Source organism: Chiloscyllium plagiosum, unplaced genomic scaffold, assembly GCF_037043375.1.
Source record: "Chiloscyllium plagiosum isolate Xiang-an unplaced genomic scaffold, Cpla_swu_hap1 HiC_scaffold_18, whole genome shotgun sequence".
NCBI lineage: Eukaryota > Metazoa > Chordata > Chondrichthyes > Orectolobiformes > Hemiscylliidae > Chiloscyllium > Chiloscyllium plagiosum.
In genome coordinates this window covers 121,111,747-121,183,835 of record NW_028270156.1, presented here as the reverse complement: position 1 = coordinate 121,183,835, position 72,089 = coordinate 121,111,747, and the positions used below count along the sequence as shown (strand labels likewise).

General features: G+C 41.3%; 1 protein-coding gene across 1 annotated transcript; it reads left to right on the top strand.

Annotated features, from left to right (window-relative positions):
• The first annotated feature begins 16,733 nt into the window (after positions 1 to 16,733).
• Positions 16,734 to 26,015, top strand: LOC148147266 (putative G protein-coupled receptor 139). The gene is made up of 2 exons (XM_087996225.1): positions 16,734 to 16,809; positions 25,105 to 26,015. Exons 1-2 carry the CDS (start codon positions 16,734 to 16,736, stop codon positions 26,013 to 26,015), a joined length of 987 nt encoding a protein of 328 aa, XP_087852351.1.
• Positions 26,016 to 72,089: the final 46,074 nt, after the last annotated feature.

The window sequence follows — 72,089 nt, the reverse complement described above, 5'->3', positions numbered from 1 at the left end:
AACATTCAAAGATTAAATAGGTGAAAAACAAAACTGATATTTTCCTATGTGGAACACGAGTGCAAGGAAAATAGGGACGAAACCCTATCATAGAAGGGAGTTTCAAGACAGCATTCTGTGCAAAAAGGAGGTTTCCATATTGTTAGGACACGCTGAAGCCCTGAGTCTTAGGAACTGTTGAGAAATCAGCAAAGGTGGAGCAAGGGAATAACATAACAAGAGATTAAGATCGCAGGAAATCTAATATCAGTTTGTAGAAGTGTGCATCAGCATGTTAAGAGAAAATGCTTTGGAAAAAAAACTAATGTACATTGTTTATGACTACAGTGTTTCTAATTGAAGGATAACAGGTAAATATGTTAAAGATGAGACAAGGTGACATTATTGGTTAATAGAGCATAGCACATAGCACAGCCCTTAGTCCCACGATGCTGTGCCAAGATTTATTCTTAATGTAAAATATAATAACTTAACCTACACACCCTTCAACTCACTGCTATACATGTGCATGTCCAGCAATCACTTAAATGTTAATTCAATTCACAAATCATCATAGTTTTCCTTCTTTAGATTCAGGATCCTCGTCTCAGAATCAACTACTCACTTTCAGGCTCAACGATTTTTTTTCTGATGAGAACTCATCCCTCAGCGTTCTCTCAGAATTATTCCTTTTTCGTTGAATGATGTGCAGGTTAACGTGGATTGTCCTCCAGTTGCTTCATCAATATATTGTTCCAGTGAACCAGACAATATACTCAAATGTGACAAATTTTATTTGAGCAAAGTATATGCAGATTAATGTCACCCATCCAAATAGGCAAGAAATTCCTAATTTCCGATTCAATTACATTACCAAATAACACTACTACACTTCGGTGGTCTATACTCCAACCCATAAACCTTTTAAGCTCTTAGTGTTCCTCAATTTTCACACATAGTTTCTTCATTGTCCGAGCTAATGTCTTTCTTCAATATTATGTTTAACTCCGCCTTAAACAATAACTCAACTGCAACACCTTTGCCTTCTTGGGTGTCCTTCCCAAATACTTAATAGGCTTGGATACTCATTTCTCATCCCTGGTCCCCAGCAGCCATGTCTCTGATCCCAATATTATCAACTGCATTTGCATGTATTTGCGTGATTATCACAGTCTTTTTTATATTGAATGCACCCTGTCTTCAGATGCAGAGTCATCAGGCTTGCCTTTCACGTGTCCTCTTCGCATCATTTTTGACATTGTCCGTGTTACATTATGAGCCATCAGTGCTCTGCCGATTGCTCCACTATTACCCCCTTTCTGTCTTTTGCTTGCTTCCATAGTTCCCACCTATCTGCCAAATTATTTATACCCTCCCTAGTCCCTCGAACTCATCGTCCCCCATGGTCATCAGTCTTGGTTCCTATCAAGTGGAACCAATCCAGTTTCTGCTGGTCCCACCGCCACCTGAACTCCAAAAACTGGTCAATTCTGCAAACCACCGCCTCACACCATCTCTTTTTCTCACGTGTTATTTCCTCTCTGACTAGAACGTTGCAATTCTGTCAATACTGTAATCACCAATTCTAAAGTCGACGTTTGAACTTGTTTCCTAACAACAAATTGTTTTCATTTAGTACTTGCCACATTTGCTTTGCATGGAAGTCATTGATATAAATGTATACCATGACCACGGCCGATGCATCCCCCCTGTCCAGAAGGTCCTTTAGGTGTTGATCCTTACACCTCAGTCATAATACAATCCTGGAGTCTTGATTGTTGTCACAGAAATGCCTATATGTTCTTCTTATAAATGAATTATGACTATATTTCCACAAGTTCGGCTCTCCCCTGTTTAGCAGAGCAATGAACATGTCTCACACATGTTTATTGATGCTTTCTCCTCAGAGGCCATTGCCATAAGTAGTATCCAAATGCTAAGACTGGTTCTGAAGGGAATGGAGACAAGGGATTCCTGCATTGTCTTTTGAGTCCCCGTAATCTGAGTGGGTACCAAGCGTACTCTTGCTGCCTGTGGTATTTTGTCCTGCAGTGTGCCCACATTCCTGTATGTACTATCAACGATTCCTTCAGCCTCATGATAAATCAGTCGTGTGCCTCTCCTCCAGTCCAGGTACAAAATCTAGGCTTCCAGAAATTGGAACTTGAGACAATTCCTGCTCACATCCAGAACCCGGTCCTGGATGCTTGCCCAGCTTCCCAATCTAATCTGCCCTAAATTATCCCTTTGGAAGATGAATGCCATTCGATCCTCCAGTTTTCTGATTCACTGGGACTTCCCTGCAACAAACGAATTTAGCAAAATCACAGACAATATTTCACGACTTTAGCTATCCAATCTTTAACTATTCTGCAGTGCAAAGTTTCATGTGTCGGTAACTAATACACTTTAGACCGCTTTGTTTTCCTGATAGAATCACAGAATTGCTATAGAACAGATGGAAGGCAATCAGACCATTGTGACATAACTGATTGTTCAAGGGTATCTTTGCCCTCCTGCTTTCCCCAATATTCTTGCATTACATTTCCTCATTACAATGCAGTACAATACATGCAATTCACAAATGGTGCGCAGATAGTTCTTAATCTTTTCTACCTCCTCCTGATTTTTGTGCCACATTTTCTACTATTTTGAACATTTTGAATGCCTGCATGGAGAAAAAGATATGCAAACTGTTTGTTCAATATCCATATCATTTGATACTTTGTCATTGCTCATTTGCGAGTTCCATTCCCACAGGGATGAATATTTCCTTTCATTGCTGCCATCACCTTATATCTCTTTTAGCTGTTCTTACTATCGTCTGTCCGAAACACTTCTTGGTAATGCAAAGTTTCCTTCTTCTTGCTTCCTTTTCTGAAAAATCATCTGATGCTGATTTTAAAAGAAGTCCCGATCATTGCAAGTCAGCTTCACAGGATGAATCAATTGCATGCACTTTAACGAATGGAACACCGTTCTCACTCAAGTGTGTTTGACTGAAATCTATCCTTTTTGAGAATTACTAAATGAGTCCTTAAAAGTCTCGTACTGCTTACTTCCCATGCTTGCATTTCAAACGTTGATTTTTCTTTGCAATCTACCATCACCAACTGTGATTTCACCTGTTTAGATTTATTGTATCTAGGTATAAGGGTCAGGTTGATTTCCATGTTTATCATCCTCAACCTTGACGGCATTTCATAATGTTCTCATGACTCTTGAGTAGCACATCTGTGACTGCACATCCCCTCTATCTATCTATGTTGTGCTGAAAAGGCATGTAAAACACACACATACATACATACACACACACACAAAATAGTGCACCTGTACAGACTATCAGATTAGAGGAAAACTAACTCATTAAAAGCGCTGGATACACAAGTTGCTTCAAATGTGTCCAGGACTGGACACCGCAAGTGTGGACCACACGGAACCGATGCAGCTTTGACTGCTGATGGCGTTGCTCCTCAGTCAGTCTAAATGTCTAAAATATTTAATAATCTGAGTAAATGAAGATTTCACTATATTCTGGTGCTCCGGTTTCCTCCCACAGTCCAAAGATGTGTAGGCTGGGTGACGTGGCCATGCTAAATTGCCCGTAGTGTTAGGTGAAGAGAGGAATGCGTCGGGCTGGGCTTGTTGGGCCGATGGGCCTGTTTCCACACTGTAAGTAATCTAATCTAATCTAGTCTAATCGAATCGAATCGAATCTTCAACTAGTCTCTGAATTTAGGATGCCGCGCAACACAAATCGCAGTGTGTGTGAAGCAACTGAGCTTTTGGAGCATCTAACTCATTTCCATTACATAAATAGTTAGATTTTGAGAGTGATATCCAAAAGGCTTTATTCTAAAATTTACGGAATGCAGTGCTGATGCAGACCATAGAAGTAAATAACTCCCTGTGACAAGAAACTACAAAATAACGGAATTCCTTTGATTCATCATCAATGGTTCACCGGTGCTCTTCTTATTGCTCTGCAAGTGGTTTGCTTTCGGACTTTGTTTTCACTATTATGTGTCAGACCGTTAACATAACGAGAAGCAGAACGAGAATATAGGCAAGTCCCGGGTCTAATATATCGGGATAAAGATAAATAAATTGCTCACCAAACTGGAGATAAACTGACGCATCGTTTCCGCCAATAAAATCAGGGTCCTTTCCTCCTGTAATACTGACCTGGAAACATAAATATCGGAAATTCTTTTTTTTTCAGCAGCTCAGTCCAGTTACTGTTCTCAGAACTACAATCGTTGTTTTCACGTTGCAATACTTAATTTTCAGAATGAGGCAACAAATGCCACAAATCGATCAAAGTTGAAAGTGACAATGAACCAGAGAGTACAGACAGTGGCTGCATAAATCAGGATAGGATCGATATTACACACAGGAGTGCCTTCTCAGAAAGTATGTCCTTCATAATAAACAAACAGAATTTGCCGCATTGTGAGTTTAATCAGGGAGTGACTGACGCATTGGGCGAGACCACAAGCTTTCTGAGGCAATATCATAATTGTCACGACATTAGCTGTGAGGAAAGCAAACAACTAATTAATAGATTCTGCTCAGAATAATAATAGTTTTACTGAGCAGTGATTGAGATGTGCAACTAGCATTGTGGATCCATTAATTTTTGCAAGAGATTGACTCAATGCTTAGGATATTTGCTGTATCCAGCTATTTCCATTCCATTAATCGAGCATGGAGCAGCTAAATAAAATGAGGTAATAATTCCTAGCACAGTAATGTGTCTTATTGTTTTGTTGAATTTGCATCATAGTATAAACCACAGGAGCTCAGCTTCATTTTGGGACAGTTGTATCTAGTTTGGTTAGTGTGAATTTCTGGCCCAGCTTTGACATGCACTAATTTTCTGGTCAATGTGTGGTTGACAGAGATGACGTTTCCCTGATAATAACCGGACACTCCTGGATTAATGGAGAAAACAATTCAGAATATATTTATCCATACGATTTTAACCCAAATGAAACACGTAATATTCACTGTATCTGCCATTTACAAGTTGCACTGCATCACGTCTCCAAGGCTCAATGGCTTAGTCCGGCTCCTAATTCATGTATTCCTGTATAACACAGTTCCGCTTTAGGTTAAAAATTGTCTTCAGTGTTCAAGCTGTTGTGTCAAAATGTATGCACGTGATAGAGGAGGTATTGTCAAGATACGGACCAGTGATCATATCGGAATAGAAGGTTAATCTATGTTTCTTGCTGGAAATGTCAGCAGAACAGATGGGATATTATAACTCTTTCTGCTGTTATTGAAAAGAATGAAATGAGACGTCCGGAACATATGGCCTTGGCGGAGCAATGAGGCATGTCAGGCCAGATTTATGACCCAAAGCATTTTTGAAATGGAAAAAAAACTCTAAGAGAAGCTACCCTAATGTCAGAACATGATTCGGCCAATTATTTAAACATGATGTTTGAAATGAAACAAATATTCTAGATGACATGGTTCAACTGCATGGATGTAAATTTTGTGAATATGTGGTATTAAATCAGTGACTACTCAAGAATAATGTTGAATAGCGAGGATTACACGCGTAACATACCGTCATGGATGGAGGCTAGAACCCGCAAAATTAAGAGAATAAATTCCCAGAGCTGAAGAACCATAATACCAAAATAAAAGTGAATAGACAATCTGTCATCCAGCTTGTGTTGACTTTCACATGACACTGACTCACATTCACCTCACTGACCTTACCCTGATGCCTTGATTCTTCAATTCGTCAAAATTATGTCAGCGTTAAAGATACACAAGAACAAACTTCTCTGTGGCAATAAGTTCCAAAGACACTGAAATCTCCGAGAGAAGAAATTACTCTTCATCTCAGCTTTCAAATGGCGCTCCTTTACTCTGAGCTTATGACGTATGGTCGTATTTTTCGCATGAAGGGAAACAGCTTCTCAGCATTCACCGGCTGAAGCCCCTTAAAATATTTCAATTAGATCGACTCTCCTTTCTCTGGACTCCAGCGAAGAGAGACCTAAACTCTTTAGCCATTTGTCAGAAGCCAATCCCCGCACACCAGGGATCATTCTAATGAACCTTCTCTAAAATGATGCATTGAAATAATACCTGTGCAGAAATAAGATGTTGGCTAAGCAGCACCTTTTACATTTCGAGAAGAAGAAGAAATCTCTCATCATGACTCGTGAAATGAGGACCAACACTCTTTGCCTTTCAGATTTCTACCAGATTTTTGTGTTTTGCGCACGAGTCTACCACATCCAACCCCAACCCTAATGTTGTCACTTCCTGCACTCTTTCTCAATTTAAGTAATACTGCTATGTTGTTCTTCCTTTCAAACTAAACGACTTCACATTTCCCCATCGACAGCGTGGGAACAAGAACTGATGCTGTGCTGACGACACTTCGAGAAGGGCCAACCAAATTGCAATAAAAACCCTCAGGACGCTCAAGGTCAGAAACCAACCAGTTGCACTCACTTCTGGAGCAGGAATTTTTTCCTATTTCAAATTTGCCCTGTCGTGTTGGCCAGGAAAGACGATGTTGGCAACAGATTGCTCAGTTATTCAAACCGACGGGGTTAACAGTGTTGAGGATTACCTTACAATGCATTGTGTCCCTGACGATACATGTCGTTATTGCAGCTTTCACTCAGCAGATTATTCCGAGGAATGGACAGCAAGTTTAATAGACAGATTGAATCCTTCCTGACCGTCGATTCGATCGCCAAACATGCAGACTACCACCCAATTTACAAGTAATATTCAAGAGGAGGCGATTCCGCCCAACAAGCCTGCTCTGCCAGCGAACCATACCATGGTTGATCTGACTTCCACGTTAACTCTGAATTCCTCTTGAAAATTAATAATCGTATTACATCCCCCTCAAATACATTTAAATATTCCTTATCAACTGCCTTTCGAAGATTCGAATGAATCAGTACCCTCTCAGAGTATAAAATATTTTCTCATTTATGATTACATTGGCACTGCTTTCCGTTTACACTGTGACTGCTAGTTTTGGAATTTCTAACAAGGGGTAAAACCCATTCCATATTCACGCTTTCACGAGCGTCTTACAAAATTGTAATTATGTTAACACAGAAGCAGAGAGTTTTAAAATGTCTCTGAGACATTTTAGACCTCTTTGTACTGAAGGTACCAGATGCTTCAAGACGAATACAATTATTGAACTGCTGAAGAAAATTCATGCAGCGTACCTCATTGATCACCAAACAGTGGCTCTGCCATTTTGAATTATGAGATTCTTCAAACGTTTTGTGATAGGTCACTTAAACTACCCAATTGTCTTGATTATACGTAGCTCTCCTGTCTGTGCAACAGATCCATTGAAGGTGTCATCTCCTTGGTCCTGTACTGATCAATGGGATAACTGGGCAAGAAGGATCCATAAGGCAGGCTCCTACTTATTGACTACAGCTCTACCTTCAATTATAAAATTCCAAACAAACTCATTCAGAAACTTTGGGATTTTGGTCTCTTCTCTTCCCTCGATGAATGGATTATTAACTTCCTGACAAACTGGACACAGTCACAGTGCAGGTGACAACATCTCCTCCATGATAATCCTGAAAAAAAAAACACTGCCACGCAGTTGCTTACTCAAAACCTGGCAATGTTCCTTATGCGCAGGATTGTGCGGCCAAAATCCGCACCAACTCCATTTACATGTTGGTGACACCACTGCTGCAGGTCGGATCACAAACAACGATGCAAAGCAGTCCAGGATCGAGATCGAGTGTTTGGCAGCGCTGAGTCATGACAACAGTCTCTCCATCGATGCCAGAAAAGCGATATAGCTGATCATTAATTGTATGTAATGCAGTGAAGGGATTACCCCTGTCTGCATAAATGTTGCTGAGATGGAGAACGCAAAATTTCTTCGAGTGACAATTAGCAACCACATGTCCTGCTGCAACCATTTGACACGATAGCCAAAAAGCAGAACAACGCCTCTTCACTGTCAGAACTCTAAAGAGCCTGACAGTTTTTAAGGGATGTACATTATCGCTTATTTAATTAATTTTTAAATTCTTACATTTCAGGTAGATTTGATTCTGGCTGGTGTTGTCTCCATGTACTGTGCGCTGTTTCAACCTCCCGCTGGAAGCATTAGGACAACAGTGGCATCATTATTCAGGGTAAATATGAATCCACAGTATGTGCATTGCGTTTGGCAAATACTACACTGTATCATGAACAAAACGTGTGACGCCTCTGCACAGCTCGCTCAGGTACGTGAAAAATAATATCTTACATGACGAAATTTTCAGTATCAACAAACTTCTTATCCTCACAATGCAGTAAAACTGAATGGAAATTCTGACTTGGAGGATGCCATCCAGTTGGAACTCAATTGTGTTATTAAGGAGAAATGGATCATTTTCTGAGGTGAGAGTATTTGACTGGCTGAGAGGGACAGGGAGAGCTGAGAATTGATTACACGCAATAATCAGATTGGGGTTGTGTTGTGATGTTACATCAACTGAGTTTGAATTTAACCAACTATGCTAGGATTCGAAATCCCAAACTCAATTATGCTAGGATTCCAAATCCCAAACTGAAGATGAGTTTGGTTTTATTGACAATATCAGACCAATGAGCGTCTCAGACTTTGGAGGTTTGTAAAGGATGGGAATTTTGAAAATTCTTCAGCGCTGACTGCCAATCGAATATGACCGTACATGCCATCTGAAACGGCCTCTAAACGCTATCAAAGAAATCTCCTGGAAGGCGCTATCTATCAAGGTACTTTTTCCTGTCAAACAGCAAAAAAGTCAGAAAAGGTGATCACAGTGAGGACAGCAGATTTGGAAGATAGGAAAGAAGAATTCATAAGAGACTGTACAGACTTTAAGCGATGAAATATTTAGTAATGGAGTTATTGGAATAGCATTCCAATATAGTTGAGGTCAAATTTGATTAGAAACGGGGCATGGAATTCTTCATATTTCCTGTTTTGCGTTCAGTGTTAGAATTAGGAATAAAAGTTGGTTTTTTTTGCAACCGTGGAAATCACGAGTTTCCTTTCAATAATTCACATTGTATAGCAGATTATGAGAGGAGCTTAGCTTTTTCAGGTGCTTTAGGTTTAATTAGAAGAAACATTCGAACTCCAGATTGTAACACCGGACTACTGTATTAACATCGTACAACCATTCCAAACAATCTAATAGTCACACATAACAAATTAGAATGTAAGAGAAAATTGTCTATTGAGACATGTATAGAAATACGGTGAAATGTTTACAATGCTGGTTGCATGACGCCAGATTCGGTACAATGCACCGAAGAAAAATGTTTCCTTTCCACTGATCACCCATGCAAGAAGCCAGCCGAACAAGTGTCCCAGCTCAGCTCCATTCTTACAGCATGCTTTGCTCTGCGCCACTCCTGACCGACAACCTACATCGCATCGGGTCTCAGCTGCTCCGCGCTGCGTTCTTACTCACAACTGCAATAGGTACGTTTTCTAAAAAGAAACACCTTTACGTTTCGGGAAAAAATAGCCACAGGTAGAAGAGTTGAAAATGAAAGCGGACAGATTTATGTGTTCGGGGCTAAGGAGCTGGAATTCTTCCTAGTTGGGAAATTGAAGTACAGAGGGAAGTGTTCACTGATGTCATCACTGATCGTTATCCTTAAATTAACTTAATCTGAAAAGGCCAACAATGTTTCTGGTTGCTACTCCATTAGGTTGTTGTCGGATTTACCTTTTTCCACATTTGAACCTGTGGCTTCTGCATTCCGAAAATGAATTAAACATGAACGTGGCTTAATTAGTATTGCAAGTAAGTTTCATTCACATTTTACTTCATGTCAACCCTCCAACAAAGCTACAACAAAATTACGTACAATTTCTTAGTGTTCACAATTCTCAAACGAAAACAACAGCCTTAGGGAAGGAATTATTCAGCGTCTCAGCCCATATTTCTGAATCGTCAACATAGGTGTCTGAGCCTTAGTTCAGGATTCTGCTACTAAGGGAAAACCAATCCCTCAGATTTAATATTGCCAATATTTGGAAGAGAACCTTACTTCTCTATGATCCACAAATCACAAATCTTCTTCACCATTCCTTCTTCGTCAACACTTTCATATTGACTGTTTGGGATATATGACGATAGGGTGCCTTTAAGATAGGTTTCCATCTTGTTTCTCCTGCAGACCAGTGTTGTCACAGTGGTAATAAAAGGTCGCATTCAGACAAAAAAAAGATAAACAGTTTGATTGCGCCAAATGAGCTTGTTTTTCTTTTCCAGTAGACAAAATGATCATGAGGAAGCGTGATAAGTTTCCTAGACCCAAAAGCTTTGCTTTCACTTAGTTGAAGGTTTTTACTGGTTCCTTGAGCTGAAAGGTTGAATATCCTGTTGCTAGAGTGAGAGTTTAGACAGAGAGGCTTGTGCTTCAACATCACGAGGCGGCAAGGTTTTTTCTTTTTTTTTGTTTCCTCCTGGAGTGGAGAGGCAGAGCACGTGAGAACAATAATGGTATTCTTGAATTGCCTTTAAATAAGTACGCGCTTATGGAATGATGCTACATTGAAAGAGCTGACGATTTAAACTTGTTAAGTATGTTAATGGTTCAGAGTGATGCCTAATCCTTTTTTTTCTGTGTTGTAAGAAAAATGTATGTTATCTCAATGTTTCGTGATTGGAATGACTCAAACTGGCTTTGATGGTATCTCCAATCACTCGTGACAGTCCGATTCTCAGGGTTATTTTCTGCCAAATGTTTCATTCGCAACTGTTCCCACTTTAGCTAATGTACTGTTCAGCTAATTCACCAACTCGAGTTAATCTTTCCCTCACTTCCAAAACATAGTCTAAGGTCGAGATCTCCGACTTTGCTCCTGTCAGTTTTTATTTAATTCATTTCAAAGCGCTTCTCACTTCATACCTGCATATTAACTCGAAAGCAGTGAACTGATCAGATTGGTTTGGGGCATCTCTAATAGCAAATAATACGAATGGGATAACCTTATCCGAATCATTCGGTCAACCCTGACAGTATGCTCTCAACATGCTCTTCAAAATCTGATGTCATCTCTCTGAAGCTTGTGGGATTCAGGATGATACGCACCCTGTTTACAGTGCTGCACATCTAAGCTATCCGTAACACTCTAAAAAAGCTTGTCAGTAAAACTTCACCCTTGGTGCAACTGAATCTCGTAAAAAAAATCCATACTGTGTGAAGAATCCTACTAACTCCTCTCCTACCCTTTTTTGTCTTGATTGTCATTAAAGGACTTGCCCCTGGAAACCTGGCAGACACACCCCTTATGGTTAACAAGTATTGGTTCCGACTTTCAGTTCACCGGAATGGACCTACACAATCAGCCCGCGTGAAACGTTCGTCAAATGCGGGAATTGGCAACAGAGGTTCTGGTTTGATTACCTCCTGTGGCGTCCTTACTATTGGCATGTATAACATATACGGCAAAAGTTAAACACATCCTTTTGCATTCCAGGCCAATAAACATGTTTTTTCCACCTAAGCCTGAGTCTTTCGTATTCGTAGATGACGTCCTGCAGGTAGTTCATGTGCGACCATTAACATCTCCTTTCTGTAGTGTACTGGCAACACAATCTAGTGCAATTCGGCATTTTCCTCCTCTGAACCGACCTGCCGTGTTCCCTATTTCCACCATTCGATGCTATCTATCAGATAATGACCCTCCAAAGGAATCGCTGCTTCCTTTTCCGAGTATGCATCCACATATACTTCTTTTATCGTCTTGACCTGCTGTTGCAAGTCACTTCGTCTTTCAGCAGTAAACACTTCTGTCTGACACTCTGTCGGTTCAGGTTCTGCCTGCACCATTACATCAGACAGGGTGTCCGCTAACTGAATCCCAAATTCTTCATCTTTCTCTTTACTTTTCTCTTCGTGCATTGATTTATGATAGTGGGATCTGATCACAACACAGTCTGGGAAAATACCAGGATATTTCTGATATTACTCCTCTGTTTCTTGATCTTTCTTGGTGTTCTCCACAATAAGGGGTTTCACTCCCACTTTGGATCCTGCCAAATAATTCACAAGAACAAACTTAATTCCTGGAACTGACAGTCAGTCAATCACGCCTACGGTAACTTTCCCAGTCTTGAGTTGGCACTCCAACGTGATCTTAGATAGGGGAACGCTAGACTTCTGTCCATCCATCCCAAAAATTAACAACCTCTCGGTAACAGATCAGAAAGTGTGCATATTCGCTCATCTCTTCCTATCAGTGACTGGCTAGGTCCTGTATCGTGTCCTTCTCCTCCTGTTCCTTCTCATTAAACTTTACCAACAGGGGCGAATTCTTTGCAAAGATCAGGTGTTTACTTCATACCAATCCACTGCCTAGGCTGTGCACTCTTCTGCAGCTCCTCGATTATTCTTGTGCTATCCTTTACTATCTTCACGAATGCCTCTGGGTTAGCTACTTTTACTACATCTTTTCCCACAGTGCCTTTCTTTAACGATCGGCACTGTGACGGTACATGTCCCACTTTCTGCAAATGAAAGTACCTTTCCCCAGTGCCCTTCTGAACAAACTGGCAGTGTATTTTTTCTGTGTCTCGCTCTATTACAGTGAAAGTACCTGAGGCCTTTCACCTCATTTCCACTCTCTTGGGATTCTTCAAACTGCGGTAAATTCTTGCTGGTATTCTCTACTCTTTTTTTCGGAGTGTCGAATCGCCCCTTCTCACAACCTGTATTCCTCACAGGACGGTGTTCTGGCCGGAAGCTTGTATTATGTATTAACATGCATTCATTTGCCAACTCTGCTGCCCTTCTCACTTCCTGATCTTTCTGTTCCAGCACTTCAAATGCCTACCATCACTTAAAGTGTGATTTTAATATCCTCCAGTAGAATACTTTTCGAGCCTCAAATGGCTAGTTGAAGTTCATGTATCCGGGTGACTAGATTTCTACCTGTTTGTCCAATGTAGTGTTTGTTACAGTTCATGCACGGTATTTTGTGTCATTCAATTGCAAAAACTAATTTAATTTGCATTTGGAATACTGCATACAGTTCTGCTTGCCACATTAGGACAGAATATGGTTGCTATGGCGATGGTGCAGAGCAGTTTCACTCGGATGTTGCCTAGCTTGGAAGACGCTACCTGTGAAGAGAAAGTAGATTGGAATTATTTTCATCAGAAAGACAGGAGTTTGGGAGGGAACTGCTTGAAGTCTAAAAAATCATGAGAGTTCTGGACAGGGTGCATCGCAAGAAGCTTTTTGTTTTTTCAGAGACAGAGAGATTTTTCATCATGTTTGGGGGGGACCTGATTGAAGTCTCCAAAATCATGCGTTTGTGTATGTGAGTGTGAGTGTGTGTGTCTATATTTGTGTCTGTGTGTGTGCAGTAGAGAACGTGTATGTAAGCGTCCTTATGTGTGTCTGTGGGTGATTGTGTGTGTACGTATGTCTGTATGCGTCAGACAGTGCAGGAAACACACATTTTCATGGAATGCAAATGGCAATCTTCGATTATCTATCTGATTTTAACATAAACCTGATCAAAGTCTTCCCCTGTCCCACTCAGAGGAAGCATCTCTGCTGCTGACAATCAGATACGCTGCTCATGTGTATTTGTATTCTTTTTTTCCAGATGATCACGTTTTATGAAATGAATAGATGGAACGGTTCTGAGCTCCAAAATTGTAAAAGGAAAATCTCGAATCAGATATAGCTGGAAAATAACCTTTGGCAACATCTTTTTTTCGAAATGTCATGCGCGTTCAGTGCAAGTTGTTTTGCATCTTCTGGAAGTGTTTTCAGCTTCTCAGAATCCAAGAATTTAACAAGATAGAAGGTGGTCAGTACAAGTGCTGCGTTGGTGCCGTCTCGTGAAACGGTTGTTTTTCTGGTGTCTTCCTGGAGGAGAACCCATTGTGATTCAGTTCCTGGAGCAGCTGTCTGTCTGCGCTCTGCAATAACTCTCTGCTTCCTTATCACTCTGTCACTTTCTCCTTCTCTTCCAACGTCAACCCTTTCCATATTTGTCCTCCTCCTCCTCCCCGATGTTTTGTTACACATTCTCCTCGTGTCTGCGTGGGTTTCCTCCGGGTGCTCCGGTTGTTTCCCACAGTCTAAAAATGTGCAGGTTAGGTGAATTGGCCACGCTAAATTGCCCTTAGTGTTAGGGGGAAGGTTAAATATAGGGTAATGGGTGGCGGGTCGGTGTGGACTTGTTGGGCCGAACGGCCTGTTTCCATCGTGCAAGTAATCTAATTTTCGGTCTTGCTTCATCTCTGAGGAAGAGTCATCAGATTTGAAACTTTACCTCTGTGTTTTTTTAAATCCTTCCCATTACTCTGCTCTTCAGGAGTTTTACTTCCATCATTTGAAAATCTGCTCACTAATTATTTGTTCCCCATACCGTATAGAACGTAAAAAATACATTGCATCTGTCACAAATACCTGTGGGAGCACATTCAACGCATCCCGGCAATCCGGAAAAAGCACAAGGATCCATCCTTTCTGTTTTCCATTACAAGCAAGTCGTCAATCTCTGCTCGTGTGTTTACCTAAACATTATCAGCTCCTCCTCCGCACAACAACATGTTATGAGGCAGCCCTCCAAAACCTTGGTGAAAACCCGAATGCAGTAGGTCAATCGGACCCACCTTGTCCACAACCCTGATGTGCATTGACAGTTAGCCTGGAGACCTTGGGTAAATTCTGGGGCGACCCGATTGCCTACATGCGATTCTGGACCCATACCCATACCAGTGAGCTATTGGATCGTTAACGGCGACCAATAACAAATGTCTCGACCAGCGATGCCCCCATCCTTTGATTGAATAACGAAGCAAACTCTAAACACATCATGCAACACCCTCCCCCTCAAGGATATTTAGACAGATGTTACCTTATCACTGTTGTTAATAGAAAGATAGAAACTTCGCATTCCTGAAAGAATTTCGGCTCATTCCTTGATGACAAATTGAGGTCGGACATTTCTGTCTGTTAGTCGAGTTTGTGGACAATCCTTTCCATAAGAAAAAAATCAAAAGTGAGAAAATTTATTCATCTATTTCATTAAGTTATCGTATTCACAGCATATTCTCCTTCTCTATGGAATAAACCTGTTGTCTTGTGTCTTTCTTCTCTCCAATTACATGACATCCACACTTGTAAGTTATTTATGGAATATTCCAGGGAATATTTTTTTTTTGGATGGTTCTACAAAAAGTTTGTTATCGAAAGTTCTGGAAAATGTCAATGCAGATTTTTCGAGTGAATATGCACAATAGAAGATTCTACATAATGTTGCTTATGAAATGTTACAGAGTAGGGCAGTTAAATAATGTCCTGGATAATGTTCCAGACAAGTTCAGAAGCAGGGAACGATACGATGCAAAAAAAGTAAACAGGGTTCACGGTCCCACATATTACAAGGACCAGAAAAGAAATGGTTTGTTGCAAACAAAGGAGCATCACAGGAATGTTGTCTTGAATTGTATATTTGGCAAAATAAAATGTCTTGCAAGAAACTGGGAAAAAAAAACTCGTGGGCGGCACGGTGGCACAGTGGTTAAAACTGCTGCCTCACAGCACCAGAGACCCGGGTTCAATTCCTGCCTCAGGCGACTGACAGTATGGAGTTTGCGCATTCTCACCGTGTCTGCGTGGGTTTCCTCCGGGTGCTCCGGTTTCCTCCCACAGTCCAAAGACGTGCAGGTCAGGTGAATTGGCCATGCTAAATTGCCCGTAGTGTTAGGTAAGGGGTAAATATATGGGTGGGTTGCGTTTTGGCGGGTCGGTGTGGACTTGTTGGGCCGAAGGGCCTGTTTCCAATCTGTAAGTAATCTAATCAAATCTAATGCACAAAGGTACATCAAAGGGCCATTCAGCCCCTCACATGGGTTGCACGATTCAAAATGATCCTGGCAGTTTTATTTGTGCTCAAAGCAACAGTCTCGCACTTCAGAAACCATTGCATACTATGTTATTTATCGATCTACCTCTCTGTGCTTCAAAATGTTCAATGATGCTGCCACCATGTCTCTCTGGGGAGGAGATCGCCAAAAATTCACTACTCTACTAAAGATTTAAAAAAACAATCAAAACATCTGCAAATTGAATTGCATTACAGTTTTTTTTTAAAATGCATTTCTCGTTATCTAATCTGAACTTGTGCATTTACTGCAAGGAGTTAACTGTGAGGGAAGGAACAGCTAATACGATGTACCCAGTCTTACTGAGATGACATATAGAGGACTTTGGGGCATGATTTTGTCTGGGACTTGAGAAAGAATAAAAACAAATTTGAAGTAGTTCAGATAAGATTGACTCAACTGATTCCTCGGATTGAGGTGGGAACGTTTGTGGAAACGTTGAACACTTTGAGTTTAAACTCACTGTACTTGAGAAGAATAAGTGGCAATCTTATTCAGACAAAACTGACACTGCAGAAACTTGTAACGGTGAATGCCGTCAGGATGTTTCCCAATGTGGGATATCATGTACACCATGTACAGCATTGGCTGTTCCGTTTCAGACAGCGATAAGGACGCATCTGCGAATAACTACCAATAGAGCTTTGAAGGCTCAACATATTAAATATTCCATCGTATACGAAGTTAACCGTTATGTAAAACTGGAGCACACCATTCTGCCTTTCAATACCGTTAAAATGAGGCAGGAGGAGTCAATTCGACGTATTCAACAATTTATTCAGACGCAGGATGAGTCATGCAGCCGTTTGTGTCCATTACATTGTCTAGAGAATGTCATTCAACACTTCCAAGCTGTTATGCCAGAACTGCGGAGCTCTGGTTAACGATCAAGAATTCTGGAGTCAAGGTAAGTCGTTATTTTCAGGTTAGAAAGCTGAAAATATTGGAATGTATTAGAGATTAATGTGAGACCATCAGCTAGTTATAAGTTGTTTGGCTAAGGAGACTGATGAATTAGAGTTAGAGGATATAATACACATATATAGTCGTTCAAAAGTTTGTCAATAAGTTGGCAGGGTTTAAATGAAACGTAGGCAAGTGATAATAGTGAGCAAGTGTTCGGCAGAAAGCAAATGTATAACTGGGGTTTTTGGAAGTTATGCATATTAGAAGGGACAATAGAAAGAAACAGGAACGATTTCAATGGAGAAAGATTTGAGAAAATAGTGTTACAGAGGGGTTTTTGTCTCTAGATACGGTAAGCGCAAAATGTTAGTATGCAGCTGTAGCAAGTAATGGAGAAATTAAACTGAACAGTGTTGTTTCTGACAAACCTGGTCTGTATAAATAAAAGGCTGAGGAAAGCAATGTTAGGAATGATTTACTGCGTCACTATAGGGCATTGTAGAGTCAACGTCTGATGCACTGCAAAGCAAGGATGTCCTTAATGAAAAGGGGGCATAATTGCATTCGAACCAGTTAAAATGGTCCAGTCAAATACCATAATCCAGTTATGCTTCCCTTATTTGTTTTTCACTGCTGATCTGTAATTTGTTTCGTCATGTTGGAATTTGAAATGTATTTTTTGACCGTCATAACAATAGTTTTATTTATGTGTCTTAATCTATACCTTTAAACCATCCATTCCAGCGGGTATACATTTATGTTCCCAATTCCTATTCCCCAACTAAAGTGATGACACCTGCGATTTTTCCCGTGCTAAGTTTTAGCCATTTAAGCAGCAAGGCTCCATTCCTGATGTGTTGTATTTGGCTTTCACACACTTCATCACTGGTACTTTATATTGTGTATTTCTTCTGTTCCCACTGTCATTCTAAATTGCATTTATTTCTATTACGTTCTCAACAAAACCTTCCAACGTGGCTTCTCGCCAGTTGTGATGGGCACGTATCTTTGTTGAAAAAACATTCCTGAGAAAAACATTTAATCACTCAGGCTCACTCCATCCTCAGAGTCAAGCACAATCCTTTCAAACTTGTCCCATTTCCTTGATCCGTATGTTCAATGAGAAAGTGAGGACTGCAGATGCTGGAGATCAGAGCTGAAAATGTGTTGCTGGAAAAGTGCAGCAGGTCAGGCAGCATTCAAGGACCAGGAGAATCGACGTTTCGGACATAAACCCGAAGAAGGGCTTCCTGAAGAAGGGCTTATGCCCGAAACGTCGACTCCCCTGTTCCTTGGATGCTGCCTCACCTGCTGCGCGTTTCCAGCAACACATTTTCAGCTCCTTATGTTCAATGTAAAGTAAGTCACATTCCATGAATAGTGACTCATTAAATTCCAGGCTTATTTTCACAATCTTAGGCATTCCGTGAATATTCAAAGATTCACGTCATTCTGGTAATTAAAGAAAAATATCGTGCTGACGAAGAGTAGCAATAAACTAGAAACTTCAACGTTTTCATTGTGATTAGTGAATGTCCATACTCTAATTTGGCAAGCCCTGAAGCAGCATGAGATATATAGTTAAAACTGCATAACACGCCAGGTGGTAAATTACAATTAAAATAATCACATAATTAATTGTTGTGATCAGAATTCTGCAGCTGCAGCTCTTTACTATTATGTTATATCCCTACAGGGAATTGACAGGCATGTTCCTCTTTATACTTCATGATGTAATCTCAACGTTATTGTCGAGATCCAACAGCATATAACGGATTCAGAGTTGAACACAGTGCGATCTTCTGCTTCAAAAACATAAAATCCCTTGTAATAGAAATGCATTATCCAATCGACAATGTCTTGGAAATATATTACACTACACTTGCTGTTTTTGGCGGACCTGGTAAGTGGATCATAAACAATCGAATTTCTGACAGGTTGTCTGAGAGCTGGCTCCTGAGTTTCATTCTTTCATTAGGTAACGTGATATCTGGTTTTACTATTTACATTTATGTGTGTCCCAATCAATGACATTGTTTTCCGGACGAAATGACGTGAATTCCTTTTAGTATATGATTGTTTGACACCAACAATGAATATGCATTTTCAGCTCACGGTCCGTCTGAACCATCAAGCTACTTCATTCCTTGAACTTCCGTGTACACATTCGATATTGGGAGAATTGTCAGTGGCAGTGATGTTCTGTCAAGTATATATCACTAACATGTGCGAGTTAGCTAATGTAAATGGCATATTTGAAAGGAAAATCACTCTCTTCAAAAGTGCAGTGAGGAAATTGCATAGTTGAGGTGGAGCATCTGTCACTGAAGCATTTTATTGAATGTAGGTTACGAACTGGAATTAAATAATTAGTTCTAATTCACGATTAATCTTTACTCCCTCCCAGTAATAGTAGCTGCATCTGTGTTTTTTAGATTATAAGCATTGAAGAGGGTTTAGCATTTCTGTTTTTCTCTTGTAAATATAGAAAGTGAAATGCATTCCTTCTTTGCTTTTGTACTTTTCGCCGCACTAAAAGTAGCTGATTGACTCTGTATTATCTGGTAAACAACAAGGTAGTGTGTTCTTTCACTAATGTGTCACCATATGATCTAAGAGCGAGTTCGCTCGTTTCCACCTGTGCGTAGATGCACCAGAGCAGAGATGGCCAGGTCCAGAGCGAGATGATAGGTGATTGTGCAATGTGCGGTGCAAGAGGGCCAGTCCGGGTCGGGCGGAGAGGAAAGAAAGCCTTTTCATTTCTGGGAGTTATACGTTTTCTGAGGGAAGTATATTTGCGGCTGTGCGATCTATGTATCGAGTCGATTGTACAGTTACAAAGGAATTACACTATGTGTTTAACAATCTAATATTCCTTGACCAACTTACTTTCTGGTAAAATACCCAATCCATGTACTAACATGTTTTTGCAAGGCGTGCAGCACCATTCGAGTGGAAAATTCGATTTCTTTAGCAGTGTCGTTACAGTGAGGTGGATATTTACTACTCAACTTCTTGTCAAATTTATCGAACACTTCAGGAACAATTTCGACTTGAACATGAGCCCGCTAGAGTTGGGATAGTACCACTGCACAAGATTTTAGAATGTGCTGCTGCTGCAAAATGTGTTGTGATGAGATAACTGCAAGTTTTTCAAGTACCATCCCCCGTCAGTCCAGGCAGGATATCGGTCCAGTAAATGGAAAATCGTCGTCATTAAGTCCAACAAACAAACAAACATAGCACATAGATCATAGGACATTACAGCGCAGTATAAAAATGTCTGCCCTCGATGTTGCACCGACCTGTGAAATCAATCGCATTCCCATCTAAACTGTAATATTCAATTATCACTCGTATGTTTGTGTAATGACCATTCAAATTCAATTAATTCTAGTGCATCCACTACTGTTACAGGCAAGGCATTCCATACCTCTGAGTAAATAAGCCGTCTCTGACATCTATTCTATATCTATCACTGCTCAGTTAAAAACTTTCATTTAATGGGTAGATTGGAGTGTTGGGAAAAGAACTGGCTGATCGAGTTCAATCCGATAAGGGCGAGGTTATACATTATGGAAAATGCAAATCTGCTGCGAACTATACAGTAACTGGAAAATTACAAGGGAAAATTGACTTACAGAGAGATCTGGGTGTTCAGGCCCATTGCTCCCTGAAGGTGGCATCGCAAGTCAGTAGAGGTCAAAAGGCATACGGCATGTTTTCCTCCATTGTGCGGGATATCGAGTACAAAATTTGGTAGGTCATGTAACAGTTCCACACGACGTTGGTTCGGCCACGTTTGCAATACTACGTACAATATGGGTCGCCATATTACCAAAAGGATGAGGATGCATTGGAAAGAGTGGAGTGAAGGTTGACCACGATTTTACCTCGTATGGAGGGAACTAATAATGAAAAGAGTTTGAATAGAGTATTATTTTCATTGGTAAGTAGGGGATTGAGATGGTACCTCATTGAGGCCTACAAAATCATAAGAGGTCGACAGGTTGGAAAGCAGGAAACATATTTTTCTAGGGTGGACAACTCAATTACTGGGATTCACGAGCTCCAAATGAGAGGGGGAAGCTTGGGGAGATGTATGCTGAAAGTTCTTCACGCAGAGCATGGTGGATGTATGGAATACGTTGACAGCGAAGTTTGTAGGGGCGGGAAAGTAAGCATTATTTAATATGTATCTCGAAAGTTACATGAATGTGCAGGGAGCAAAGAGCAGATCCTCACAAAATAGGTGACAGGTTTAGAGAGATGATTTGGATCAGCGCAGGCTTGGAGGGCTGAAGTGCCTTTTCCTGTGCTGTAATGTTCTTTGTCCCTGCACTTTGTTCTAGCTATGCCCCCCAACCCCGTGCTATCCATCAACACACGAGGAACAATGCTCACATTGTCTACCCTATCTCATCCTCTGATTATCTTGGATGTCTGTATTGCATCACCTCGAAACCTTCTCTCGAACGAAGACAGCTTCAAGTCCCTCAGCATTTCCTCATAAGTCCTTACCTCCATACCAAGCAACATCCTGCAAATTTTCCTCCCCACCCTTTCCAATGCCTCCACATCCTTCCTGTAGGATGGCGACCGAACTGTATGCAATACACATAATTGGGCTGCACCAGAGGTTTGTACAGCTGTACGTGACTGCAGGACTTCAACATTCAAACACTTCACGAATAAACACTAACACACCGTATGTCTTCTAAATGATCTTATCAGCCTGGGTGGCGATTTCCAGAGATCAAGAATCAAACCATTAGCCCAGCACTTTTTACTCCGTTTACTTGTTCCAAAGTGAATTATCTCTCACATTTCCGCATTTTTTCGATTTACCACTTCTCAGCCCAGCTCTGCAGATAATCTATGTCCCGCAGCAATCTTAAAAATCCTTCTGCACTGTTCACAACTCCAAGACTTCAGCATCATCCACGAATTTACAAACCACCCTTCTCCGCCCTCATTCAGGTCATTTATTAAAAAAAAGACAAGCAGCAATAGCCCCAAAACAGATCCTTGTGGAACACCACGAGTAGGTGAACGGGAAAATGAATATTTCCCATCAATCACCACTCTCTGTCTTCTTTCAGGTACACAATTTCCGATCCAAACACCTTCAATGGCATGTCTCTGTATTTTCTGCAATAGCCAACAGTGGGGAACCTCACCGAACTCTTCACTAAAACCTATATACACCGCATCAACTGCTTCTCGTCATTCATTTGTTTGGTCACTTTCTCAAATAACCCAATAACGTTTGTCAGACGCGAGCTAACATTCACAAAGCCATTGACTATCCCACATTAAATTATTACTTTCTTGATTATTATGAATTCTACCTCTTATAATCCTTTCCAATAATTTGCCCACAACAGAAGTAAGGCTCACGGATCTATAATTTCCAGGATTGCCTCTTCTCCGCTTCTTGATCAAGAGGAGAATAATTGTTTTCCTCCAGTGTTCCAGCACTATTGTTGTAGACAATAACGACATAAACATCAAAGCCAAAGGCTCTGCGATCTCGTTCCAAGCTTCGCAGAGAATCCTATCCAAAATTCTATCCTGCCCAGGGGACATAGCTATTTTCCTACTTTCCAGAATTGCAAACACACTGTTCTTCTGAACATCGATCATAACCAGTCTAATAACGTGGATCACAATACTCACCTCGACAGCATCGTCTTTCTTCCTGTGTGAATCCTGACAAAAATATTCATTTGGTAATTCTTCTATCTCTTCAAACTTCATGTGCAACTTCCCATGACTGTTCTTGCATGACTGTAATCTTACTCTCACCAGGAGTGTGCTCCTGCCATCCGTCCAACTGATAGACCTGTTATCCATAATTAGCCGTAGTAGGAAAACGCGTGACGAAAAATCAGGAAATTCCAGGTAATGGTACAAAAACTGATGGCTGGTCAGAGGATTAGAAAAAAAATGCATGAAGAAAGACACAAAAAGAACCACCGATAACTGCGTGTAGAAGATAGACAGTATTATATAAGCAGATAAGAAGAGATTTTACTTTTTTAAAAGTTGAGAGAAGAAAAACATTAGCAAGATGATCGTTGACTCGTCATAATGCGAGAATCGAGAGTTAATGTTGGAAAGTATGAAAAAGGCATATGAAGTAAATTGTTAGTTTTGTTACATCTTCCATGGAAGAGATAGAAATTCAATCGAAGAAACAAACATAAAGCAGTACTGGAAGAGATAGCAGAACTGAAAAAATGTCTCAAACACCAGTTCAAGGGTGCAAAGTAGAAAGTACGTCCGAAATCGGTTAAGTGTTGCATTACATGTTCCAATGTTCACTTTTATGTGATGATCCCATTTTCTTAGAAGATATTGATTGTACATGGCCGCTGTGAAAGGGTGACACAGAATTGGATGTCAACTTGCGGTTGGCTCAAATCCAGCTGACAGGATTTTCTGGCATTTTAAAATTTGTTTGACCATTTACATCAGTAGACTAACAGCAAATGTTTGAACATATACGGCAAACACAGGCAGGTAGGAGTAATTTAGTTTGGGACTATCGTCGACATGGATCGGTTAGACTGAAGGGTCCTTGACCACATTGTTTGAATGTCTGACTCGAGGGAGGGATTTTCTTTTGCGACGTTTCTTTACGTTGTGGCAAAAGGGAATAGGAATATGGACATTGATTTCCAGAAGGGATTTGATCAGGTGTGGCGTCATTATGTATCACCTAAATTGAACACTCATATGATAGGTACTCATATTTGCCATGGACAGATGCTTGGTTGGCTATGGGAACAAATGTAAGAGATAACCATGTATTACTCGTTGTAGCAAGATGCAATGAGTGGTTTGTTACAAGAAAAAGGATCCAAACTGTTCATAACTTGTACAAAAATGAAGATATGAACAGACAAATAATATAGTCGTCAAATATGCTATCGACTGGAAGTAGATCATGTGAACAGGGCATTGGGAGGTAGGTGAGATGCGTAGGCAAGGATACAGAAATAGAGTACAACGTATGAACGCTGCGATTGTCAATTTTAGCAAGAAGAATATAAAGAGCAATAGATTATCTCAGTGTCCAGGGATATAAATTGAAAATGTTCAGGTCTGAGTACAACGTGTGATTTGGGAATAATGTTCGGATATAAATGCATGGGTCGTGTCTGTTTTTAATAATTTGTGTGTTTAAAAATTATGGTCGAAAGAGATAACGTAATATTTGTTCAAACTAGTGTTTGGAAAATTCTGCAATGGCTACAAGGTTTGTTACTTCCCATGTTAAAAGCTCACCCCTTCAGAGATTGTGATTTAAAAGTGTTGATTTACAGATGATTTGTATGTGAGGGACAATAGAGATGCAGCTTTTGCTCGAAATTAGAATCCAATGTTTTCTGGATGAAGAACAACTTATAAAATGTGGAACCACTTTTGCTTGTCACGGAAGTTGTAATCGATTCAAATGTAATTGGTCAGCATGGAGCTGTGAAGAGATCGCAAAGAAAACAAGCATTCAGTTGCTCACCAGTTCAGAGATGACATTTTTAATTTCCACTTCCGAAATTCACTGGAAATAGGAAGAAAATAGATTATTATTTAGTGCAATGATTGCTGTAATCTCTAACTTTTAACTGATGAGGTTGGGACATTTTGTAAGTCCTCCTTCCACCGTGTTTATCTTATCAAGCAGTGGAAGTATATATGGAAACAGAGCTGTATAAACAGCTGGCCATCAGAAGAGTCATAAGGGACATCTCAAGAACAGAATGAGAGAACAACAGCAACTGAACAGCACTTACAGTTGATAACCTATTTCTAAAGTATGTGGTCTGTTGTGAATACATTTGTAATAGACAAGTCATTATTTCGTGGTTACAGTGTTCATTTATTATTTTATATAATGACTGTGTATAATCGTTGACCTGTAACTAACAGCCAATGCATAGAATGCCTACAGTAGAATAAACTGCAATTACTTCATTGCTAGTGTTTAGAAATTATCAATTATCCGATTAAATGTGAACTGCCGCTTCGACAAACTCTCAGGCTATCTTCAAAAATGTCCCTTACCATGAGTAGTTCAGCTTTCAACTACTGAGTCTGGTACATTATGAATTGACCATTTGAAATTGTTTTAATGTATTTGTTTGATTCATGATTGCTGCTGGTATCTTCTTCACCAGAATTCTTTTAAGTATCCACGTTGTGATTAACCAACGGCAAGTGTTAATGCTGCATAGTTGCGACATTGAATGACTTATCAGGTAATTCTCTTGTTTCTCTTTCTCCCTTACAGTTAATGTAGTGGCGTTATTGATCCTGAGTCATGGGAAATGCGGCCTTTCTGCTTCTACCACTCGCTATCTGCTGGCTATGTCAATGGCGGATCTTCTATTCCTTATTGCAGAGGTCATACTGTGGCGGATAACGTATTATTATTTCCCAACAAGCTTCTTTCTGATCACACCTGTATGTAGTGTTATCCATGCTCTGCGTCGGGCTGCCACGGAATGTTCAGTCTGGTTCACCGTTAATTTCACCTTTGATCGATTTGTGGCCATTTGTTGTCAATGTCTGAGGGCAAAATATTGCACTAAGAGAACCGCCGTTGTTGTTCTAGCAACAACCAGTGTTTTCTTCTGTTTGAAAAACATACCTCAGTACTTTGTACAGGAACCTGCATATGTAATTAACAGGGTGCCATGGCTCTGTTATGTAAAGCCAAGTTATTACACTAATCCCGGATGGATTTTCTTTGATTATGTTGGCATGATTTCAACGCCACTGCTCCCATTCGTTTTAATTTTGTTGCTGAACGCTCTGACAATTAGACATATTTTAGTAAGCAGTCAAATCCGTAAGAGACTCAGACGTCAGAACATTGAAAGTATCTGTAATGATGCAGAAATAGAGAGTAGGAGGAGGTCTGTGATTTTACTCTTCAGCATATCCGGCAGCTTCATTCTTCTGTGGTTGTTACATGTTATAGATTTCTTATATTATAATATTACAGGAGCAAATACAAGGGATTATAACAATTCTGAATTCATGTTACAGAGAATTGGATTCATGCTGCGCAATCTGAGTTGTTGCACGAATACATTTATTTATGGTGCAACACAGTCTAAGTTCAGAGGGCAACTCAAGAGTGCAATGCAATATCCGTTCAAGTCGCTGCTTCGTCTGATAAAGAAACATAACAACTGACAGCTGCCTGGAAACATATCCAAGTGTGTTTAGGCCAGTACCATCCAGTACATCACAAATCCCGAAGTCAATTCATGACAAAGAACTGTAGAAATCCACCAAAATATGATTGTCAACTTGTCAACACTTATCTAACCCGTCTCTTACCTCTTCTGAAAACTCCGTTAACTTTGAAGATACGCATTTCATTTTGGAAATCCATGCTATATCTTTCTAATGAAACTCCCATTTTCCATGTTACTAACAATCCTGCATGATAATTTGTATAAATTTCTAAAGATTGTTCGCCTATCCGGCCTGTAATTTTTGGTCTTACATTTGCAACCTTTATTGACCAAGGCAGATTCTATATTTCAGACTTCTGGCATCGACCCTACTTCTGGTGAATATCAAAGTTTGTGTCCAGCATTCCCTTCAATTTACTTGTTTCTTTTTCCAAACGCATTGAATGAATCTTACCTGGAGCAATCATTTGTCAACTCCCCGCAAAGCTTTCTATTCAACAATTCATTATCATCAAATTTTAGCCGTTCATGATAGATTGTTGCCTCCAGTCACCATGGTTTCGTTAGCATCCCAGTCTTTCATAAATCGTCACTGTACACTTCATGCAGCATGAAAGAATGGTGTCCTTCATTACAATCAAACGCAACAATTCAAATTACGCAACCAGTATGTCATAGAAAGAATCACTTCAGTTACATGCTGAACACTATACCTACCTTTAAAAAGAGTTACATGTTCTTGTGAAAGTGTAAATTAATCCTTGACCAAAACCCGTAGTAAATTAAACCAATATTCTAACTGTAACTGAAAATCCGAGTTGATTCACAAATCAGCTTTTATACAAATTGAAATCCTGTTTATAAATCTAATGTTAAGTTTGATTATTAAAACTAAGCCAAAAAAAAACAAATCTATTTCTTATTTTATCCAAATTCCAAAATCTAGGAACTTGCACAACTATTTTGAGTGCTCAAATGTTTAAGTTTATCTAGCTGGCAAATTTAAATCGATTTAAAATGTTTGATTAAATTTGACCATAGCTCAATCCCCAACTATTCCCCTTAACCCATTTATATCATGGTGAATGTTAATTGGAACCGGAAAATATCATGAGAAGCTGAACGTAAACATTATCATGCTTTCACCAAACGTGAGCTTATCTCTTAAGCCATCGAAAATTAGACCTGATGCTTAACAGCAAATTTAGATTTTTTGACAATATTCTCTCTGACAAGGTATTGAAGCACTACCATTCAGGTTAAACCTGAAAGGTTCCCTCATGTAGCTCCCGTATGTTTGCTGTGGAAGTGTAGAAAGGGGTGATGGGTACAGGAGCTGTGGGCAGATACCTGGAGAAAGTACATGCTGTCTGGGTTTCACTTTACGTACACTGCACACCCTGCCACCACACAGGTTAGTTGGTTCACTCTCTTCAGGAATGACAATATTTTCCATGTATTGTTACATGGTTCCTTTGATAGATGAAGTAACTGACATGAAGTCTTAGCTTTTGGAACACTGCTCTTGCATCAGGTGGTTAAAGATACAACCACGTGATAAAAGAGCAGTGCTTTGTAAGCTAGTGTTTCTAAATAAACTTGCTGAACTATAAACTGGTGTGTCGTTTATAACTTTCTACAAGCCCGTCCAACACCAGGACCACGAAATCAAGATATGAAATCCATGTGCGTAAAATAATGATGAGGGCGTAAATGAGTGTCAGTTCTAATGTAAAATGGAACAGCTGCTGGATTTGGAAGGAAGGAGCAGACAGAGAGCTTGAAGGCGAGAGAGAGAGCTTTTTTGCCAGTAGCCGAATTAGATTGAGTTTTAACTTGAATGCCAGAGAGTCGGTTGTTCAAGCAATGCGTCTCCTTACTATGGCAAATATATTTGCATTGGGAGAAAGATGAGTGAAAATTTAACGGTTCCCCCATTTCTGCTCTGGTCATGTGATCATACCTGTCTTATGAGATATGGGTGTCCTGTACATTTAAGAGAATCAAAAGCTCACAGAATTACAGGACAGCACCAAGTGTTCTGAATAATATACAATGTAACATATTGTCCGGCAGTTTGGGTAACAGGTTGCCTGGAGACTAAGATAAACTTGAATTAGACCAATAAGGTGAAATTATACACCCAAAAATACCAAACTCCAATCAAGTTTGAATTGAGTAAATTGACAATATTAAAAACCAATGTCACAATCCGAGGCTTGGGGTTATAATAGTGGGGAAAATAATGAATAGCTGAGGGAGAACTGCCAAAAGTCGAACAGATCTGGGCTGCTCGTCAGAAGTCACTCAAATGTACCTGCCAAGCGAAGGAGTTTGCACGAGATAATTAACATCAACATCGACCCTGGAAATCAACTCTACAGAGGAAGATGTAGAGAATTTGACCACTGGCTGGTATTGAAATTTTGATTTTTCAATAAGTCTTAAGCGGGTGTTCATTGGACAAGTATTATAGAAGGGAAAGTAAAAGTTATGTTTGAGGAAGGAGCTGCAAATAATTAGTAGTTATTTATTCTCTTCGCGAGTTTTGAGAAGATTTGATACTCAGGCTGAGGTTCTGGAACGTTCATTTTCTGACGTTTCGTCACCATACTAGGTAACATCTTCAGTGAGCCGACAGACGAAGCACTCCTTATGATACCTGCTTTCTATTTATATGCTTGGGTTTATTTGAGTTGTGACATCCTTTATTGTGGTGATGCCAATTCCTATGGGGATGACTTTTTCTGTTCCTTTTCTTAGTGGGTCGTAAATGGGGTCCAAGTCAATGTGTTTGCTGATAGAGTTACGATTGCAATGCTATGTGTCTAGGAATTTTCGTGCATGTCTCTGTTTGGCTTGTCCGAATGATGGGTGTGTTGTCCCACTCCAAATGATGTCCTTCCTTATCTGTATGTAAGGATACAAATGCAAGTGTATAATGTTGTTTTGTTTTTAGGTGATGCTCAAAATATTGCTAAACCAAAATCTAATGCAACTGCGACGTGACCTGCCAACTCCGATACTCAATACCTCGTCCGAAGCAGGAAACCTTGCCTTCTGTCTTACTGACCACTCTACTGACTTTGTTGACACGTTCACGGAACAGTGGAGGCGAACACGCAGATCCCTCTTTTCATCAATTTTCCGCAGGACTTGTCCATTTACTGTGTCACCTCACATTTGCCCGCATTGAAGTCCATCTGCTATTCCACTGCCCCATTCTCCAATCTCTACATTTTCTACTGTGTTATCTGACAGTCCGCTTCCCGATCTGCTACTCCACTAATATTGGCATAACCTGCAAACTTTCAAATCAGGTTATCTGATTAAAGTAAACAACGGTTCCAGCACGGATCACTGTGGAAAACCAATGGTTACAGTAATCTATTTGAAGAAACTCCTTTCCACTACTACTTTCTGTCTCCTGTTGCCCAGCCTTTTTTTCTATCCATCTATCTAGAACAACCTGTACCTCATGCCAATTTAACTTCTCCATTAAAATACCATGGAGATCCTTATACAACGCCTCATAAAAGTCAATTTATGTGACACCGATATCCGATCCTTCATCAATTAATTTTGTCACCTCCTCAATGAATTATTTTAGGTTTTTGAGATATGACCTTCCCTGCATAAAACCATCTTGCCTCTCACTGATAAAACCATTTCTTTCCAAATGGCAATGTCTCCGCACCCTCAGTTTCTTCTCCAACAACTTCCCTAACCTTAGCGGCAGGCTCACAGATCTGTTTTATCTCTGCTAACCTTCTTAAACAAGGGGACCACATTAGCAATTCCCCCGACCTCCAGGACCTCACTTGTGTTCAATGACCCTGCAAAGATATCTGTTAACGGCCCAGCAATTTCCTTTCTTGCTTCCGTCAGTAACGTGGGATAGATCCCATCCAGACGTATCCTCCTTAATGTCTTTTAGAATACCGAACACCTCCCCCTCCTCATGACAACTTGACCTTCAGTAATCAAAGATCTCTCCCTAACTTCAACATACGTCATGTCCCTCTCCTCGCTGAATACCGATACAAAGTACTCATTCCGAATCTCACCCAATTTCTCTGACTCCACGCATCACTTTCCTCCTTTGTCCCTGAGTGGATCAAACATTACTCTGAGTACCCTTAGATGTGAGCAAAATGATTTGGGACTTTCCTTAACCTTGTTTGCTCCTGATTTCTCACGACCCATCTTCGGTCTCTTAATTCTTCCTTTTAGATTGGTACAACATTCCCCATATTCTTGAAAAGCTTTTCCTGCCTTCAGCCGTCTAGTCCTTATGTGCGTGTCATTTTTATTTTTAGCTAGTCTCACAATTTCTTCTGTCATTCGTGGTTTCCTAATCTTGATATTGCCATCCCTTAATTTCACAGGAACATATCTCTCATACAGCTGAATCAAACTCTCTTTAAAAGCCTCCCACGTAATGAATGTGGATTTACTTTCAAACAGGTGCTCTCAACCTACATTCGCCATCATTACCTAATTTTCGTACAATTTAAATTCCCTTGATTTTGCACTCTATCTTTAGGACCGCTCTCGTCTTTGTCGATGAACTTATGGAACTGTTGTCATTATTCCAAATATAATCGCCGACTGAAGCTTCAACCACCTGGCTGGGGTCTATTCCCAACGCCAGAACCAGTATGGACCCAGTATCGAATTGGATTTCTGACATACTGCTCTAGGAAGCCCTCCTGGATGGTCGTCACAAATTCTGCTTCAAACTTCCTCGAACATGAAGTGAAACCCATACAATGTTCAGAAAATTAAAACCTTCTGTCGCCATTGCCCTGTATCTCCTACAGCTTTCCATGATTTGTTTACATGTTTATACCTCCATCTCACTTTTACTTTTGGGACGCTTGTATGTCCCGCACACTTCCTACTTCCGAACTCTGTCCATATTGCCTCACTGCTCGAATCTTCCGTAGTGCCATCGTTCAGCACAGCTGTGATATATTCCTTGATCAGTAATGCAACTCCTCCATTCCTTTTAGTTTCCTCTCTGTCCAGCCTGAAGCATCGATATTCTGTAACATTTTGTTGCCAATCATGCCGTTCCCACAACCCAGTCTCAGAAATACCTATAACATCATACTTACAGGTACTAATCCACAAACTAAGTTCTTCTGCCTTACCTGCTACACTTCTTGCATTAAAACAAAAGCATATCAGACAAATATTCCTTTCTGCTCATTGTCAGCTCCCTGCCAACTCGTCGCTCAGTCACGCTGACTTTATTATTTAGCTACTTACTGGCTTCAGTTACTACCACTTGGATGAAAGTTTACTCACAGAGCTGGAAATTTTGTGTGCAGACATTTGTTCACCATCCTTGGTAACATTATCAGCGTGTCTGCGGTGAAGCACTAGTATTACTAAGTCGCTTTCGATTTATGTTTTTGGGATTCCTCAGATTGGTGGTATCATTTCCTGTCCTGATATCATTTCCAGTGATGCTGCTATTTTCTCTCATTTTCTAAGAGACTGCTAAATGGCGTCCAAGTCACTGTGTTTGTTGACAGAGTTCCGGTTGGAATGCGATGCTTCCAGCAAATGTTGTGCATGAGTCTGTTTGGCTAGTCCGAGGATGAGTATGTTGTCCCATTCCTCGTGATGACCTTCATCTTCTGTACGTAAGTATACTACTGAGAGAGGGTGATGTCTTTCTTTTGCTAGTTGATGTTCATATGTTATGGTGGCTAGTTTTCTGCTTGTTTGTCCAACGTAGTGTTTGTTACACTTCTTGCAAGATATTTTGTAAATGACATTAGTTTTGCTCGTTGTCTGTAAAGGGTCTTTAACGTCCATTAGCTGTTGTTTTCGGGCTACCATGATGCCAAGTGGAATGATAAGTCTGTTAGTTATTTGGGAGCTATATTTGATGTAGAGGAGAGTGGCTAGCTTTTGTGGACGCATTCTATTCGATTGTTCGGTTAAATTGAGTTTAGTGCAACACGTCTATTTGTTGCTGAGAAATCGGCAGACTGAAGGTTTGAATGCAATTCGAAAGAAGAGCGAGGGAGAGTGACACTGAGGGGATTCAGTGTGACAGTGTGACAGTGAGAGTGAGGGAGTGAGAGTGAATTGAAGTTATCATTGTGACAGTGGCGTATTTTGGCACTGAGTGAGTGAAAGTGAATATGAGGGAGTGAGAGTAAGAACGAAGAAGTGAGCATGACCCCGAGAGTATGAACGTGACAGGGAGAGCTGAAAAGTGTGGGAGTGAGTGACACTGAATTAGTAAATGTATCTGTGCGAGTGTGAATTGGCTGTGAGAGAGTGGGTCTGTGGTAGATGTTCATCAAATGTGAATGTCGCAAAGGTGAGAAGAAATAACAAAAATGTGATAGAACCATGTATCAGCATTAAACATAAACGATTCTAATGAATGGAATCATGCAGGCATGGCAATTGTGTTATTTGCAACATTAAGTTTACTTAGATATGCTCTGATGTTATTCATCTTTGTGACGTGAAAAAGAGTTGGGCCCGCACGGGTGAGGTTATATGTTTGTTCAATGAAATATTATGAATGCGCGTGTTGTCCATCATTTGCTCCTCTGGACTTCCTTATTCTAAATAAATGAGGGATGACTTGTTTGCATCTCAGAGATAACGTGGGAAGCTTCGGGAGTACTTCGACTTTTTGAAAGACAATGCATGGCACAGCGAATGGACCAATCTTTGCCACTTGCCACCCCATTCTCATTCTTATTGGTGTCCTTGGAAAATAAAGTATCTGACAAAACTTTGTTTTTTTTTTTGCATGTTCTTATATCTATTGAACATTCTTCAATTTTATGTTCGTGTGAGCATGTGGCAATATATATGGTTGCATTCTACGATAAATTGCAGTTGAACGCTGAAATAGAAATTAAAATCACTGGGGTTCTGTAAACATTATTCCACTATTTTTGAAGCATTGCGTTTTGATTTTTAGTTTTGTACAGCAAAATCCCATCGAAATGGACAAACACGTATCACGACGTGTATATTACAATATTTCCATTTGATGGTTGCAAGATCAAACATAATCTAGTTTATTGGCATATCTATATACATTTTGACTACTGGACCGATGCAAATATTACAGTCTACTACATACACAATGGACATTTTCAAAGAGATGTGGGGACTTTCTTTATTCTTTCATGGCACGTGGTCATCGCAGCTTTTGCTGATCAACCATTGAATTTGGGGAAGGGCTGAAGAATTCAGTGGAAATTCAATATCTTTTTAAAAATCTATTATGCATTCAAAATATTAACAATAGAGTGTTTACTATATGGGTCTTGTTTGGGTCAGCATCTTTTACTTGTGTTCGGTGTGGTTGATACTAACATCATGAATGTTGGTTGCTTATCTTGGACTTCTATTTGAAATCATCGCATTTGACTTGATTCATAAAGAATTCCCTTAAATACGAAGGCGTCTTTCATGAGACATTAAACAAATGAATGACATAAGGAGAAGATGGAACACAGTACACAAAACTTGAATATTTCATAACGTTACACAGATAATCGGGAATAAGAAGGAGTGATGGAGCAGTTGAGTCTGGAAATCACAATTATATGGCATGGGAAGTGGAAGACATCACTGCCACTTTTGGACATATATCAGGAATTCAAGAAATGACAGATTTGGCGATTAACTGTAAAATCCGTTGGTAAGGATATATTATACCGATGGATGTGATGAGGGTATAGATGACTTGGCAAGTTAGAAAGTTAAATTGAAATGCTGTTGGATGTGGACATACTTTACGTCAGCATAAATAGTGTTGCTGGATGATGGGACATGGTATGCATCAAAACGTCGGCAGCAAATATTTTGCATTTTGCAGAAGCCTATTTTGGATAGCTAGACGTGAGGATTGGTTCATTGTCAGAGGTGGGGGCGGGGGGGGGGGGCTTTGAATTTATGAACGGGCAGTTTGCATTGACTCCATGTGCAGAAAATTAATTAATCCAACATTGGATGTCAAACATTCAGCAACCGAATTGCCAGAGCCAAAACGAGGTGACTTGAGCAATACATCAGATGGATGGCATGTGCATCATAATATCTCTCGGTCCTTATCTCTCACAGCAAACGTGATAGCAGTTGTAATCGTCTCCCAAGGACGGTGTGGACTCTTCTGGTGGATCCCCTATTTCTTGGTGCAATAGCAGTGAGTGATTTCCTTGTCATCATTACCGCTGTTGCCATGAACCGCATTTACTTTCGGGACAGTTACCTGTCCACCACGCTTGCTTGCAGACTGGTCCGTTGCCCCCGGGGATGCTTCAGTCTGCTTGACTGTATCCTTCTTCTTCGACCCCTTTGGAGCCGTATGTTCCCAGAGTTTGTAGACCAAATACTGCAAGGAGAAAAGGGCATTGTTGTTGATTGGAGTAATGTGTCCCTTTCTGCTTCATCTATCAACCTTTGCACTCTGTGAATGGAGGGGGCTGGCTTTGTGACGTTCGAGTGATCTTCTATACTTCGTCAATCTGACAGGTCTGTGACTGGTTGAACGACACCTTTTCTGCCATTGTTGCTCATGCTACTTCTGATCAACTTGACAGTAAGACACATGTTAGCAGCCAGCAGAGCATGTAGAAGGCTCCGTCCTGCCGATAATCGTGGTGATATGGAGATGCCAATTGCAAGAAATCCGTAGTCTTGCTCTTCACAGTCACCACCTTCTCTTGTGAGGAAGCTATCACTTGCGTTTTCTCTACATGCGGGTTGCAGGTGAAGGCTACTTCTCTGGCCTGGATTTTAATGTCAAGAGACGGTTAATATGTTTCAGTTGGTCAGTGCCTGTAACATATACATAATCTCTCACAGCAAGTTCCGAGAGGGGATAAAAATGTGGCTGACATGTCCTTTCAGCACGCGCACTGTTAGATTTAAACAGCAAAAAGTGAGAAGGAAGAAATGCTACTGGTGTTCCATATCCTGCAGAGTGTGTCTGTGTGTCATCAATCTCTTAAATTAGGATGCAGTGCGCCCCAACTAGGCAAGTTCAAGGAGGCAAAGTCGATAGTGCAGCAAATCTGTGTGGAAGGATCTGAAAACTTCGAATATGGTGGAATGTGATGGAAAGCCTCGATTGGTGAGTACTGTCTCAAACTTAAATAAGGCGTCATGACGTTAATATTTCAAAATACAATGGGAAACGATCTGCACAGCTCCTTCACAAGATATTTGCTCGGAAATTGTCACCACTGAAACCAGTCATTTTTTAACAATAATTCTGAGTGATTCTGTCCATTGTGTTTTATTGAAAATCCTGCTTAACTTCAGAAAAAAATAATCAATTGTCTGTCAAATGTTTTGTAATGACAAATAGATAATCTCAGGTAATCGAAACCGTTGGATGATCGGCTGGAATAGTAGGATTAAAACAATGGTTAGATGTTATGTGGGGAGAGTCAAAAACATGCGCCATTTCATGCAAAAGACGAATAAATGTATACCAGTTCCACGGGCAAATATAATGCAAAAGAAGACACGTTTTACACCATTTGTAATTGGAAAATTTCGAGATTAAGTTTAGATCTGCACCTCAATAAAAATAAAAATTACAATGATAAAACTTCGCAGATCAGAAGAAGGTTATTAAACACAATGTGAATAATGTGGCTCTCAAAAGAGCGAATCAGCGAAGCCTATTCTCCAGGCCGATTTCCAGAGCCCTCTGAATTCGTCACTTTCCAACATCCATCCAATTCTCTTCTGAAACTTCATATGCAATCTTTCTTAACCACTTTCCTGGGCAAAGCACTCCAAATAAGAATAACTGGGTGAGTAAAGAACTCTCTCTTCACTTCACTTCTGGCTCTCTTGTTTACAGTCTTGATATTTTTACTACTTTTTTTTCTGATACACCGTCTTGTGGAAACACAATGTCCTTCCTTACTCTGCAAAGGTTGTCTGTAATGTTGAACTGTCCAATAAGGTCATATTTTAATTTTCTCTGTTCCAAGCACAATAAACCTTTCTAACCTTCCCTCCCAACGGATATTTTCATTTCTGGCATCATTGTAGGAACTATCCCTTGTTCTCTGTCCAGTTCGTTGATATACTTCTTTCATTAAGGCACCAGGAACTGAGCCAGAGTCCTGGTTCTGACAAATGGTTTTTAGAGGTGGAGCAGCACTTCTTCGTTTTTCGCATTTTATCTCTACTGATAAATACAAGGATCCAAAACGGCTTCTAAACAATTGTTTAAGCTTTAGGGTCAACTTCAGAGAATTATATATGTGAACCCAGGGGGCTTTCTGTTGCTGTACTCCCCTCAGTTTTAGAAATGTGTTGCTGGAAAAACGCAGCAGGTCAGGCAGCATCTAGGGAACAGGAGAATCGACGTTTCGGGCATTAGCCCTTCTTCAGGAATGAGGAAAGTTGGTCCAGCAGGCTAAGATAAAAGAGAGGGAGGAGGGACTTTGGGGAGGGGCGTCGGAAATGTGATAGGTGGAAAGAGGTCAAGGTGAGGGTGATAGGTCAGACTGGGGTGGGGGCGGAGAGGTCGGGAAGAAGATTGCAGGTTAGGAAGGCGGTGCTGAATTTGATGGATTTGACTGAGACAGGCTGGGGGGAGGGGAAATGAGGAAACTGGTGAAATCCGAGTTCATCCCTTGTGGTTGGAGGGTTCCTAGCCGGAAGATGAGGCGTTCTTCATCCAACCGTCGTTTCGCTGTGGTCTGACGATGGAGGAGTCCAAAGACCTGCATATCCTTGGTGGAGTGGGAGGGGGAATTGAAATGTTGAGCTACAGGGTGGTTGGGTTGGTTGGTCCGGGTGTCCCAGAGGTGTTCTCTGAAACGCTCCGCAAGTTGCCGGCCTGTCTCCCCAATATAGAGGAGGCCACATCGGGTGCAGAGGATGCAATAGATGATATGTGTGGAGGTACAGGTGAATCTGTGGCGGATATGGAAGTTTCCTTTGGGGCCTTGGAGGGAGGTGAGGGGGGAGGTGTGGGCGCAAGTCTTGCACCTCCTGCGGTTGCAGGGGAAGGTGGCGGGAGTGGAGGTTGGGTTGGTGGGGGGTGTGGATCTGATGAGGGAGTCACGGAGGGAGTGGTCTTTACGGAATGCTGATAGGGGAGGGGAGGGACAGGCCGGCAACTTGCGGAGCGTTTCAGAGAACACCTCTGGGACACCCGGACCAACCAACCCAACCACCCTGTAGCTCAACATTTCAATTCCCCCTCCCACTCCACCAAGGATATGCAGGTCTTTGGACTCCTCCATCGTCAGACCACAGCGAAACGACGGTTGGATGAAGAACGCCTCATCTTCCGGCTAGGAACCCTCCAACCACAAGGGATGAACTCGGATTTCACCAGTTTCCTCATTTCCCCTCCCCCCAGCCTGTCTCAGTCAAATCCATCAAATTCAGCACCGCCTTCCTAACCTGCAATCTTCTTCCCGACCTCTCCGCCCCCACCCAGTCTGACCTATCACCCTCACCTTGACCTCTTTCCACCTATCACATTTCCGACGCCCCTCCCCAAAGTCCCTCCTCCCTCTCTTTTATCTTAGCCTGCTGGACCAACTTTCCTCATTCCTGAAGAAGGGCTAATGCCCGAAACGTCGATTCTCCTGTTCCCTAGATGCTGCCTGACCTGCTGCGTTTTTCCAGCAACACATGTCCATCTCTGATCTCCAGCATCTGCAGACCTCACTTTCTCCCCCCAGTTTTACACCTATATTGAATCTGTGTTGTTTCTCAGTGCTGCTTCTACGAAAATGCATTATTTCACAATTCTCTGCACTGAAACGTAAACGTGTTTGTAATTATGATTTGGTCATTTCTCTTACAGGGACTAAATTTAAAGGTGTAGCTATTTAATTGCGAACTCATTAAGATTCAGTAGATTGCTTCTATCCTTGACGAAGTGAAGCTGTACACTAACACGTACGTCATTGGGTAATAAATTATTGTAATTCTATTTGATTTGTTATACTTGGAACAGGTAATGTTTACTGTACTTTTGCCATCCTGTATGGGTTTATGAACTGTTCATGTTACAAGGAGAATTCGTTGTTGCACGGACAGCTTTGAAAACCGCATTGCGCTGTCAGACCACAACAATCCCAATTACAAACTATTTATTCTGTGAGGATTGTCTTTACACACATCGAACTCTCTAAGCGCACTTCCACCTATCGTTTACTGCTGCACCCCGCCCCAGACTTTCTCTAACATGTATACGTTTCCTAAATGCAATCAACTCTGAAGATGAATTCTGCGCCCAAAAGACAAGGAACAAAGAACCTTACAGCACAGGAACCGTCCCTTTGACCCTGCAAGCCTGCATGGATCCAGACACTCTTTCTAATCTTGCTGTATATTTACTAAGCATCTATTTCCTTAATATATGACCATTCATGTGTCTGTCCAGATCGCTCTTATTTTCGTCCCACTACCTCCACTGGCAATGCATTCCAGGCACCCACCACCATCTGTGTGAAGAATGTTCCACTTATATATCCCTTAAACATTTCCATTCTCGAAACCCCTAGAACTTCCCGAATGTTGTTTCTCCGTATAAGGTGTCTGAGAGGCAGAACTTTTTCCAGTAACACAATTCTAGATTAGTTAATATAAACTATGATGAAGTACAGTTGGATTGGTTGGGCCAGGAGAAATTTATTGCTTTCGTTGGTGTGAATTATTAAACAATGGATCAAACTCACAGTCGAGGAACTGAATGGCAAAGAATAATACAACCAGAGAGTTTTGCACTACAGAAGGGCACCATGTGATCCGTCTGCACCGACTCCAGAAAAAGCTCCCCAGGTAGTGCCACTGACCAGCCCTGCCTCGGTCGTCCCCCAACCTCATCCCTTTCAAACATATATTCAAATCTCTTACGAAACATTCTATGCAACCTGCCTCCAATACTCTCCTCGGTAATGCATTCCAAATCATAACATTTCTCTGTGTAAAGACGTGTATCTTCATCTCACTCCTCGCTGTCTTGCCCACAATATTGAAGTTACGAGCAAACTTCACTGACATACTAATTAGTCGAAAAAATGTTTTTTTTTTACATGGTCAAAATTATACATAATTTAATTAATGCATTAAGATCACCTCTTTGTCTTCCAGGCTTCAAGGAAAACAAGACCAGTGTCTCCGATTTTTTCTTGTATCGAAACACATTCATTTCTGGTACGATTGTACGAAACCTCCTTTGTACTCTCTCCAGGGCTTCAGCATCTCCCCTTAAACTCGGCGCCATAATTGAAAACGGTACTCCAAACGTCGTCTCACCAATGATTTATAGCGATGTAGCATCGTTTCCTTGTTTTTATACTTTATATCCCTGTTTACAAATTCAAAGATCCTGCAAATCTTCTTAACTAATATTTGAAATTAACTGTTCACCTTAAGAAGGTTATATGGAATGAATCCCCTTCCTGTCTGCTCCTGTACGAACGTCAAAATTGTACGATTGAGCCTATTTTGTCTTTCTATGTTTCTGACACCAAAATGCAGTACCTCACCTTTCTCTGCATTGAATTTCATCTGCCAAGCAACTGCTCGTTTGAACAAATTTTCAATGTCCGTCTTAAGTCTCTCAGCATCATCCTCACAATTCACAACACTCCCTGGCTTAGTATCATCTTTTAAATGTGGAAGTTTTGACATCAATAAGCAACTCCAATTCAGAGGAAAGCAAGGTCTCAATACAGTTTGCAAGCGAACACCATTTTCAACTCATCTCCGATGTGAGAAATAACCTGCTGGAACTATCAAATGTTTCATTTCCTTTCGCTAACATCGACTCCATGCTGCCAAAGACATGACAATCGTTATCATTCCTCCTTTCTTAATTAACCTGCCATGAACAACCGTATCAAAACATTTGTGGAAGTGCAAATGTACAGCATACATAGCATGATCGTCATTTGCTGCTTGGGTTACCTCGTCAATGAAATGAACCAACTTTTTCAGATATTACTTACAGTGTGGCAACAGGCCCTTCGGTCCAACAAGTCCACACCAACCCTCCGAACAGCAACCCACCCAGACCCATTCCCTGACATTTACCCCTTCAACTAGCACTACGGGCAATTTAGCATGGCCAAATAACCGAACCTGCACATTTTTGGACAGTGGGAGGAAACTGGAGCACCCGGAGTAAGCCCACGCAGACACGGGGAGAATATGCAAACTCCACACAGATAGATGCCTGAGGCGGGAATCGAACGCGGCCCTCTGGCGCTGTGAGGCAACAGGGCTAACCATTGTGTCACCATGCTGCCCATGAACTGCCTTTCCCAATGCCATGTTAACTGTCTGGAATTATTTTAGTTTTCTCTAACTGTATATTTCCCTTTTCCCGTGTTAGGTCCGCCATCAGTTTTCTAACTACGATGACAAACTGACTGGTTTATCGTTTCGTCAGTTATGCGTTGTCCCTTTCTGTTGAAGAAAATCTCGAGAGGCAGACTTCAAGCCTTAACCAGTTTATTACACGATGCATCATGAGAAGCCTCTTCGTTCTAACAGTGGCTCGGTTGGCACCAAAGTACAGCAGCAAGTGAAAGGGTTACATGGTAGAAAAGCTCTGGCGGAGTTACAGGCTGATCGTAAAATAAATAGTGGCAGGATGGTTACGAGATGGTCCCAAATCAGGGCCCAGCTCTCGCAGTGAGCTCTAATTGATGCTGTGCATTCCAGAAGTGAACAGGAATGAAAGTTACCAACTACAATTCTGTTTACAAAAATCAATAACAAAGTTAGGAAAGATGTTCTTTATTAGAGGAACATTGCAAATTAATTGGCGAGGTTTTGACCACTTGAGCAACTGAGCTACATGGTCGAATAATACATCACAATGGGAAAACATTAAGCAGGCGACCGAGGCGCCTTGAACAGAAACGCTACACTTCAGCATTACCTTCTCGTGAGAGAGGAACTAAGCTATGTACGAGAGGATGTGAGAAGCTTCTTAAAGCTACATGCCAAGGACTAACATTCTGCGGGGCGAGTGGCATTTCAGCGAACTGGTTGCTTCACCGTTGGGGAAGCCATTAACAGCAAACTGTCTTCCACAAATACTTTTTGTTTTCTTTTCATAATCAGTTAAGCAGGGCAGGAGCTTCAGTAAAAGGCGGAATGTAATCAGAGCCAGGAGATTACCTGGACAGGGAGGCTCAGAATCGGGCAGATAGTCATCAGACTAAGAGGATCAGTGCTCTTAGGTCTCGAGTCTGGGGCTCAGTGCCTTTGTCAACCAGAGGGATGCTGATCAGCTGACCTCATAATGGGACGGAGGGCAGCAGCAGAGAAACAAAGCATCCACAACCCTGCTGAATGGAGCTATCAAGAACCGTGAGAAGTAAAAAAAAAAACAAGGAGAATAAATCCTTGTCCGAGGGCGCTGCTGTAGAACCAGAACGATGAGCCGACACAACTCCACAAGTCCCACCGGGAGCAGGGCTCCCTTTGAGGCGGTATTGTCTTGTTACGACTTTTGTGCATCCACTCGAATATTGCTTTGATTTTAACTAATGTGCAGATAGCTCGCCTTGTCGCCTCTGCTCCGAATTTCCCCGGACCTAAGGCTCCGACTAGTGTATCTGTGAATGTGAACTTTGAAGAGTTTGGGTTAACTTGTACAGATATTTCTTAATTGTTCACGACTGCTGTGGATGTAATATCAGACATTGAAAGGTTCCCATTCATCAACTAAATACATTTGTTATTAATAGACAAGATTTGCAACAATGTACTAGATGTAATTCTACAATATCAATTTGCGGACAAGTGAAACGGCCAACCACGCAAGGGAGTGGTTCGAGAACCCCCCTTGCCCAAGTGTGTACATCTATGCTCATAATCAGCTAAAATAGGCAGGATGCTTCAACAAGGCTCCGTAATGGTGGGACACACCAAGCTCAACGACAGTCAGTCAGCAGTTTGGCAAATTTTCTTTTGGCTAGGATGCAAGCATGTTGGTCCTGGCGTTAGCACCAATGCAGCCACAAGGACTCTTCGCTCCTCAGTGGCCACATTTTCAAAGTAAAAGCAAGGGCCTGACATTTGTCCTGGGGTTTTAGCTGGCTTAATCCCAGTCCCAAAGGTATTGCACTTGGGCCCGCTGTTCCGTTTCCTCGGGTCCTGTCTGGAATGGGTTGCTCAACAGTGGATGCCGGGCCGAAATCTGAGTTTGGTTCCATCCCCAATGAGTTGGTAGTCTCAATCAACCTCTTCAGTATTGGCACACGGGGTGCATGGATCGCGAGGCTGTTGGACATATTCTGTTTTACGTGTAATTTGGATCGTGGCATGATCTCATTCTTGCCATCTCAATAGATGATCACTGCTCCCCCCATTTGCGAACAGAAATTCTTAGGCGATTTAGAAATTGGCAGTACTGCAGACATGATCTGTGAGAAGCACATTCTCAGACCTCGAGCTCTAGGCAGCAAAACATAAACATTCAATCACCAACAAGCAAATGTTCATTCAAAACAAACCACAAAATGTTTACCTTTCTGCAAGCTGCAGTGACTCAGTGCTGAGACGGTATCTTTCCCTCTCTGGTAACTTTCGTTCTATTCCGGTTTTTTTAAGCATCTGTTCCTTCCTTTTTCGTAAGGGGAATGAAACATTCACATTTCAGAACAGTCAAAATTAGGGGGTTTCAATTCCAACAATATTTTCACGCCACATTGTCTGTGCTTCTGCTTTAATCCATGGCCGGGGGAAGTATACTGGTGTCTTTAATGATCATCAAATATGTCGCCACGAATACATTCATTAATGTTTGGAAATCCTGAGGCAAGCAACTATGATCACTGCAGATTTTTACTCGTCAGTTGTAAAAAACTGTTGATTACTGGAGCAGATCAGTGCGTTTTGAATCATGCTAAGGACTTTGGAGCGCGTCCAAGGCTGGTCAAGTTGAGGTTCATCTCTCTTGATCCTAGGACAAGCATGTATTTTTTATTACCAATCACTGTAAATCATAAGATGCTTGCACCATTATCGCCTGTCCGGACACTAGGGCCCTGCGGAGTACTTACACGAGGAGTTTCTGGTCAAGTATCTTGAACTGTAACAGTATTTCGACCAGCTTTCTGTCTTATGTGCTTATTCTCTTATGTTCTTATTCTGTTCTGTTATTTTATTCTCACATTTTCAATCTCTTATCGAACACTGATGTCTTGATGTTCTTACTCTTTTCTATTTTTACATTGTCATGGTGTAATTTTATTATGCTCCTATTCTCTTGTCTAATGTTGGTATTCTGTTATTCTCTTTTTTTCTTACAGTTTTACATTCTCATTCTCTGGCTCATCTCCCTTCAAATTCTCTGACGTTGATTACCTCTGAAGTATTCATTCGCTTATTCGAATCTATTGTTATCTTACGTTCTTAATCTCTTACATGCTCATTCTTTTCTGTTCTTCTTTTCTTATGTTCGCCGTCTCCTTTTCATTTCCATTCTCTTATTTTCTAAGTCTCTTATGATTTCATTTTCTTATACTCTAACTTTTTTGTTGTATTACGGTTTTTGTTCTCTTATTCCCTTCTTGTTTAATTCATAGTCAATTAGCTTCATAGATTCACAGTAATGCTAGCAAGAGTTGGCCTATTAGCCCGTCGAGCCTGTTCTGCCATTCATTAAGATCATGGCTGATTTATCCATCGTCGGAGTTCCTCGTACCTGCATAATCCCCATAATCCTTAATTGCCCGATCATGCAATATAGTTGAAACTCTGTCTTGAATATATTTCATGAAGGTGCCTCTACTACATCATAGCAACAGACGATTCATATATTCTTAACTCTCTGAGGAAAGCGCGTCCTCCACATATCTGTCTAAACCTGAGCCCCCTATTCTCGAGGGCATGTCCCTTAGTCCAAGTATCATCCATCGATGGAAAAACCTTGGCTTCCTCTATGTTATCTATGTATTTCAAAATTTTATGTAAAATGATGAAGAGCTTATGCCCGACACGTCGAATGTCCTACTTCTCAGATGCAGCCTGACCTGCAGCACTACACTCTCAACCTTATTGACGGCCTTCTGCAAATACAAGTGTATAACATCCACCTGTTCCTCTCCATCTGTCGTGCTTGCTTCATCCTCAACGAATTCCAGTAAGTATAACAGACATAAGCCTCCTTTCCTGAATCCATGCTGCGTCTGTCTGAATGGAACCCTTTACACTAGATGTCTCACTGTTTCTTCTTTCATGATATCCTTCAGCAATTTCCCGACGACAGATGTTAAGGTAAGTGGCATACAGTTACCTCTTTTTTGTCTACACCTTTTTTTCAGACATTGGCGTGACATTCGGCGTCTTCCAGTATGACAGGTCCTGCCCGCAGTCCAGTGAATTTTGGTAAATTATCACGAACGCATCTAGTGTAACTTTTACCATTTGTTTCAGCACCCTGGAATGTATTCCATCAGGATCAGGAAACTTAGCCATATTTAGAATCTCAAGTTTGTTCAATACTGAAATCTTTAATGCTAAGAAAATGAATTAAAGTCCTCACCGCCCATCGTGCCCTTTAAGTTATTCTTTGGCAAGTTATGCATATATTCCACCTTGAAGTCTGACACGAAGCAGTTATTCAACGCCTCGGCCGTTTCATTATGATCCAGTATCATATCACCTTTCTCATCCTGCATGGCACTCACTTCAGTAACCATTTTCAGTTTCAAATATTTATAAAAAGAACAGTTTTCCTTCACCTGTTTATATTCTATGTTGGTTTACATTTATAATCTAGTTTTCCTTTCTTTGTTACTTGCTTTATTCTTCTTTTTTGATTTTCTCCAGCTTCCTGTTTCCCATTACTCTTGGCTTCTTTGTAAGCCTGGACATTTAATTAGATCCCTTTCATTATTTCCTTGATTATTGAAGGCTGGCTCTTCGTACAATTGTTATCTTTCTTTTAGACCAGAATATACTAACGATGAGCATCGTGAAATATCTCTTTTAAATTCCTCCATTGTTCCTCAGATATTCCACCGTATAACTTGGTTTCCTTGTCTAATTTAGCCACCTCCTTCCTCATTCCTGAACCTACCGTGCTTTAGCATAATACACTGGTATGAGATGCCATCATTTCACCCTCCATTGCTGTCTGAAATTCGATCGTACTGTGATCTCTCTTTCCGAGAGGCTTATGAACGACAGGAAGTTATAATATGTTGAAATCTGTTATGTTATTATTCTATTATATTCTTATGTTCTTCTCAGCTATTATTCTGTTATGTTCTTATTCTCTTACTCTCATTTGCCTAATTATTTATTCTCCTCAGTTTTTGTTCCCTCTAGTTATTTTTCTCTTATCTTCTTATTCTACGATGCATTTCACTTCTTATCTGTTTTTTGAAATTATGCTCTTATCCTTTGATATTCCCTTTCATTTATTCATTACTGTTCATTCGTGAATTTTCTTATTCTTTTATTTGATGTTATTCGGAGTTTCGGATCCCTTATATTATTCTTACTGTCTTATGCTCTTATTTTATTATGGTCCTATTTTCTGATTCTGTTATATTCTTATATAATTATTCTGTTTTGATGGGAGTAAGTTTGCTCGATAATCTTGAAGATTCGTATTCAGAAGTTTCGTCAGCGTGCAAGGTAACGACTTCAGCCATCACCATCCTAGGAAAAATGCTCTCCCTATCTACACGCTTATTATCTTGTCTGTCTCCATTAAGTTACTTCTCAGCCATCGTCTCTCTGACGAAAACAGCCTTATGTCCCTCAGCCTTTCCTCGTAAGACCTTCCTTTCATACAGGCAAAATCCTGGTAAATCTGTTCTGCCCCCTTTCCAAAGCTTCCACGTACTTCAAAAAACTGTGGTGAACAGAACTGGATGCAATACTCCAAGTGCACCTGCAGCAGAATTTGTACAGCTGCAACATGACCTCATGGTTCTGAAACTCAATACCTCTACCAAGAAGAACAAACACATTGTACACCTTCCTAATAACCCTATCAACTTGTGTTGGAACTTTCAGGGATCTATGTACATGGACAGTGAGATGTCTGTGCTCATCAACACTGCTAAGAATCGTATCATTAGCCCAGCGATTTTTATTCCCGTTTTTCCTTCCAAAGTGAATCCCTTCGCACTTTTCAGCATTAAACTCCATTTGCCACCTCTCAGCCCAGCTCTGCACATTATCTATGTCTCCTGGTAACCGACAACATCCTTCGTCACTATCAACAAATCCATGACCTTTGCATTCTCCTCAAATTCATTGACCCTTTCTTCTACGCCCTCATCCAGTTCATTTATAAAAGTAGCAAGCAGCAGTGGATACAAAACAGACCCTTCCAGTACACCACGAGTAACTGAACTCCAGGATTAATGCTACCCATCAACCAACGCCCTCTGTCTTCTTTCAGCTTGCCAAAGTCTAATCCAAACCGTTAAATTACCCCCAGTCCCATGGCTCCATATCTTGTGCAATAGCCTACCGTGGGGTACTCTCCCAAACACACTTTTTGAATCCCATACACATTAGTTGCTTTTCCCTCATCCACCCATTTGTTTACTTTCTCAAAGAACTCAATAAGCTTTGTGAGGCACGACCAACCCTTCACAAACCACATTAACTATCCCTAATCAACTTATTCATATCTAGCTAACTATATTTCCTATCTCTTATAACCTGTAACCACAACTGAATTAAGGCTCTTTGTACTTTTTTTATGGGGTGGTCTCTACTCGCAATCTTGAACAAGGAGACAACTTTTACTATTCTCTAGTCTTCTGGCATAATTCATGTAGATAATGACGACATAAGGATCAAAGCCAAAAGCTCTGCAATTCCCTCCCTGTCTTCCCAAAGCATCCGAGGACACATCTCATCCGACCTATGGGACTTATCTTTTCCACACTTTCCCGGATTGCTGGCACCTTCTCTTTGCGAAGGTGAATCCCCTCCCGGGTTAACAGGCCGTTGCTGGAAGAACCGAGTGGGATGGTTTCACAGACTGTTGCTAGGAAAGCAGAGTAGGCATTTGGATCACAGGCAGATGTTACGGGAACACAGTGGGAATTACTTCAAAGAGCACAGCTTGCGGAACAGCATCAGGACTGATCAACAGGCTTTTCTTATGAGAACAAAGCGTGGATGGGTTGACAGGCTATTGCTCGTTGACAAGAGTGGGAATGGGTTCGCGGGCCGTTGCTGTGGAAAAAGTGAGGGCATGGGTTTTCAGGTAATACCAGGAGAAGAAAGTTGATATATGTTAACAGGCCGATGCAAGGAAGAGGGGTTTTGTGTGGAGTCATCGGCTGATGCCCAGGGAACAGATTAGGCATGGGTTCATGGGTCGTTGCTACGGGAATTGATTGGAGATGGGTTAACAGGCCATTGTTAGGAATACAGTGTGGATATCTGGCCACAGGCTGTTGCTTGCAGAAAAGTGTCAGGATGGGCACACGAGCTGTGCTACTCAGATTAGAATATACAGCATTACAGCGCAGTACAGGCCCTTCGGCCCTCGATCTTGCGCCGACCTGTCATACCAATCTGAAGCCCATCAAACCTACACTATTCCAAGTACGTCCATATGCTTGGCCAATGACGACTTAAATGTACTTAAAGTTGGCGAATCTACTACCATTGCAGGAAAAGCATTCCATACCCTTACTACTCTCTGAGTAAAGATACTACCTCTGACATCTGTTCTTTCTCTATCACCCCCCACTTAAAAGCTATGCGCCCTCGTGCTCGCCGTCACCATACTTGGAAAAAGGCTCTCCCTTTCCTCCCTACCTAACCCTCTGATTATTTTATGTCTCTATTAAATCACCTCTCAAACGTCTTCTCTCTAACGAAAACTGCCAATCAATTCCCTCAGCCTTTTCTCATGAGACCTTCCCTTCATACCAGGCAACATCATAGTAAATCTCCTCTGCACTCTTTCCAAAGCTTCCACATCCTTCTTATAATGCGGTGACCAGAACTGTACACAATGCTCCAAGTACAGAAGCACCAGAGTTTCTACAGCTGCAGCATAACCACATGGTTCCAGAACTCGATCCCTCTACTAATAAAAGCTAAAACACTTTATGCCTTCTAAGCAACCCTGTCAACCTGGGTGGCAACTTTCAAGGATCTATACAAATGGACACCAAGTCGTCTCTACTCATCTACACTACCAAGAATCTTACCATTTGCCCAGTACTTTGCATTCCGGTTACTCCGACCAAAGTGAATCACTTCACACTTGTCCCCATTAAACTCCATTTGCCACGTCTCAGCCTAGCTCTGTAGCTTATCTATGTCTCTCTGTAACCTACAACATCCTTCGTCATGAATCGCTTGTCATTTCTCCAGGGTGAACTCCATCTGTCACTTCTCATCATAGCTCTGCAGCCTGTCAATGATTTGTTGTTGCTTGCAGCAGCTCTCGACACGATGTGCAACACCGCCAACCTTCGTGTTATCAGCATATTTGCTCAACCACCCTTCCACTTCTTCATCCAAGTCTTTTCTCTAATCAAACCACAGAGATCAGAAGCTTAATAACCGTTCCATGCGGCGCTCAAATGGCCACCCAACTAAAGGAGGAAGGGTTTCCATCTACGACCAAACGTTGCCTTGTTGTGGCCAGCACATTCTGCACTCAGACAGCCAAATTTCCCTGTATCCCATATCTAATAAGATTCTGAATAAGCCTACTGTGGTGAACCTTTTCAAGTGCCTTACTGATAACTATACACAGAATTTCCTCTGCTCGTCCTTCATCAACTTGACAAGTCACCTTCTCCAAAAACTCAATAGTGCTTGTGAGACATGCCCTGCCCATGGCAAAGCCATGTTGACTAAATTATCCAACTATGTATTTCCAAAATACATCTACGATATTTCGCAGAATCCTTTCCAGTAACTTGTTTACCACAGACATGAAACTGACTGCTCTGTAATTCGCCGGGACCTACCTATTTAATTTCTTGAACAGCGGAGCAACACTCACCTCCCTCCACTCAGCAGATACTAGTCTCGTCGAGAGTGAGGATTCAAAGGTTATGGTTTGAGGTTTAGCAATCTAATTCCTCGCATTCTGCAGTAACCTTGGACATATCTGTTCTAGCCCTGGCGACATATCTATTGTGACGGTTCCCAGAATGTACAGCACTTCCATTTCGGAAATATCTTTGTTTAAATCTACCAACGAGGTCCACGGTGCTTTCACTATCAATAATATCCTTCTCTCTAGTGAATACTGAAGCAAAAACCACATTTTAAGCCTTCCCTACCTCTTCAGACTCCAGCACAAGTTCACTTCACTATACATGATCGTTCCTACCGTCTATCTAGATAATCTCTTATTCCTCACGTACGTGCAGAACGCATTTGAGCTTCCCCAAAACCTTCCAGCCAAGGCTTTTTCATGTCATCGCCTAGCTGTCCTTAGTTCATCTTCGAGTTCTTTCTTCGCTAAAATGTTATCCTCTGAGGCTGTTCCACATCCTTGCTTTCCCAAACTTAAGTAAACTTCCCTCTTCCTTTCGATGAGAAGCTCCTCTACTCTTGTCGTCCAACGTTCAATCACCTTACCATTCCTTGCCTGCAACAGTGGGGAAAAGATATTCAACACTGGCAGCAAGTACTCCACAACAGCCTCCATATTTATTTTGTACATTTCCTGTAGAACAATTGTTCTCGAGTTATAATCTACAAGTGGCTATAAGTATCAGCATCTGTCTAATAGCCGTCTAGTTTGCACTCCTCCAAGTAAGTACTTTCCCATACTCCCTGCTCCTATCCCCCTCCATGTTTTATGGTAAATGTGAGGCTCTTGTTACTGTCACTGAAATATTCTTCCATCGAGATGTCTGACACCTAGCCTGACGCGTTGCCTAGCAGCAAGTCTAATATGCACCGACACCCCCCTACCCCCAGTCGGCCGATTTACATACTGAGTCAGCAATCCTTCCGGAACACATGTCACACAAACGGCTCCATCCAGACAATTTGCACCAAGGAGTTTCTAATCAATATTGGGGAATTGGACTCAACCAAAACAATAACTCTGTTACAGATGCACCTTTGCAAGATCTACTGCTCAATCTATACTTTCATGTTTCTGCTGCAGTGAGGGGCGGTGGGGGAGTTGGGGGCTGGGGGGGCGTTTATAGAAAACGTCCAATAAATTGACTGCTACTTTCCTGTTACTGAGTTCTAACCTTATTGGCTCAGGAGACAAACCCTCCTTTACAAACTCATTTTCTGCGTTTGTGATGCACTCTCCAATTAGCAATGTATTCCCCTATCCTTTACAACCCTACCCTTCTTAGACCTAAACCCTGTAAACCTCAGCAACCATCGCTGCCCCCGTGAAATCCATAACTCCGTTACCGACCCAGCATCGGAACGTCTGTGGAGTGAAAGCAGAGTTAACGCTTTGTGTCCGGTGACCATTCTTCAGAATGAAAAGAATGTTAACGGCATGAAAAAGTTCGTTAACTGTGCAGAAGAAGTACATAATTCGGACAGAGTGAAGAATCAAAGATGTTGTAACGTAGTAATGGAACTTTTAATAGATTGAATCTGTGTCAAATTTTGTTTGTGGAAGTGAGAACAAAAATTCTTGAATTCGAAAATAAATGCTGTTCAACGAGAATAAGATTCGTCTTTCCAGCATGGCGTTCTGAAAATGGAGACAAGAAATAATACACTGCAGTGAACCACAGGATTAAATGCCGTTTACTTAAAATTCCTACGGTAACTTTTAACACTGATATATATCACAATTATTCCCTTCAGCAAAACTGAATGCTACACCTGGATTCCAGATCACCGCAATGACAGGGTAGTAAATGGCAAACAGAAACAGTGACTTGCTCATTTTTCATTAGGAACTCTTTTTCCATTCTCATACGTAAATTTATGAGTCATAATTATGCCTAATGGCAGTGTCCCGGAGATAATTAGCTCATTTTTTTAAATTCTAAAAATAAAATGCAGGCCTTGATGCAAACAGGATAACTGTAGCAAAATGTTGCTTTTCTTTTCAATGAATATAATTTTTTTCACGGGACCAAATTCATATCTGAACTGAAATTCGAGAAATGAGATCTACTTCTGTAATGCAAAGGAAAATAAGATCAACAGTTTCAATGCTGAAAGTGGCGACTGTACGAGAATTATTGTCGGGGATAATAGTGATTTTGGCACATCATATTGCTGACGAGAAATGAGCAGTCCGGGCAGCAACTACATTGATGACTTGTCAAGTTGTCAACATCACTCAACTTCAACCATGTGATCACAGCTCACGAGGAACTTGGTTCCACATTGCAGTGAAAGTGTGCATTAACTTTTGTACGATTATTTGTATTTAGTGTGGCAATTCCAGCTGAACACAAATGCTTTCTTTATCATTGAAACAACTTTACTTCTTTCTCATTGAATTCCAGCATTGATTGAATGAGGTCATTGATATCTAAATATGTATGAAGATTTATTTAATATTGTCACTTGCACGTTGGGATACTGAAAGCTGCAAAATGTCGCCATGCTGTGGCGCTATTTTAGATTATAGAAACAAAATAAATTTCAATTGCAAAAATTGAAACATTTGGAATTAATTGATAAAAATATTATTTTACTGGAAGAGCAATACAATGTTTATTTCAGCACTACAGTAATGTTGTATTGGTTTTGAGGAAGTACATTTGTCGCCTGATTTATTCGTCGTGAGCAGGCTGTGTACCTTCTGTTTGGATTACTATGATCATGTCACATCATCATCATTACCTTCCAATGTCCTGTTTCAAATCTATACTTGCATGAGCTCTTATAAGTTTGCACTTTTATCATTTGTGTTGATCTTTTCTCGTTTATCAGAGTGTAAATTAGTCACAGTCCTAAGATAACCCAGAGAGTGGTGGGTGCATGGAATGCACTGCCTTGGGAGTGGTAGAGTCAGAATCTTTGGTGACCTTTAAGCGGCAATTGGATAGGTAAATGGATGGGTGTTTAAGCTCGGACAAATATTCGGCACAACATCGTGGGCCGAAGGGCCTGCTCTGAGCTGTATTGTTCTATGTTCTATGTTCTATGTTCTATAAGGGCAGAAGATGTTGTGAAACTTCAGAGAAGATTTTCAAGCGTTTTTCCTGTGTCCGAGGATTTGAGATATCGGAAGAGGTTGAATAAGCTGGAACTGTTTTCGGAGGCTGAGGGCTGACCTTATAGTACTTCATAAAATCATGGGCGACATGGGTAGGACAAGTTGACAAAGTCTCTTCTTTGGGGTGGGCGAGTACAAAACTAGAGGGCATAGGTTTAGATTCAGACTGGAAAGATTTAAAAGAGACATAATGGGCAAGGTGTTTACACAGGCGGTGGTGCGTGTATGGAATGAGCTGCCAGAGAAAGTGGTAGAAGCTAGTACAATTGTAAAATTTAATAGGAATCTGGATGGGTATATGAATAGGAAGGGTTTGGAGAGATATGGGCCAGTGCTGGCAATGGGATTGCATTGTTTTGGGACATCTGTTCAGCGTGGACAATTTGGACCAAACAGCCTATTTCCGTGCTGTGCGTCTCTATGATTCTACAACGCTATGGCCAGGCAATTTCCTTATGAATGTGGAATATGGGTTGCTGAACCTGTCTATAGTCCTCATAATCGGTTGTCTCAAAATAATTTCATTTCCCAATTATCTACGCTGTAAGGAGAGAAATGCCGGTCTATTCAGTCCCTTTTCATAAATGAAATTCAATATCTCAGTCAACGATACACTTTAACTTTCCAGACAAATCTCCTCTGTACACCCTCCTATTATGTGGATTCCAGAACGGCATACAATAGTTGATTTGTGAATTGAAAAACTGTCACTCAACAAAATCAAAGAGGAAGTCTTCTCAACGGTGGTAGCCTTTAAGGTCGCTTTTTAAGGAGCAGTGAGAAAGTAACATTGGATTTATTGAGGGCGATATTTGCGACTGACAAATGTTTGAAAAGACGTTTATCAGACATCTCATGATTTTATCCAAGTCGGGAGCAGGATCAAGACACCAATCGATCTAACCCGACTTCCAATTCCATCTCTCCGTTAGCCTGCAATATTTCCAATTCTGAAAGCAAGTTTGCATTCTGATAGACTGCATGTGTTTTTTGAAACGGATGCTACTTTATATCCTCGGTGTTCCTATATTCTACATTATAATTTCTAATCTGATGTGTATCATTGAGCAGTGGGAATTCTCAATAAACGAAACAGGACAGGAAATTGGGTTGATGACCGGAAAAGACCATACAAGGAAATCTGCCTCCAGGAGCCCGTTCTGTCATTAAATATGATCATGATCAAACCGACTTTCACCGTGTCTGCTTTCTTTTCTTTCCTGCAACCCATGATTCCCCGACTGATCAAAACATTTTCTCTCTTAGTCTTAAATATTCCCAAGTAATCTGTCCCCACAGCTCTCAGTGCCCAGCAGTTGACGACTCTCTGAGAAAAAAAAATCCTCTTGATCCATAGTCTGGAATGGGCGCCCTGTCAATCTGAGACTAACTTTTCTGATCTTAGATTCTGTACTGATGGGAGATGTCCTCATAGTGTTTACCCGAATGCTTCTTCAGAATTGCATCGATTCAAATGAAATCATCTGTTATTCGTTGAAACTCCACTGACTACTCTCCCAATCTGTTTAACTTTTTACAATTAGATACGTCCTCTGTACCTTGGATCATCCTGGTAAACCGTCTCTGAACTAGAATGAACGGATACATTTCTTTATTCCAAGGTTAACAGACGTTGTCGCATTCTGCAAGTGATTAGATTAAGCTTTAGGCTCAACACACTTGAGTCTAACATAGTAGTTGTGATACAAAACAAGGAAATTGGCATAAGTGGAAACCTATCTCGATATTATAGAAAATAATTCATATTTGATCTACTACTACAATACAGCAGCAGGTACCTACGGAAAGCCAAATTCAGAATAACCGAATTGTTTGAAAGGAATAGTCAGAAGAATGAATTTTTCAGTGGAAAAAGACTTCGAGGTTGTTATATCTGCTGAGAGTGAGAGCAAGAGAGAGAAAGGTGTATGCACAACGCCAACTTTAATAATCGAACGACGGGAAGGAAAAATCAAAATATGCATCTACGTTAGCCTGAACCTAGTCACTTATGCTTCACTCAAGATCTTCAACCTCAACGTCAAACAACCAAAAAAAAAATCCATAAACCTATTTTGAACACACCGCTACTATGTTCTAATCTGCACCTACATGGATCCTTCATGCATACAAACAATTTTAGGCCCCCAACCCCTGCTTCGTACAGCGAAGGCAATTTGAGATTAACATTCCAATTTACTCTTGATGCTGGATGCTTTCATTTGAGCCAACTTGATCAGTTTCCTAATCGAGACAATAGTTTGGTAAAAATTTCATTTCACCTGTGGAATATTCTAAACGTAAATTGGAGGGTAAAGTCCTTTGTTCAAACAGAGGAGTTTAGAACTATAGGACCACGCTGTTCAGCCATTGCATGAGATAATGACATTATACACGTCAGAAATGTAATAACTGTTCGTAGACTGATTCAACACACGATGAACGTTGACACACAGTGATAAATCTGTCTGCAATAAACTGTTAAGAAACAAAGGCAAGTTGTTACTTAACGACTCAAGCAGGTACCCATGCGTTTTTGAGATTATATAAACAAACCTGCACTGACTCTTGCTTGATAAATAGGATTTCTTAACGCCACAGGACAATTGATTTCACTGCAGAAGATTTTACGGAATTAACAACAGGTAATCTATGTCTTTCGACTCTATTGTAAACACGAAATCTTAACAAGATGGAGAACGTTTGATCTAAAGACAAAGTGCAGACTTGCAATAATTTGGCTGAAAGGACCTTAACCTATAATCATCAACCTTGAATACCTTGGAAAATAATGACAAGTTTGGCAATCATCAACGTATCCCTTCAGAGGCTGAAGGACAATATAGTTATAATAACGTAAAAGTGAGCAGTAAACGTTCGAAGAATAATCCTGTAGAATGACCGAACACTGGAACTATCCGAAACAACACCACTGTAGGTTGAAGTCCTGGTCAGATTATGTCCATTAATATGGTGAAAGCTAAATTGTTTCCCTTCTTTATAAATGGCGACCCGAGGGACTTAACATTTCGTTCCTTACTTGGTCATACCTTGTACATCCATCTTACCTTAAGAAAGTACCCTGATCTATTATGTTTCAATCCAAACTTCATAAACTCTCACTTGCTTTCATTAATATCTACATCAAATATCTAGACCGCTTGTGCCCATTCACTATGTTTACTCCTGTGTTAAGTGTAGGAATTCTTTTAAACTGCCCATGGGGTTGTGTAACTTTCTGTCATCGGTAAATTTAGATACGAACCTGTCTACTTCATTGTACATGCCGTTATTAACCGATTGGCGCAAATGAGCCCAGATTGCAGATCTGTGCCAGACATTATTGGTCACCGCCTGCTAACTTGAGGCTTGCTCATTCGCCTGAAACAATCATTTATCGATGTCTATTGGAAATGTATCTTTACTTCTGTGAGTTTCTACCTTAGTTAAAAATCTCTATATATTAATTTATTGAATCTGTACTGAAAGTGCTTATAAGCAACATCCATAAACATTCCACACCTCAATTTTCCACCTGGTTCCAAGGACTCTTCCCGCAAGAAATCGATGAAATTCAGCACTTCCGCTATCTCCGTCCCTGATCATCACGTGCAACGAGTGGGAATGTTTACGAGGATTTGTGCAAAATGGTGGAAGGCCAACGGGTTTGGAGGTATGAGCTGTGATTAGGTCAGTGTTTCAACTCCTGTCATTGTCTTCTTTGCCTCCCTGTGAAAGGGCAGATGCCAAGGTGTACATTCGGATATAAAATTGGAGATGCATTAAAACAATCAGTTCGAGTTTTGGTAACTTTCTGCAGTGTTGATTTATGAAGGCTATTTCTCTGAAATTTTTGGTATAATTTTGGTCAGAAATGGACAACTCATTACAATTCATTTTACAAATAGTATATTTCACTTGCATAATGATCAAGCCTTATCGTTGTTTTCATCGTGTTCTCCAATATATCATCAAAGTAGCAGAGACAGCTAATTTTTAAGTCGTTATCTGCTTTGTCTAATGGTCGAGACTGCCTTTGCAGTTGAAACAAGTGGCATGATTCTCTTTAAATTTGGACACGGTTGGATGATAATCTGAAATACCGAATTGTTGAATTGGATAATGTGCTTGGATAACATTACATGTTCAAAGACTGAACGTACTATATAACTATTTTGTAGTAGCGTAGTGGTTAAGCTCAGAGACATCAATAGCTGAAAAGCCTCCTCAGGATTATATTATACTTTGACTTTACGATTGAATATTCCATACGAAGGTTCATTCCAAACGTGCTGAGAGGGCGGCACGGTGGCACAGTGGTTAGCACTGCTGCCTCACAGCGCCAGAGACCCGGGTTCAATTCCTGCCTCAGGCGTCTGACTCTGTGGCGTTTGCACGTTCTCCCCGTGTCTGTGTGGGTTTCCTTCGGGTGCTCCGGTTTCCTCCCACAGTCCAAAGATGTGCAGGTCAGGTGAATTCAGGTGAATTGGCCATGCTAAATTGTCCGTAGTGTTAGGTATGGGGTAAATGTAGGGGTATGGGTGGGTTGCGCTTCGGCGGGTCGGTGTGGACTTGTTGGGCCGAAGGGCCTGTTTCCACACTGTAATCTAATCTAATCTAAAAACGTCGAAGTAGCTAATCACAGTTGTTAATTGCCTCACATTTGCTAAAAGGAACACATACTGGGATCCATTTGATTTTCACAGTAAACATTTATTGCATGTTGTTTCCTCCCTTGGGACTTCACTTTTATTTCTGTCTCTGTTGTACGTTTGAACACGGACTCGCATTTCACGTAGCAAACACCACCGAGTCAGTTATCATGGATACTGGGCGTAGCATTCAATATTTGTCTTCAGCTCCAGCTACTTAATCTCTCCGCCCAGTCAACGTCAGAATTATTTTCTCCTCATGTTTAAATCCAGCTTCCCTAATTTTCTAAAATGTCCTGGTCCTGGACCAGCATTACGAATTTCGACGAAATACACATTTAACAAGTGAGAACAGCTGTTAGCGGTGCAGGCTGTTGAGCCTGCTCTCCCATTCCCTACGATTTTGGCCGAAATGGCATACCTCAGTTTCACGTCCTTGCCTTTCATCATGATCGAACAATCCCCTCCTGATTAACAATTTACAAAGCAGCCTCCAATATACGAAATGGGACAGACCCCACAGCTGTCTTTAGCAAGGTGTTGCAAAAAGGCACAACACGCAATAACTCTGTTTTCTTGCCCTGATTTCCAAAGTTGTAACTTTGAATATTCGTACGTTTTCTGCGATAAAACAGTGCTACGTTTTCTTAGCAAAGAGGCTTCTTCAAATCTACAGATTGCATTCGCTCGTGGGAGTTTTATGATGGCTATTTATCGGATGTATGGAATATTCAATCGTAAAGTCAAAGTATAATATAATCCTGAGGAGGCTTTTCAGCTATTGAGTCTGTACTGCGAACAATGTGATAAGGCATAACCTAATCCACAATTACGACATTTCAAGACTTATGTATGTGTGTCTGTGCACGCACACACACACTTGTATATGTTATATATATATATGTATATATACACACATACACACATATATACACAGTTCTTCCAATCCAATCCAATGCATTTTAAAATTAGATATATACATATATATTTTGATTATTCGACTAAATGTGGGAGGATTGTAAATTGCTTTCTATAAATTTTGCACACTCCTGTCAAGATCTAATGCAACCGAATAAGATATTCCCTCAACATTCTCTGCTGCAAATAAATAGCCAAACTTCTTTTCAGTGCTGGACATGCTCTAACTTCGGCAACGTCATGGTGAGTGTCCTTGGCAACCTATGAAGTGCAATCACATCTGTCCCGAAGGCCTTAAGATATAGGGACAGGAACTATATTGTTTGGTCCATCGAGTGTTCTCCACCATTAACTCCACGCTGAAAGATATTTCAAACCCATTTTCTGGCTACTCCCTGGAACCATTGATCCATTTGGCAATCACGAAATCTGTTTTTGCTTTAATTTTTCTTAATGACCTGGACTCCACAGATTTCTGTGGCTTTGAACTCGATTGATTCACCAGTTTATGGCGACAGATGTTTCTTCTTATCACTGTTCAAAAGGGCATTCCTTTACTCTTAGCCTGTGCTCTCGTGTCCTTATTTCTGTGTCAATGGGAACATCTTCCCAATGTCAACTCTGACCACATCGTTCAGTATTCTGTAAGTTTCAATCAGATTCCCCCTCATCCTTCTAAGACCATCAACATCAATAGCAGAGTCCTCAAATGTTCCTCATATATTAAGCCTTTAACTCCTGACGTCATTCTTGTGAAGCTCATCTGGATCAGATCGGGAACAAATCCATCTATCCTGAGTGTAGGGCTTAAGGTTATTCACAATATCTAAATGTGGATCGTCCATTGCCTTGGAGAAAATGAGGACTGCAGATACTTGAGGTCAGAGCTGAAAAATGTGTTGCTGGAAAAGCGCAGCAGGTCAGGCAGCATTAAAGGAGCAGGAGAATCGACGTTTCGAACATAAGCCCTTCTTCAGGAATGAGGAGGCTGTGCCAAGTAGGCTAAGATAAAAGGTAGGGAGGAGGAACTTGGGGGAGGGGCGTTGGGAATGGGATAGGTGGAAGGAGGTTAAGGTGAGAGTGATAGGCCGGAGAGGGGGTGGGGGCGGAGAGGTTAGGAAGAAGATTGCAGGTCAAGAAGGCGGTGCTGAGTCCGAGGGTTGGGACTGAGATAAGGTGGGGGGAGGGGAAATGAGAAAGCTTGAGAAATCTGCATTGCCTTGTAAAGTCTGAGCAACATATCTTTTATTTCAATCTTTTCGAGACAAATGGCAACATGGTATTTGCGCTCCTAACTATCGACTCCAACTTCAAGTTCAATTTAAGAGCAACCTGGACAAGGTTCCAATCCCATTTGCACGCCAGATTTCTGAATTCTTTTCCCCATTTAGAAAATAGTATATGTCCCTATTCTTCCTATCAAAGTGCATAACATCACATTTCGAAACATTGCATTTCATCTGTGAATGACTTGCATACTCTCCTAACCTATCTATATCTTTCTGCAGTCTTTCTCCAAATCAACACAATCTTTCCCTCCACCTCCCTTTGCTTCAGCTGCTAACATGGCAAGAATACTCTCAGTTTCTTCATCTAGATCATGAATGGATGAAGCGAAATATTTTGGATACAAAACTGTTTCTTCTTTAACACCACTAATCACCACTTCCATCCTGAGAAGGACACTTTTTATCCCCCTTCTGCCTTCTGCAGATAGCCAATCTTCTATCCATACCAGTACGTTGTTCCTTTCACCATGGGCCTTGATCCATCTCCGCAGCCTCTCGCACCACCCCTTATCAAAGGCCTACTGGAAGTCGAGACTGATAACGTCCGTTGACTATCCTTGCTCTAAGCTGCTCGTTAACGTCTCAAAGAACTCTAACAGTTTTGTCAGGCATGACTTCCACTTGATTAAACGATGATAACTTTGTCTCATTGTACCACATATTTCCAAATATTCGGATATCTAATCTTTCCAAATAGAATGCAAAATTCTACCACCAATTTAGGTCAGGATAATCGGCATGTAAATTTCCATTCCCCCCTCCCTTGTTTCCTACTTAAACCTGGGGATACTTTAGCGATTCTGCAGTCTTCTGCGACGCTGCCTCACTCTAGTGATACCTGAAAAATCACGATTAAAACATTCATTTTCTCGTCATATACTGCTTCAGAGCTCGAACCTATAGCAGATTGGGTTGATGTGAATTGTTTAATAGTATGGTGATCAGAACTGTGCACTTCTCTGACGAAAAAAGTACAGTCTTCTTCAAAGATATCAACCCTCCTGTTGTAATCTATCTCTCGACTGTTCAAGGCAAGCACGCTATTTCGTGTAAATGGACACTTTATAGCCGCATCATTACTAGAATGGCAAACAAAAATTGGCTCTATAATACTTTCTATGTTGAGGATAATTCCTATGCGTGCAATGTGTTCAGATCAGCCCGACGACGGGAAACCAATGTCATATGACTGAGCTCTACCCGCTAAAACATTACTTCCCACACGAATGCCTCAGAAAAAAGGAACAACCACGATGTTTCAAAAACACACCAGCTGTCAACACCCAATCAGCCAGAAACACAGCAGAACAGAATTGCCGCAGGATGCTCGGAGAAATAATGAATAATGCCAACAACCCACTCTAAAACTATGAAGAAGAACGGTCTGGGCAAGAAAATGTTCGTGACAGAACACCAGCGCTTCATCACAGGCTAACTGGTGATTTAACTTAGCATGGTGCTGATACGTCTGAGAATAGATCTACCAGGTCAGCCAAGAAACGTACAGCCGGACTCTACATATACCCCTGGTAAAATCAATGACTGCAGATGCTGGAAACCACATTCTGTATTAATGGTGCTGGAAAAGCACAGCAGTTCAGGCAGCATCCGAGGAGCAGGAAAACGACGTTTCGGGCAAAAACCCTTCATCAGGAATGCAGGCAGTGTCTGAAGCCTGGACAGATAAGTGAGAGGAGCGTGGGGGTGGGGAGATAGTAGCACAGAGTACCAAGGGTGAGTGGGGAGGGGATGAAGGTGATAGGTCGGGGAGGGAGGGTGGAGTGGATAGGTGGAAAAGAAGATAGGCTGGTAGGGCAAGTCAGGACAAGTCATGGGACAGTGCTGAGCTGGAAGTTTGGAACAAGAGTGAGGTGGGGGAAGGGGAAATGAGGAAACTGTAGAAATCCACATTCATGCCCTGGGGTTCGAGTTTGTTTCAGGACATGGTTGAAGAGCTTCAAGGCAGAGGAAATGACCTGGCAGTTGCAGTGGGAGAGGGACTCCCTGAGATTCGAGGAGAGAGAGGAGGAAAACTTCTTCAAGGCAGGCATCCTTGCAAGAGTATTCGCAGTAGGGTTAAAATCAACTGGGTAAAAACAATGACTGCTGATGCTGGAAACCAGATTCTGGATTCGTGGTGCTGGAAAAGCACAGCAGTTCAGGCAGCATCCGAGGAGCAGGAAAATCGACGTTTCGGACAAAAGCCCTTCATCAGGAATACAGGCAGAGATCCTGAAGGTGGAGAGATAAGTGAGAGGTGTGTGGGGGTGGGGTGACAGTGAAAAGATTGAAACGGAACCAGCAGACAATGCTGGGATCCCCTGTGTCCGTTCCCTCATTAACAAGCATATGATCTTGGACGGTGTTGAGGGTTTCGACCGAGCGGAGGCAAGTTAGAGTGGTGTGTTCACTGGCACTGAGCCTTACTGTGCGTTTCAGGAAGAAGGGATGAAGTAGGGTAGGACAGCGATCGTGACTGGAAATTCTGTGGTCCTGAAGGAAACTCCCAATGGTATGTTGCCTCCTCGGTGCTCGGGTCAGGAATGTCTCAGATCAAGTCTACAAGAATCTTAAAGGGTAGGGTGAGCAGGCAGAAGTCGTGGTACAATGATGTAGGTAGAAAAAATGCATGAGGATCTGAAGTGAAAATTGTGGCAGTCAGGTTGTAAGGTAGGAGTTAGAACGAGCAGAGAAGCGATTCCAGGATTGCTACCGGTGCCAAGAGCTAGTGACACAAGGAACAGAGAGTGGGTGCAGCTGAACACGTGGCTACAGAGATAGTGTAGGAGAACAACTTTTGATATGTTTCGATATCATTGTATATATAGGGGGAAGGTGGGATCTGTAAAAGGAAGACACCTTTCAACTCAAATGGAACGGTAACAATATCCTTGGTGGGGGATTTGCCAGAGGCCTTGGCAAGGGGTCAAATACTTTGGCAGGGGCATGGGAGCCGGAGCAATCACGCAGATGATGAGTTAATGGTGAACAGGCAGATACAGAGTGCAGCGAGTCCGACAGAAAAGATAGATAGTTGAGACGTTAAAGTTACAATCAGTGTGAGAGGTTGAATTGTGCACATTTTGACACAAACAAACTGCCAGAAATAAGGGTGAAGAACTTCGAGTATGGATCAGTAGTGAGAACTGCAACGTTGTGGCCATTCCAGTGATTTGGATATCACAAGGGCAGGATGGTTGTTGGATGTGCCGGGGTTTTGCTATTTCAAAAGGAATAGAGAGAAACATGAAAGAGGTGAGAGAGTGGCTTTGCTAAATAAGTATAACATCACAACAACATAAAGGGAGTTCATCGAGGAGGGTTTGTCGACTGAGTCAGTATGTTTGGAAGGCAGACACGGGAAAGGAGCAGTCATGAGATTCAGGGTTTTCGATAGAACAGCACGCCCATCCCCGCCCGCTCTCAATAACAACAGAGACTCGGAGGAGCAGATTGGGAGGCAGAGCTTGAAAAGGTGCTGAAATGTAAAGATTGTTGTCGTGGGTGACGTCAACTTCCCTCATAATCATTACAACCTCCTTCGTGCAACTATTTTGAATGTAAATGACTTTGTTCAGTGCATCAGGAAAGATACTTGACTCCTAATGTAGTTATGCCATCTGGAGGGATGGCTTATTTGAATTGGTGCTTGGAAACGAGCAGGTCAGGGGTTAGATCTCTGATTGAGTCGTATTTCAGCGACAATGAACAAACTCTCTGATCTTTACTATAGTCATGGAGACTGATTGGTGCAGACGATTAGGGACTAATTTTTAATTTGGGGAGAGGGATTACAATGTTATGAGATAGGAACTGTCAAGCACAAAATAAGAACAGACGTTTTAAAAGAAAGGCATGACCGAAGTGTAGAGGTTGTTTATGGACTGCTGGCTACGAGTGTTGGATAGGTTTGTCAAGTGAGTTAATGAAAAAATGGTAGGGTTAAGGAACCATGAATGACAAGCGATCTGTAACATGCAGTGAAGAGGAAAAAGGAAGTTTACTTAAGATTTTGGAAGCAACGACCAGGGCGGTCTCGAGAGGGTTACAAGATATCCAGGAAGGAACTGAAGAATGGACTGAGGAAAGCAAGATGGAGACATGAAAAATAAACCTTGGATGGTAAGATTAAGGAAAACTGCAAGGAGTTCCAGATTTGTCAGAAAAAGAGAAGTATGTTCTGAGTGAGAATCATGTCTATCAGTGACAGTGAACAACAAAGATTAACGAAAAAAGAACAAAGAAAATTGCAGCACAGTAACAAGTCATTTGACCCTCCATGCTTGTGGCGATCGAAATTACTGATAAATTATCACTTATCTAAGTATGTTGCCTATTCTGCAAGACGATGTGTCCCTTCGCGCCCTTCCCATTCATATATCTGTCTTGTTACGTCTTAACTGACGATATCTCGGCCGCCTCTACCATCTCTGCTGCTAAAACATTCCGGACACCCACCGTTCTCTGCTTAAAAAAAACTTTCCCGGCATATTTCCCTCAAATATTTTCCCCTCGCCTTGAACTCTTGACGTATAGTAATTGATTCCCCAAGTCCTGGAAAGAAAGTTTCTTACTTTCCACCCTGTCTATACCACTCATGTTTATGGCAACTCAAGCCAATTCTCCTCCACCTCCGCCTTCCTAATGAAAACAATTCTAATCTACTGAATCTCTTTCATGGCTAGCCCCCTCCATATCAGGCAACATCCTGGTGAACCTCCTCTGCACCCTTGCCAAAGCATTGACATCCTTACTGTAATGTCGTGTCCAGAACTGTGAACTGTATTCTAAGTTTGGCCTATTTGGTATACGCAGTATTTCAAAGTCCTCTAGAACTGTAGCATGACCAGTCATATCGTGTACGCAATACCCCGTCTGATGAAGGAAAGCTCGCTGTCTGCCTCCTTGAATATTCTTAAACCTGCGCAGCCACCTTTAGGGTACAATGCACCTAAACAACCAAATCTCTACGTGTTCATCAATTTTATCCAGGAATTTCCCATTTACTCTATTGTTAGCGCTAAGATTTGGTCTTCTAAAATGCATCACCTCCTATTTGGTCGGATTGAACTCCATCTGCCTGTTGTATGCCCAACTCTCCAATATATCTATGATCTGCTGCATTCTCTGGCTGTCCACTACACAATCTGCTCATCTACCAATCTTACTGTCATCTGCACACTTGCTAATCAGACCTCCTACGCCTTCCTCTAGATAATCTATGCATATCACAAACAACAGTGGTCCCAGAACTGATCCCTGTCGAATACCACTGGTCACCATCCTCCATTTTGACAAACTCTGTTCCACAACTACTCTCTGTTTACTGTTGCATAGCCAGTTCTCTATTCATCTAGCTGGTACACACTGAACCCGATGCAAGGTGACTTTCTCCACGAGCCTACCATGGGAAACATTTTGAAACATCTTCCTCATATCCATGTGTATGACAACTACAGCACGTCCCTCGCCAATCAACCTTTTCACTTCCTCAAAGAATCCAATAAAGTTATTAAGAAGTAACCTTCCCTGCACAAAAACATGCTGCCTAACACTGATAAGCCTACTTTCTTGGCAAACACATATAGATTCTACCCCGAGTTCCTTCTTCACTAGCTTCGCTTTTATTCACATTAGATTCTCGTCTTTATAATTAACTGAATCAATTATTATTCATTTTACCATTATTGAAGAAGGATGCAACATTAACAAAACTTCTGTCCGCCGGAAAGTCATCCGTCTTCAAGGATTCTGCAAAGGCATTAGTTGAACGCCCAAGTATTTCCTCTCTGGTTTCCCTCAGCATCCCATGCTGACTTGGAGACTTTTGAAAATGCTGTGGTTCTGTTCGCCGAGCTGGAAGATTTTGTTGCAAACGTTTCGTCCCCTGTCTAGGTGACATCCTCAGTGCTTGGGAGCCTCCTGTGAAGCGCTTCTGTGGTGTTTCCTCCGGCATTTATTGTGGCCTGTCCCTGCCGCTTCCGGTTGTCAGTTTCAGCTGTCCGCTGTAGTGGCCGGTATATTGGGTCCAGGTCGATGCGTTTGTTGATGGAGTTTGTGGATGAGTGCCATGCTTCGAGGAATTCCCTGGCTGTTCTTTGTTTAGCTTGCCCTATAATGGTCGTGTTGTCCCAGTCAAATTCATGTTGCTTGTCGTCTGCGTGTGTGGCTACTAGGGATAGCTGGTCATGTCGTTTCGTGGCTAGTTGATGTTCGTGGATGCGGATCGTTAGCTGTCTTCCTGTTTGTCCTATATAGTGTTTTGTGCAGTCCTTGCATGGGATTTTGTACACAACATTAGTTTTGCTCATGCTGGGTATCGGGTCCTTCGTTTTGGTGAGTTGTTGTCTGAGAGTGGCTGTTGGTTTGTGTGCTGTTATTAGTCCTAGTGGTCGCACTAGTCATTTCAGAGATGTTCTTGATGTATGGTAGTGTGGCTAGTCCTTTGGGTTGCGGCATGTCCTCGTTCTGTTGCAACGAGCACCCGAGCTACAAATCTTCTCACAAACTTTGAACTTTTGAAAATAGGCATCACTTCCTCCCTACTTATATTATCTTGAATATGAGTAATCAACCATCAATTCCGAACTCAACAGCTGTCATGTACCTCTCGGTTTGTGAAGAGCGATGCAAGGTATTTATTAAGTGTCGCACCTTTTTCTCTCACTCCACACTTATCTTCCCTTCTTTGTCGTTGAGAGGTCAACCCCTTTCTCTATTACTTTCCATTACTCTCTATTACTCTCTTCGTTCCCATATATGAATAAAAAAACTTCATGATTTCCCTTAATTCTGTTTACTAATTCTGTTAACTCATTACTGATCCTTCAACTGATCTTTTCTGATTGGTCCTATTTTCCCAATATTCTTCCAAAATCTGCATGTGTCGCCTTAATCATATGAATGCTTCCATTTTCCTGTTAGATGGTCTCACAATTTCAACTGTTATTCATCGTTCACTAATGTCGCTTTTTGTATCCCTAATTTTCGCTGGGGCATGTCTGTCCCGCGCTCTAATCAACATCTCTTTAAAAGCCACCCACATATGAAATGCGGATTTAACTTCAAAGAGCTGCTTCAAATCCAAATGCTCAAGCTCCTGCTGAATCATTTGGATATTTGGCCTTCCTCCAATTTAGCATTCTTCATTTCGGACTATTGCTGTCTTTTTCGATGGGAATTCTGATACTTAGGGAATTATGATTACTATTGCCAAAGTATTCGGCTACAGAATCTTCAACGGCCTGCCGGGTTCATTCTACAAAATCGGGTGCATAATGTCCCCTTCACGAGTATGACGTCGTATACAGGGCTCTATCAAACCCTCCTGGATGCTCCTTACAATTTCTGCTTCATTGAGATCTCGACCACTATATGAATCCCAGTCAATGTTGGGAAAAGTCTGAAAGTCCCATCACCACCACTCTATTGCCCCTACATTTTTCCATTATCTGTCAACATTTGTGTTCCCACATCTCATGCTCGCTGTTACGAGGCCTATGCAACCCTAACATTCTGTCCTCACCATTCTTATTTCGGGGCTCTACCCATATTCCATCACTGCTCTAGTCATCCACAATGCTGTCCTTCAGCACAGCTGTGATATCCTCTCGAACCAGTAATGGAACTCGCCAAATCCTTTTTCCCACCTCTGTCTCTCCTGGAGATCGGCGAAGATCTCAATCCATACTTTCCTTCTGTATTCACTAGTGATGTGCTCTTGTCGTTTGTGAGGATTGTGGGAAATAGACAGATAAGCTACAACAGGTTCAGACCGACGAGAATCGAGAGTGCAGTGCTGGAAAAGCACAGCAGGTCAGTCAGTATCAGAGGAGCAGGAGAATCGACACTTCGGGTATGATCCCTTCATCATGAATGATGCTTGTGCACTGAAGGGAGCTGCGAGATAAATGGATGGGGTAGCAGTGGAAGGATGGTAGCTCAGAATTCTATAGATGAGGGAAGGTGGGGGAGAATGTGATGGATAGGCGAGGATCGTGCAGTGGATAGATGGGAAGGACAAGGACAGGCCGCGTGGGTGTGACCCAGTTGAGGCTTGAGACTGGGATAGGTTGGGGGAGGGGAAATGAGCAAACTGGTGAGATCCATCAATTCCGTGTGGTTACAGGGTGCCAAGGTTGAAGATGATGTGTTCTCCTCCTGGCGCTGAGAGTGAAGGGTTAGGCGATGGAGGTGCTCCCAGGCCTGCATGTCCTGGATCAAGTGGGAGGGAGAGTTGAAGTGTTCACCCTGGAGTTCAGGGGACAAACGTGGCACGTACCACTGTGGCTGACCGCTCTGTCATGCTGTGTTTAAATTCTATGCTTTTTGAGTATTGGTTTTGAGTCCAAACACTGCAACACTCGTAGATGTAATATGTTACTTAACTTTCTTGACTCTAATCGCCAGCATTTGCAGTCCTCCTATTCGCTACACTGATGTCCAACATCGGCAGTCTCACTTTCTAGACTCTGATCTCCACCAATTTGCAATCATGACTTTCTCCTACACAATTCTTTTACGTTTACTTTAGCACCGGAAAGGGGTTAGTAGATACCGCAGGACAAGAGTTACAACGAGAGAAAAGGTAATTATGGGTGTGACTTAGGATGCACAGACTGGGTAAGGCAACTTCGAGGGATGGGCATATTTGAAATGTGTGGGTTTTTCATGGAACAGCTTCTGCGTGCCCTTGATAATTATGTACATGTTAGGCAGGGAGGAGGTGATCGACTGATGGAGACGTGTTTTATGAAATAAGTTGAATCTCTTGTCAAAAGGATGAATGGAGCTTACGTAAAGAGGAGATGTGAAGGCTCAGTGAGTGCTGTTGAGAATTACATGTTCGCCAACAAAGACGTAAAGGGAGAGCTAGGAAGAGTCAGAAGGGTCCATGGAAAGTCTTTGATAAGTAGGAGCAAAGAAAAAACCTAAAGTATGTCAGAACTAAGAGAATGACAAGAGAAAATTTAGGGTTAGTCAAGGACAGTAGTGGGAAGTTTTGCGTGGAGTCTGCGGAAGTAGAAAAGACACTGACTGAATGTGCATCGTCAGTTTTGCCACTGGAAAAATCTTATGTTGTGGAGGAGAATATTGAGATTAAGGCTATTATACAAGACGGGATTGAGCTTGACAAGGAGGTGATGTCAGCAATTGTGGAACGTGTAAGGATAGATACATCCGCTGAGCTGGATGGGATTTAATCTGCTTCTCTATGGGCAGCTAGGGTGGAGATTACGGAAAGTTTGGTGTTGCTTTTTATTCCGTCATTGTCCAGAGGAGTAATACCAGAAGACTGGAGAGAGGAAATGCTGTCACCTTGTTCAATAAGGTGAAATGAGACAACCCAGTTAACTATTGACCAGCGACCCTTACTTCAGTTGTGGCTGAAGTGTTGAAAAGGATCGTAAGAAACAAGACTTATAATAATCTCTAAATAGGTAATTGGATTGGGGACAGTCAACAATGTTTTGTGAAAGTTAGGTCGTTTCTCCCAAATCTTCTTCAGTTCTTTCAGAAGGTGATTAAAGCGGTTGTTGTGGTGCATTTGGATTTTCGTAAACACTTCGCTAAGGCTCCCATGGAACTCTATTGCAGAAAGTACGGTGGCGTGGGACTGAGGGTAATGTAGCAGTTTGGATCAGTGATTGGTTGAAAGAAGACAGAGGGTGGTGGTTGATGGGAAATGTTCATCGTGGAGATCAGTTACTGGTGGCGTACCACAAGGCTCTGTTTTGCGGCCACTGACGTTTGTCATTCTTATAAAAGATCTGGATGAGGGCATGAAAGGATGGACGAGTAAATTTGCGGATGACATTAAGGTCCGTTGAGTTGTGGATAGTGCTGAAGGATATAATAGAGTTACAGAAACACATAGATAAGCTGCAGATTTGGGCAAAGAATGCAGATGCAGTTTAATGCGGAGAATTGCGAGGTGATTCACTTCAGAAGGAGTTACAGGAAGACAGGGACCTCTGCTTATAGTAAGTTTCAGGGTCGTGTGGTTGAGCAGTGAGGTTTAGGTGTCCATGTACGTCGATACCTGAAAGTTGCCATGCAGCGTGATAGGTATATTCCGAAGGCATAAGATTTGTAACTTTAATTGGTCGATAGATTGAGTATTGAACCATAAGGTCATGTTGCAGCTATACAAAGCTCTGATGCTGTCGCACGTAAATGTTGCGTCCAGTTCTGCTCACTGCATTATAGGATGGACGTGGAAACATTGAAAAGTGTGCCGAGGAAATTTATCAGGTAAGGTCTTATGAGCAAAGTCTATGGGATTAGAGGCTGTTTTCGTTACAGAGAAGAAGTTTAAAGGTGACATAATAGAGACATACCAGATGATCAGAACATTAGATAAGGTAGACAGTAGACAGCCTTTTTTCCTCGGTGGGTGATGTCTAGCACGAAGGCACAAAGCTTAAAAATGAGAGGGGCAGAGGCATGACAGATGTCAGAGGTATTTCCTTTTCGCAGAGATTTAACTGAATGCAACACTCTGCAAGAGAATCATTAAATTTACGAGCATTTAAATGATGATTGGATATACACAGGATGACAAGAAAATAGTGTCGTTTCGATGAGCTTCGCATTTGTATCTCAGGTCGGCGGAACATCGAGTGCCGAAGGGCGTTATGACGTTCTATGTTTTGTCTTTTATGATTCATTTGTGAACGACCACTTTTGTTCCCAAAACCACAGCAGTTTTACTTCACTGAGTTTGATGCGAATCCCTCTGAAAATTTCCCTTTCCTTTAGTTATCCAATGTGAGTAAACGTTATAAATGTACCTGGACTCACTCCTTCCTCTAGTAGGTCAGTCTACGTCCATGTGTTTGTGAAATAAAATTGCCTCTGTTTTTCATTAAAAATCTTCCTCGTCTGACCTTAAAATTACTCCTTGGACTTTTTAGGTCATCCACACGTAGGAAAATGTTCTTGTTATTCACGTGGTCTTTGCCAAGAATCCTATCACAATTCTCCACGGGTGGTCTCACTCGCACTTTGCATTCTAATTATACAACCAGTTTCGTATAAGAATCAATATTCGTTTCGCTTGCTTTACACGTGTTAGTTTTCATTGTTTCATGCGCGAGTGACCCGACGTCCAGATGTGTTGAAAATTCCTGCAGTATTTCCACAATTAAATCATCATGATTTTGCTCCTTTTATTTTTCCACCATGGACAACATTTTTTCAAAGTATAGTCCCTTTGTCAACTTTATGCAATTTACATAACCAATCGAAATCACTGTGCAAACTTTATTACCTTGCAACTTAATTTTACAACTAATTTTTTCAATCTGAAAATTTGACTACGGTGCATTTACTTAATTCTTCCAATTGATTAATACATATTGCAAATAGTTTAGATCACGGAACCGTGTGGAATTCCACTGACTAAACGTTGACAATCCGAAAAAGAATACCTCTTGTTCAGTTCCGGTTTCCCGCATGTCAATGAATTGTCCAACCAGACTGAGATACTTCCTTCAACATTTCCAAACCTGATCTTAAGAATTCACCATGTGGGAACATGCTTTTAATCGGCTGTCACCCGTAATACTGCACGTCATTGCTTTCAAAGATTTGTTCAATTGCTTCTTCAGAGTTTCTGTTGACTCGTACATTATTTCAGATCCAAGATTTCCCTGTGCAAAACACTGACAACGTGAAATTCCGCCTTATTCAAATGTCATCACGTATCAATATTTATTTACATCTTTGCCCCATGAATTTTCTTCCTAAAACTGTCACAAGATGCATTATGTGGAGCATAGGAACTTGACAGGTGATGTTATTAAGGCTTATAAAATAATGATATGCATAGATAATGTGATTATCAACAGTTTTTATATTCCCTCAGGCGGGGCAATTCGAAAATATTCCGATTTTTTTAATGGAGAGGAGAAAGAATTAAAACTGAAACAAAGCCTTTTTTGCAGAGAGTAGTTAGTATGAGGATTGAACTTTCAGATGAAGTGATGGATATGGTAGAGTTACAATGTTTAAAGTATTTTAGATAAGGACACCAATAAGAAACGTGTGGAGGGGTGAGGGCCAACCACAGTCAGTGGCATCTAACTGAGATTGAAATTATGGTTGGGCATGGAAGGGCTGGATCAAACACTCTGTATCTGTGCAGTATGACTCGATAATTCGATAATCATTTCAGGTTTCATGAACAATCTCTACATTTTTTGCACTCCTCTCACAGTTCTGAATATTTCAGTTCGATCTCTCCTGTGACCCTTCTATTTTTCAAGGAGACAACTTGAGATTTCCCCACCTATTGCAGAAGTTCGAATTGTATAAACCTTGCTTCATTTTCTGTAAACGCTTCTTAACCATGTACAATACTTACTAATTCTTAATTCTGGATACCAGAAAGTGATACAGTAATGAAGTATTGAGGAAATTCTGATGTAGGTACAGAATGATATGGATTACATTGGCACGTGTGATTCTGGGGAAATAACTGGGGAAAGTAGGAAGTAATGTTTCCCTTCAATGCTCATGTCCTGAAATTCCTGCCAAGTTGATCTGATAATCAAGATAATCTGGCCATGGAGTGCTCAGTTATAATTCTTTCTTCAAATGCAAAACAATCATGGAAGGCAATCTCATCTGCATCACTTGTTGAAGGTGATCCTGATTATTTCGCTTTAATGAGCAACTGCATGAGAGAAACTGAGGAGCAGGTGATTGATTTCAAATTACTTCATTTGATTGATCCAAGATTTCACATTCTCGAATTTAAATTCCATGATCCTCCTGTAGAACTGTCTATTCTTCAAAGTCACAAACTGTTTATGCAATTTTAGAGATGCTTGTGTGGGACTGAATTGCACAAAGTTAACAATCACATGACATCAGGTTTTTTGTTCAACGTGTGTTTTTGGAAGTACAAAGGAAGCGCTGCTCCTTCGTCATGTAGCTATTGCAGTCGGATTATAGGATACAGAATTTTTCGCAAAATATCAATAGTATCATACACTGATGCAATATATTGAACTAACCTGGATTGCTCTTCAGTCTTTCATGTT

Coding starts and splice junctions, on each gene's coding strand:
- LOC148147266 (XM_087996225.1), top strand. CDS start 16,734: ATGTCATTCAACACTTCCAAGCTGTTATGCCAGAACTGCGGAGCTCTG. Junction 16,810..25,104: donor TCAAGAATTCTGGAGTCAAG/GTAAGTCGTTAT, acceptor TCTCCCTTACAG/TTAATGTAGTGGCGTTATTG.